Source organism: Urocampus carinirostris, chromosome 18 (genome assembly GCF_059441175.1).
Source record: "Urocampus carinirostris isolate Australia breed hairy pipefish chromosome 18, RoL_Ucar_1.0, whole genome shotgun sequence".
NCBI lineage: Eukaryota > Metazoa > Chordata > Actinopteri > Syngnathiformes > Syngnathidae > Urocampus > Urocampus carinirostris.
Genome location: NC_142366.1, coordinates 9,731,395 through 9,803,483, shown reverse-complemented (window position 1 = coordinate 9,803,483; position 72,089 = coordinate 9,731,395). Strand labels below are relative to the sequence as shown.

The window sequence follows — 72,089 nt, the reverse complement described above, 5'->3', positions numbered from 1 at the left end:
TTCTATATAATTACCTTGTATTATACACTACAATATATTTTTTACTCTATTCTTTTTATTCTTTTAAATTTATGATTTTATCATTATTGAGTGTTCGCGTGTCAAATGATTTCTTGTATATATCATGTTTATGGTTTATACTAACTGAATAAATAAGTACAATACAATACAATAGCGGAGGAAGTCAAAGACTGTCTTCAAAATGCAATCAAAAACTTGTTCAAGAAACATGTACGATTTTCTCACGTTTTGTTTGTGTTTGCCTTAAAGGCGAATGCCTCATGTTTGAATTGACAGTTCCATAAGGTATAAATTGATTTTAAATTTAACTAAAATGTGAGAAAAATGTACGGTATGGTTCCCCCATTTGCGATGAGTGCTATAAGAAATTACTAAAGGTTATTTCATTTTTATACTGTATGTTCACAAATATTAACACCCCTTGGGATAGGGTGTCTCTGCCCTAAGATGTTTTCATTTTATATCTAAAAATGGGTCAAAAATCGGAACAACTCTATTGTTTTGTCAATTTGACCCATTTTTTAGGTCATTTTACACAAAATAGCCCAATTGTTTGGGTTGTTCTAAAGTAAATGACCCATACTGTTTTGTACAAATAGAAGGAAATTGAGATGTGTCATTTCAAACCAAATTTTGGCGAGTTTGTTTATACTATAACAATGAAAGCATTACACAATTTGTGTGTGTTTTGTTGTCCGCAAAACAACATTGGGTGAAAGCAAGCTAATTATTGGGATGGTCCATTTTGAACCCAAATTTGGGTTTATTTGAGAGTATGGTGTGGAGTAAGGTTTTTTTATCAGCTCCTTTTTACGGCATTTTCAACACTATACAACATTGACAATACATAATTTACTTTGTGGTGTTCCTGCAACCCAGGGTTACATATCTAAGATCGACGGCTTACAAAATTCTACCTGATTTACTTCCCACAAAGCCTTTTTCTTCATTCAGTTCAGAATCTTGTTGCTTTGTTTAGACTTTGTGGGTTGGCGATACAATATTGTATGTTTTTGTACTGTAATCCTTTGCCGTGGGTCCCAAGGGGAGATGCTAAAGGGAGAACTAAAACATGATGACTATGGAAACAAAGATTGCGATCATCAAGAAAGAGTGCAGATGAATGGTTACCCTCTTTTAAAGTGGGGTCCGTAATTTGAGGTGTCATTAAAACTTTTACAATTGCATATTTTCTTTTTAAGTATGTGCTAACAATCCCAAACTGAATTCAAAGAGGCTATATCTTTTTTTTCCAACCACACCTATTTTGTTTAGTTTTGCTTTTATTATCAGTGTTCCAGCCACGAAGCGCATTATGATAGAGGGAAGGTGGCAAGGGGAATGGGGAGGAGAAGAATGATATGCGCGGTCATGGTTTTCTTTTATTCCAGGGTGAAAATGGTGAAAGTAAGAGAAGGACTGTTACAACAACAGTCCAAATGCTGACCCAAAACCCCCAAAATTTGAAAGAAGGAGGAGTTATTTGAGCGCATATAAGAATTTCACATACTTACTCACGCAACAAAAGGAGCTGGAATGATTATTTCAACTAGAAGACGGAGTCAGCAAGTGGAACATTTTGAAGTTACAGACGCGACCTTTAAGATGCCTAAACATAACCAATTGACATATTACTAAAAATAAGGAGGCGATTAAAGAAAACAAATCTTCCAAGGGCATGAAAATCCTCGCAAATGGAAAGTCGCCGTCTCTTCTTTCTTGGTATCCACCCGCTACCCCAATCAACCAACTCAAATCCTGTCAAGCAGTAAAATTTGTTTTACCTTTACATGTATTTATTTATAAGGATCTTCAATCATATGCACATGAATAGTAATTACTATATAGTATTTTGCCAATTTAATATTGGGGTACCGGAGGTTTAGAAGACATTAGTTAATGACAATAAGTTTCCAACCCCTGCTATAGTTTAACTTTGCATTCCTTACCCTAGAACGGATTGATGACGTATCACGAGGGTCTACTGGACCAGTTTCACTATGATATAATTCATTGCAAAAAAATATTTGTCTCTTATATTAGTGTAACATGTAAAGTGAGGTGAAAAAAAAGGTTATAAAGAATGTATTTCCTTTTTTATGTACGATTGTGTAGAAACAATAATTTCTGAAAAATGCCTTTCCCTTGTTTAAACCAGACTTGGGTTTATTTTAGCACCTGCCATACTTGACGTGATTGAGTTGTCTGAGACTTTTGGTTCCTGGAAGACGAGTTCAATACGGTGACCGGCTCCAAACTCCTGGAATCTCTCTATAATTGAGCGTCTGGGTGCTGTGCTCCACATATAAGTAAGATCTATGATCCATGCAATTTCAAGAACTTAAAGGATCGGCTTCTTAAGTCGGCTAGCTCTCAAAGAGGCACTCATTTGGAGGATAAAAGCTTATCTAGACAATACGAATGCTGTGAGGGTTTGTCTGATCAGGGTATGTAAGTATAGAAATCCGATGGATAATATGAATACCAAGTATTTTGTTTTCTAAAGTTATGGTGTGTTAGATTATTAAAATAGTTCACTGAGTATGTTGTCACCATAACATGAGTTATCCAGCTATATTAAATATATGGTTTAATCATCACAGCATTAGTTCAGTAACAACATTACTCATTTAATTCTTATAAATGTAATAATGTTCATCCACTTATCTAAATGAAGTATTTACCTGCTGTATCCTTTCATACCAGTACTTTCTCAGCAATGGTCTTGCGCCATTATCTTACAACCTTTAAAATACAGCTGCGACCGGTTTTTACAAAGGGCCCTTGAATAAGATGTAAATGGTCTGCATTTATATAGCGCATTTCAAGTCACTGACGACCTCCCAAAGCGCTTTACAATGTGCTTGACACCTACCCATTCACATACACTCACAAACCGATAGCAACGTCAGCCATGCAAGGCAACTACCTGCTTATCGGGGGCATTAAGGATTCAGTGTCTTGCCCTCTTGATCTCGAGACGAGCGCTTTATCTCCTGAGCTACTGCCGCCCTGTGAGTTCTCTTCTTTGCCTGTTGATGTTTTATGTTCCATTTTGCAAATCTACACCTCTTTCCTATAAAAACCGTGGTCAACAAATGTTGATGCCCTTTTTGACTGTTAGACCTCTCTCCTGATCACAGTACTCTGTTTTATCTTTATTTTGAAACTTTGTAATAAATTACGTCAACTGCATTGCTGCTCTCTAGCTCTACGTTTCAAAGTTCAAATACTCGGTCCGGTCCTAGGAAAGAACACGCGGCAGGACATCGGAATGTCCATTCGCCTTCATGTTCTAAACTGATACTAACATTGTTAGCAATTATGATTTTGATTTGGTCGCACGTCATACGATTTTTGTTAGTTAAAAAAATTGTGACTCAAAAGAGTAAATTTTGTTGCCAATGCGGGTGAATTGGTCACATGTGATTCAAGCATACAGCTGCACTAAGCAGCAACAGCATGACGACATTTTTTTGTTTCCCGTTAACTAAACTGACTTTTACACAGCTTGCGACTACTTTTTATGGTCGGTCGCACACCCCAAAATTTGGGCGCACCCTCATTTTGAATGCAATACTGTATTTCAACAGGCATACAGTTGTATTGTAAAATTGATGAACTCAAAATGAATTTAGTCACAAATGTGTGTTAATTGGTTGCATATCTTGACTCTACAACAAAGTAAATGTGCTCGCAATTGCGAGTAAATTGGTTGCTGAGTAGACGATTTAATCACACAGTAACATGGAATGGCTTGAGTTTATATGCCATCACCTACTCGTACTATGTTTTAAACATGGGTGTAAACCGTTTTTTTACACTGCTTGTGACAAAAACATTTTGTTGGGCGCATATCCCAGGATTTGGTCGCACCAGCATTTTCAATTCAATAAGGTATTTCAAAAGATACACAGTTGTTTTCTAAATTAAAAACAATCTTGACTCTAAAACAACATAAATATGCTCGCATTTGCGAGTAAATTAGTCGCAAAATAGATGATTTAAGCATACAGCTAAATGGAATGGCTAGAGTTTTATTGAGGTTAACTAGTTGTGTTTTAAACATGGCGGTAACAGATTACTCGTTCGTTGGGGTTGTCCATCGATTCGATCATGACCATCTTCTTTTATTTGTGAGTCTGCTGATGTTTGAACAGTCCGATCCTGGATTGTGGTCTGAGACTTAGGTAAAAGAGGATACCTGCGCAATGATGGTTTTTAAAGTGGCGTAAGGGGTGCGCTTTCCCCAACGCCACTATCTTGATTGTAAAGAAGATGGTTCCAGTGGCAAGGGAGACCCTAGATGACCGGCATCTTTCTACAACTGCAGGCGGCTAACGGGATCCAGGTCTGTAGGAAACCGCCTCAAAGCGTGCCGCCACCAGCTTTTGGGATCTCTCTTAGTCTGGACTCTACCTTTCGACCTGTTCGGCTCGGGTAACCCTACCAGGAGTACGAGACTCCCGCCGACATAGCTCTAGGGGTCATGGAGACGTGCAAAGTGCCCCACCACGATAAGGTGGTGATCCGTTGGGACACAACAGGTTACTACACTGCTAGCGACTACATTTTTTTGTTGGATGCACATCCCAGGATTTGGTCGCACCCACATTTTCAATTCAATATGGTATTTCAAAAAATATATAGAGTTTTTTTCTAAGTTAAAAATGATGACTCTAAAACAAAGTAAATGTGCTCACAATCGCGAGTAAATTGGTCGCAGAATCGAAACCTCAAACTAACGGCTACATGGAACTGTCACAGCGGGACTTTGTTGTTTTATTTGCCTTCAACCTGTCGTGCTTTTCAACCGACACAGTAAAACAATGCGATAAATTCCATTTCTAATATATTCTTTCTCAGGTCCCTTGGTTATCCTGATGAAAATTAATGGGCTGGAAAGGCAAACGTGTCCTACAACATGCGGTAAAACGAATGCTATTTGGGCGCGTTTTTCCCGATATTTATAACAATAAAAGAAGAACAAGCGCTGTAAGCGATCCTATTTTTCTATCGTTTGAGTTAACACAGCCTAAGTAAGACGTATCACGACAGGGTAAAAACTTTATGACTTCAATGAAAAAGGATGCTTCCGTTTGTGCTTACATGTAGGCACAGAAGAAAAAAATACTATGAAAAATAAGCTTGAGTGGGGAAAAGTGAGGAATCGCTTTAGTTTAACAAACCGATTTAGTGTAATTGTCTCAGAAATTAGACGTCGCCAGATATCTGGAGATAGAGTGACAGGTTACTAAATACGAATTAAAAACTCAAATTAACAAAATAATGGAGGATTTAGGGGTGGGCCTACTACGGCCCGTGGGCCACATGCAGCCTGGCAGGTTTTTCATCTGGCCTGCCAAAGGCAAATGTTTAAATTATAATGACGATGTAAATAAAGTATTATTAATAGTTTTTGGTGCCAGCTTTGTTCCTTTGTGTGACTACAACAAAATACTACTAGAGAAATACTACGAAAATACTACAAATCGCTACGAAACTAAATATCATATTTTCTGCTTAAATACGGGGAATATATTATTTATATTATTTATTCTACAGTAAATACTACAACATACTAAGGAAATGCTACTAAAATACTATCACAGAAATATTGCACCGGAAATAATACAAAAATAAAACTAAAGTAATATAAAAAAAATACTAAAGAAATTATACAAAAATACGACTATGGAAATACTTCAAAAATACTATTACAGAAATACTTAAAAAATACTTTTACAGAAAAATACTACTAGATTAATACTTTAATACAAAAATACTACTAAAGTAATATTATAACAGAAATACAACAAAAATCCACAACAAAAACATTACAACGGAAATACTACAAGAATACTACTACAAAAATACTACAGATATTCTACACAAATTGTACTATAGAAATACTCCAAAAATATTAAAATGGAAAACCTACAACACTACTGTATGAATACTACAAAATAAAACTACAGTGATACTTCAAAAATACTATAGAAATACTAAAAAAAAATCGTACCCCAAAAATACTCCCCCCAAAAAATACAACGACTTTAATACTACAAAACGAAATACCAAATTTGTGCTTAAAACAGTAAACACTGAATTTGTCTCCTGGATTAGCCAGTCCGTTTAGTTTAAGTCAGGTTCAATAAAACCTAGACCCAAGATTACGGCATCCCTACCTTACGAGGTTTTCACGTTAGGAAACAAAATACTGTAAGATGGGTTTTATTTTGCTTCTTTTTATGGCATTTTCCGCACCCTATAACACTAAATACAAATTATTTGAAATGGCCAAGAATGTACCAAATTCAAACTTTTCAGCGCTACAACATCCCCACCTTACCTGCCCCCTTATCGCTTTCAGATTGAATTTCCCCCTATGTTACTGCTCGGAGGCTTCACTCAAAAATGCTGGTCTAGCAGTGATCCCTAGAGCCAAGAAGAAATCTACAGGTTCGAGACCATTCTCCATTGGGGCCCCGGTGCGGCGGAACGTTCTGCCCTCTGAGATTCGATCTGCAACCTCAGTGGAACTGATTTTGAGTTTTTCCTTGCCCTCGTGTAGGTTTTAGATCAGGGGATGGTGAAATAGTCTGTAATCTACAATTCTCTGTAGTCTTTGCGACCTCTTGTGATCAAGGAATATACAAATAAATAAAACTTGACTTGATACTGTCAAATCATTTTTGGCCTCCTTTACAGCATTTTCCCCACCATATAACATACAAGATGGATAAAATTGAAAGTTTTTCGTGTTCCCAGGTTATGACAAGTTACGTCTCAAAGATGCCTGTCTGCTATTGGTCGTCGTCTTTTAAGATGATTGTCTGTTATTGGTTTGCATCACAACTTCATAACGAAACTAAGATGATATTACTTAAACTCTTTTACACAATGCCTTTGTCTATCTTCGTTTAGTTCAGAATCTTTTATATACTTGCTGTTATTCTAAGGGGAGAAGCCAGAACTTGATATTCATGGAAATGAAGGTTGTGATTATCAAGAAATCAGAAAAAGGCCCTGGGATTATTACCCTCGCTAAGGAAAATGGCTGTAACCAGTCAAAGATTAAGACAATTGATAAGAATAAGGAGGCAATTATAGCAACAAAGTCTTCTAAGGGCATGAAAACCCTCTCAAGTTATCTTCCCCTGTCTGCATCAACCCAGTAACTCCACTGTACCAGCTCAAATCTCGTCAAAAGAGAGATACATAAAATTGAATTTCTCCTTCACATGTATATTTACTTATAATGTTATTTAATCATATACACATCAATCACATATAAGTAGTATGTTAGCATCTGGTACACCACCTTCCCCCTAGGGTACCAAACGGGTTTGGGATTGGGTACGGGTTTTTTACATTTACCACACAAATTGTCACGGTTGCCCATTGCCCTCACTTGGGCCCACCCATTTGGTGCCAACTGCTGCTCGTTGCCTGGTTGGTTTCCCTCCTATTTAAACTCTCTCATTCACTCCTTGTCAGTCCATCAACAAACCTTTGCACTTGCAAGACTTGTATATTGACTCTGTCCAGTATCCTGCTCCTGTATCCAGTTTCCGGTATTGATCCCGCCTGTCTCATCCTTTCCGGTATCTTGCTCCAGTCTCCAGTATCTGGTATTGACCCCGTCTGTCTCGTCCTGTCCGGTATCTTGCTCCAGTCTCCAGTATCTGGTATCAGTCCCGTCTGTCTCATCTTGTCCAGTATCTTGCTCCAATCTCCAGTATCCAGTATCGATTTCATCTGTCCTGCCTTGTCCGGTATCTTGCTTGAGTATCCAGTATTAGGTATCGATTCTGTCTGTCCTGCCCTGTCCGGTATCTTGCTCCAGTTGCATCCAGTATATACTAAAGAAATGATATCGTGCTCCAGTATCCGGTATCGATCCCGTCTGTCTCGTCCTGTCCGGTATCTTGCTCGTGTATTCGGTATCAGATATCAATCTCGTCGGTTCTGTCCTGTCCGGTATCGGCTCGCGTATCCTGTATCTGGTATCGATCCCGTCTGTCCTGTCCAATTTCCATCTTGTCTGCCTCTGGCTTCCTGTTTTTCCGCGCCTGAATTCTCTCTCTCACTTCTTCTGCCCAGTGATCGCCGAATCATTGGCATTTGTGTTCACACACATGACTGCCTCACTCCCGTAAAATAAAGTTTGTGTGAAAACGTTACACGTGTGGGTCCTCCGTCTGTTCGGGTTCTGACACAAATACACTTAATTATCATGACCTTACATCAGATCTCATTTCAGGCTAAGCTATTGTCAGGTTTCATTGTTTGTGACCCCTTATTTGTTTGTTATTTTGCTCCTGGTTTCGACATCAAATACTGCATTTGTAAACATATTTTATGGCCAAATTCAAGCACTTTATAAGGACTTTCAGAGCCAATTTTTCAATTTCTCTAGTATCATTAAAAAAAAGAATACCGGTGTCAAATGCGCATTTTGCAAAACCACAAATATATCTGTGATTTACATATTCAATCTTTAATCGTGATTTTAAGATCCTGAGTAAACTCCAGTTTCACACATTCACAGTGAGGTAAAAACTCATACTACCCTGTTTAGGTGTAGCATGCACTTTTCCTCTCGGGTGTGAGCCGTAGGGAGCGATAACGCTTCGAAAATGCCATACAAACTAATGCCAGCTGCTGTCACTCACGAGTCGAGAAGATATGCAATGCCATAGCGAAGCCACCAGAGAGCAGTGTTGATGTCATTTTTGTTGAGAACCAGGTCATCAATTTCAAGCAATTACAAGCCTTTCACACAAAATTCAAGTACTTTTTAATCCTTGAAAACACAACATTAAAATTTAAGTACTTTCTAGGATTTTAAGCACCTGTACAAACCCTGTAAATACCTCCCTTAGTTTGAGCACCCATGTCTCAGTACCTAGGTCCATGCCTGTAAAAACTTAACATAGTACTTACAATGTACTATTTTGTCTTTTCAACGTTTTTATTTTGCGTATTATTTTATTTTATATAGGATATATATTATATTAATATTTACTGGGGGTTTGTGTCCCATTAGCTCACTACACTAGGTTTCTATTACCCTCAATTCATAACCGCCACCTCAGAACGTAACGTATTCCGGGTTCCCCGTACTCTACTCAAGGTTTTCTTTCCAAAAAGAAATTATTCCGTCCGCATTGCCACCTGAACCGTGACGTTAGCGTTCATAACCATTTCCCGCCCGGCAACAACTCGATGCATTAATCAAGATTCCTCAGACGTCTTAAATGACCCGGAACCGGCGATCGATACAGTCAATTGCAACTCAAATTACACACAATGTCTGACCGCATTCAATCGTGTTAACATTTAGCAAACGAAAGATCAGTACCGCTTTGAAAAAAACAAAAAATAAAAACGTTTTGGTAAACCATTCACAAAAATAGGCTTCGCTTAGTACTGTGCCTTGCAAAAATATTGACATAGGGCTATATTTCAGGCTTTAAGCTTATACCCATCCATTAATCCATTATAGGCACCGCTTATCCTCAGTAGGTGCTAGAGCCCAACCCACCTATCTTCAAGCAGTGGGCAGGGGACACCCTGAACTGCTTGCCAGCCAGTCACAGAGCACACTGAGACAGACAACACACTTAAGGTTTTTGAGTTTTTCCTTGCCCTCATGTTGGTTTCAGATCAGGGGATGGTGTAATAATAGTCTCAAAAAATAGTCTGTGCAATAACCTGTGCAGCCCTTTGAGACTATACAAATAAAAATGACTTGACTTGACACCTAGGGACATTTTGAACTGGCCCACTCGAGCATGGGGAGAACATGCAAACTCCACACGAGGAGGTTGTGGTAACTGGACTTGAACCCTGGACCTCTGCACCGTAGGACTGCGTGCTAACCACCCACCCTCCAGCAGGCCCGCTTCAAGCTTATAGATTAAAAAAATATTATTTTTTTTTCTAGGAATAAACAACATGTGAGGTAGAATTGTGGAAGGAAACCGTTTTTAATCAACATTTTATGCTATGCTGTGTCAAACCTACTGTTTCTTTTTAAAGTACTTGAAATGTTGTGGAACAGCAGTTGAATGATTTAATGTCTGAGAATAATCTTTTTGACTTTCTGCATTCAAAATCTAGGGTTAGTCACTCTCCAGACACAGTCCTGGTTAAGCTAACCAACGATCTTCTACTGGCAATGGATTGGTCCCTCAGAAACCGTCCTCTCATGGTTCAGATTCTGTCCCTCAGATAGGACGCATTGTGTTAGATAAGGTGATAAGACCTCTGAGCCCCTTAGTGTTAGCTGTGGTGTTCCGCAGGGCTCAGCACTTGGTCCCCTATTTTTCAGCATTTTTATGCTTCCGGTGATTAGTTTCCATTACCATGCAGATGACACTCAACTCTATCTTCCGATGGAGGAATCTGCCCCACTAAATTGTGAAAATGTGGAGGCCTACAAAAATGGTTGTCACTTACTGAAAAGACTGACATTTTAATAATTGGTTCATCTAAATGCCATGACTTGTTCTCAAACACTGCTTTGAACATTGACAAATGTAATATCACCCAGAGTGACTGAGTCAAAAATCTCAGTGTCCTTCTAGTTGTAAATGTTGAATATTACTAGAACACTTTTTTCAATCCTCGCAACGTTGCAAAATTTTGCTGAGATCATAAATCCTCCTGTCCGATTACTGTTCTGCCCACTCTCCGGTCTCCCGAAGTCTAGCATCAAGAGCCGGCAGATGGTACAAAATGCTGCAGCAAGGCTTTTACCTAAGACAAGAAGGTTTGATCACATTACCCCGATTTTAGCTAACCTGCATTGGCTCTTTGTTAGCTTAAACAGTTTTTTCAAGGTTCTGTTGGTATTAAACAAAATCATGCATGGACTTGCTCCCTCGTAGGCCGCAGGTTCCAGAGCGTTCTCCATTCAGGCCCCGATGTTGTGGAAGGCTTTGCCCCCTGAGATTCGATCTGCAACCTGAGTGGAACTGTTTAAATCTAAGCTTACAAAACACTTCTATTCTATAGCACAGGGGTAGGGAACCTATGGCTCGGGAGCCATATATGGCTCTTTTCATGAGTACATATGGCTCCAAAATAAAATGTAACTATTGCACATCTCTCTGTGGCGTTCCAAAGTCAAGTGATTTCATCACGATTTTGGTCCATATAAAGCCGAAGCAACTTAATGCAGACGTTTGATAAGAAACCATTTAAACTGATAAAAAAAAAACTTTGTTTGGGTGAACACTACAGGTGGGTGGATCCCTGCACACAGCGCAAGGCACTTCCTTCTCTCTCTCTCTTGCTCAGTGCAGTCTACACCGAAAGTGAATATGACGATATGCTTATCGTTTGCAGTAATTTGTGACATTTTTACAAAAGAACTTTGCATGCACATTGTTTTGAAACCGTTATTAAGGACAAATTTCATGGAAAAATTGCCTCAACACTCTTAACTTAAGGTGGCAGACAAATTGTAAATGGCATATTTACATTGATTTGGGATACAAGATTTGGCATTATCATTTCATACATTAGATTAAATCATCAAATGACACACAGTGAAATAAAATGTGCTGAAGAATTAGCTTTTGTTTAGAGAGCGTGTTTGGCAGTTTTTTTCAATTTTGTCTATGATGTGGCTCTCTCAATTTCTTTTTGAAACATTTTTGGTCTTATGGCTCTTTGGGTCAAAAAGGTTCCTGACCCCTGCTATAGCATATGAATAACTTATATTTTATGTTGACAATATATGTGTATTATTTGCGATTGCAACATCCGTTGCAGCCTGGTGCAGTCATGTGTGGTGCCTTCTCAAGGTTTCTTGATATTTTCATGTTGAGGTTTTGAGTTTTTCCTTGCCCTCATGTAGGTTTTAGATCTGGGGATGAAGTAGTCTGTAGTTCCAATAGTCTGTGGTCTGTGGAGCCCTTTGAGCCTCCTTATGAGTAAGGGTGTCACAAAAAAACGTGTATTGGACAATAAACTTCTTGGACAGATATGATTTCGTTTTGGATTTTACGGGAAATATAGTCATAAAGTTATCATATCAAAGGAAGGTTTAGCTTTTTGTGTACGTTCCATTCCATAGGAAAAAAAAATAACCATAAGAGTACGTCTGTGGACATTCAGTCGAATCGGGTACCTGGATTACTTTTGAGATTCCGCCTTGATCCGACAACATCATGTATCAAAGCAGAAGGCCATCGCCGATCGATATTTGGTCTGGCTAATGCATCACAGAGGGAGGGAGTCTGTGATCTTCTTTTTCATTTTGGTGCGGTGAGTCAACAAGTTTACCATGCTTTTCATGCGTCCAGCCACTTTACAGATTTAGAACACGCTCTAATCTTTGCCATTGTGCTCGTAGCTCACTGTCAAACTCATTTCAACTCAGGGGCTACGCGGAAGGGAAAGAAAACTTTAACGTGGGGGGGTCTAGTACATTAAAGAGAAAGAAAGAAGGGGGAAAAAGAGAGAAACAAAAAGATGAGAGAGAGGTAGAGGGAAAGAAAAATACAGTGGAGAAAGAGGATAAAGATAAGGAAAAGAAAAAGAAAGAGGGAAAGAAAGAATGAAAGTAAGAGAAAGGGAATAGAAGAAAGAGAGACACGTGTCTGTTTTCAAAGAGAGGGTGATAGAGAGAAAACCAGAAAGAGAGAGACAGAGATAGAACAGAAGAGAGGAAGCAATAAGAGAGGGGAAAAAGAGACGGATAGAAAGAGAAAAGAGACAAAAAGAGAGAAAGAAAAACAAGAGAGACAGAGAGGAAAAACGGATAGAAAAGTAAGAGAGAGAGAGAGAGCAAGAGAAAGAGAGAGAGAGAGAGAGAGAGAGAGAGAGAGAGAGAGAGAGAGAAAGGGAAATATAAAAAAGAGAAAAGGGAGAAACAATGGGAGATATAGAAAGAGAAAGGGAAAGAGAGAGAGGGGGGAAAGAGAAAAGAGATACTTAAACAAAAAGAAATAAAGAAAAAATAAAAAGGGAGACAAAAACAGATAGAGAAAGACAGATTAAATTAGAAAAAGAGAGAAAACAGAGAAACAGGGAAGAAAAAATAAAGAGAGATAAAAAGAGAGAGTGAGAGAGAGGGCAAAGAGAGTGGGAAGAGCGATGAGAGACAGAGAGAAAGAGAGAGGGGGAAAGAAAGAAGGAGAGAGAAAAAGAAAAAAAGACAGAGAGAAAGAAAAAAGAGTGAAATAGAGAAGAAAAGGCAGATAGAATAGGAAAAAATAAAGAAAGAGACAATGAGAGAAGAAAAAGACAGACAGAAAATAAAAGAAAAAAGAGGGAAAGAAATCCAGCTCCAGTTGCTTTGCAAGTGATGCTTGGCTTTGGCGACATCAATTGGACATATGTAATACTGCGGCTCGTTTTTCACTTGCACTTCTCTCAGCGCCGCCTCGTGAGCCGATTCCATCAGTCAGTGGACCTGACCTGGCCGGCGGGCCGCATGCTTGACACCCATGCTTTATCGTGACATAGATATATTTTTTTGTTGCCGTAATCTTCAGAACTACGTTATTTGAATGGCCTCGGTTTAATTTTTAGCACGTTCACGGAAGAAACTTCGAGATCCCCGGAAACATGAGGTTCAGGTGGACTACATTTTCTGTTGAATATTGTCTAAAAGGACAGTGTGTCATATATAGTGCCTCCTAGTGGTCCGATAAAACTTTCACTCATTGATTTGAATACTAGGCAAAAATACACGAGTGATCATCCAATGTTGATGTATATAAAAAGTCATTGGTGGAGATATTTGTATTTCTTTTACATAGTAGAATCCCTACCTAGAAGTCGCTGCCATGTTTGTCCGGCACCTTGCTGCTCCACAGTGATCATTTAGCACTGGTTTTCGTTCCTACAACAGTGCCATCTAGTGGTCAAATAACTGGGGCTTCTATATTGTTCCAATCTCAAATCACATCCTAAATCTTTTTAATTTTTCTTCTTTTTAATGTATATTAACTTTATATGGTAATCACCATCTTAAAATCAGATTCGAGAATAACTGAAACAATTACTTAACAAATACATTAATTTGCTCATTTTAACTAATTTAATTATTCTAATATATTTTAAAATTTTAATGTTTTTTTTTAATCTGATCAGAGGAGAAAATAAGGAAAAAAATAAATACATTAAAAAAATATGTTCACGATATTTCACCGTATATTTCTAATCCCTAATTTTCTTTAGAATGATTAACAATGATCTGCGAATAGGTAACCTTATTATAATAGATAAGAAATAGGGTAAAAAAAGAGAAAAATACCATTAAAATGAGCTATTTATAAATTTAAAAAATACAAAGACAAATAAGCATAATTTGAAAATTGTTTCTGTTTATTTTGCTCGACAAAATCCTTAAAAATGAAGCAAAATATATATTTTAAAAAATACTAAATATGAGCGAAACATTAGAATAAGTCTTAGTTTTCCCCCAAAAGTATGTTCTTAAAATTACAAAAAAAGGCTTATTATAAGAATAATTTCTTTAAAAGAAAAAAAGGAAAATGTAGAATAAGTTAGATGTGTTTGTAATCTTCGAAATGCGCTAATTATCTTAAAATATTATCCACCCCCTAACCCCCCAAAAATAAGTAAATTAATTAATGAAATGCTCATTTCAGAATATATTTTTTTCTCGAAAAAGAAATGTTTAAAAACGTTTTTAAAAATATAGTTTGTTGTGTATAATCTTAAATACCTTGGCAATTTATTTCATTTTTTTCCCTTTTTTTTAACCAGAAAATTGAAGTAAAATTATAAAAAACCCTTAAGATAAGTTAACTAAAATGATATATATTATTATAACTAGACTGACAGTGAAAAATCTTAACCTTTCCTCCCCAAGCCGAGAGCAATTTAGAGTTCCGAAAGGCATTCATGTTGAGGCAAATTGATTAAGCCACGCCTATTCCAGCGTAACGCCTGGGGGCCTGAGGGGGCAGGGGGGTGATGGGAATACTGCAAATGTGATTTTATGCATCAGGGTGGAAAAGTGGCTCATTAGGTTTCTTGTCGTTTCGCAATAAGTCGAAATTTAACAATGCATAAAAGAAAATCTTACAGGTTGTTGGAGCATAAGACCGATAGCTGCAAACTGACCGGAGCCTAAAGAGAAGATGCTTGTTGCTATGGCAACACCACCACACACACACAGGCACACAGGCACACACACCAAAGCACGGTTAATTACGTTGTAAATGTTCATACCGTAACATTAAAGGGACAGTGTGTAGAAGACTACATGTCAATGTATTGTTTGGTGGAAGCAAAAACAAAGATGACAAACTACAGAGACCTAAAGTGATCAAACTGCACTATTTTTTTTTGCTTAGTCTTTTACAAAGCAAAATGAAAAGAAAGAACGAAAATAAAAAGAATAACACCATAACAAACAATACATGAAAAAGGGGGAAAAGGGAAAAGAAAAATAATGGAAAAAAAGGAACTAGGGGAAAAAGAAAGAAAAGAAGGAAGAAACATAAGAAAAGTATAAGACGGAGAAAAAAAATCAGAAAAAGGAAGAAAATAATGACAAACAATAAAGAACAGTTTCTCGTAGCAGCAAGATGGCTGACAACTCCCTCTACTTGAGGCTAATGATATGTAAAATAATGCTCATTTCTTGACATACGAGAATAAAAAATAAAACACACTCTTAAATGAAAGAAAGATTAAGTGATAGAGGAAGGATGAAGGAGAGAAACAGAGGGAATGAAAGAAAAAAAGAAAGAGGAAGATAAAAGAGCAATATAGATACAAACACAGAGAAAGTAAGAAAGAGAGAGTGAAAAATAAAAAAGAGAGAATAAAAGACACAAAAAGAGAGTGAAAGAGAGAAAAAGAGAGTGAAAGAGAGAAAAAGAGAGTGAAAGAGAGCGAGCAGAAGAGAGAGAAATAAATAATAATAATAATAATTTCCTTTGTATTGTCATTCTTTGTAACAATGTACACAGAACGAAATGTCAATACACCTGACCCGTTGTAGCGAGTCGATGCAGCCGCAGCCAACAGAGGGCGCCGCCATTATACCAATTAGGTATGTCTCGGCCGAGGCGCGAACCAGCGACCTCCCAGTCTCAAAGCGGGCACACTACCATCTAGGCTACTGAGCTGGTACATATACACATATAAAAATGAAAGGTAGAAACAGAGAGAAAAATAAAGAAAAGGATATAGAATTGAAAAGAGAGACAAAGATGAAGAGGGAAAGAAAGAGAAAGTGAAAGAGCGTAAGAGAAGAAAGAAGAGGGTGGAAGAGAAATAGAGATACAGAAATAAAAAAATCAAGATACAGAGAAAGAGAAATGAAGTGAACGATATAGAATTAAAAAGAGAGACAAAGAAAAATAGGTATTGAAAGAAAGAAAACAACAAAGAGAGACGGATAAAAAGAGAAAATGGGAGAAAAAGAAAAATACAAAAAGAGAGAGTAGATGAGGAAAAAATGGACAAAACAGAAAGAGAAAAAAGAAAGTGAGAGGGAGATAAAAATGATGAAAGGGAAAGACAAGTCAAGTCACGTTTATCTGTATAGCCCTTAATCAGAAGGAGTCTCAAAGGGCTGCACAGACTTCTATTACACCATCCCCTGAAAGAGGGTTAGAGCAAAGAGAAAGAGAGAGAGGGAGAGAGAGAGTGTGAGTGAAAGAGAGAGAGAGAGAGAAGGAGAAGGAGAAAGGGAGATAGAAATCCAGCTACAGTTGCTCTTTGAGTGGCGTCTGGCTTTGGAGAAATCCAGCGGCCATATTTAAAACTGCAGGTCTTTGTTTGACCAGAAGCGGCTCATTTATTTTCCTATGCTTCTCTCCGCGTTGAATTAAAACACTTGACGAGCCGTATCGGGCCCCTGGGCCGTGTGCTTAGGACCCTTGGCCTTGAGGGTCATGAGGAAGCGGGAGTTTATCCCTCCGTGACCTCAACTGGGAGAAGAAATCAAAGATGGAGTCATTGCCAGCCAATCATAGGGCACGGAAATTACATGGGAATGGACATTTTTGTAAAACTCATTCAATGCAGAGCCATTTTTTTCAACTTCAAATTAGAGTAATCCCTTCAGATTATGCGTTTAATCCATTCTAAAACCACCCAAATTATATATGCCATAAATTGTAGACTACATACAGGGTTCGTGAACCTTTTTCATATCCAATTTCAAGTACTTTCTAAGGACTTTCAAAGTTCCAATTTTTCCAGTACCATTCAGAGCATAAATAATGCTTATTGTACTGTTGATAATAATCACGGATGAATCGTCTTTTATGCAGCCCATCAACACTAAAAATATATCGAAGGAAGCCTCATTCAGCTCATTCATGATGCATGTGCATGTACGTGCATTTCTTTGAGGAGCTTGATTAAACTTTTTTTCCATCATATTTAATGTTCAAGCAGACACATTTAATTTTTCTTCCTCTTAATTTACAGAGTCAGACTGTCGAGAAACAAAGCAAGGATTTCAAGCATTTACAAACACTTCTACAAAAAAATTCAACCACTTTTTAAAATGTGAAAACGCAACAAAGGATTTTCAGACTGTCATGAAACATAGCAACAATTCCAAGCATTTACAAACACTCCTACAAAAAAAACAAGCTCTTTTCAAAATTTGAAAATGCAACCAATGATTTTCAGACTGTTGAGAAACATAGCAACAATTTCAAGCATTTACAAACACTTCAACAAAAATGTAAGCACTTTTCAAAATTTAAAAACACAACAAAAGATTTTAAGACTGTCGAGAAAATAGCGACAATTCCAAGCATTTACAAGCACTTCTACAAAAAATCAAGCACTTTTCAAAATTTGAAAACACAACGAAGGATTCTCAGACTTTCAAGAAACATAGCAACAATTTCAAGCATTTGCAAACATTTCTACAAAAAAATCAAGCACTTTTCAAAATTTAAAATGACAACGAAGGATTCTCAGATTGTCGAGAAACATAGCAACAATATCAAGCTTTTACAAACACATCAACAAAAATTCAAGCACTTTTTAAAATTTGAAAACACAACGAAGGATTTTCAGACTGTCGAGAAATATAGCAGAATTTCAATCATTTACTAGCAGTTATCCAAAAATTCAAGCTCTTCTCAAAATTAAAAAAAAGGCAACCAATGATTTTCAGACTGTTGAGAAACATAGCAACAATTCCAAGCATTTGCAAACACTTCTACAAAAAGAGGAAACCAGCTATTGCTACTGCTACAGTCCATATATGGTAGCTGGAACATTTGTATCCATCCATTTGAAGTGTAAGTCTATAATTCTTGAAAGCCATGTAAATGGCGGCGCCCTCTGTTGGCTGCGGCTGCATCGGCTCGCTACAACGGGTCAGGTGTATCGACATTTCGTTCTATGTACATTGTTACAAAGAATGACAATACAAAGGAAATTATTATTATTATTAAAATTATTATTATTACATGTAAACCGGGGTTGTCCAGATCAATTTACAGGGGCGCCGCCGAAGCTAGGGTCTCAGTTAGGTTAGGCCAAAATCGTTTTTTCCACAAAAAAATATATTGGATAAAAACATTCCTCTCTTTTCAAATAAAATTTTAGTCCAGGTCAGGTTCATTAGAAAATATTAAGAGAAACCTCCAAAACCAGGCAGGTCATGCTGTAGCATAACAAAATATTTTTTGTGTGTTGCAAAGCATTGTGGCATTTGTAGTACAGAGACAAATGGTACGCAAACTTTGGCTTTTTTGCTAAAAAAAATCCTCGGTTGATTTCTCTGGGACATTTTCACTTTGTTTTCTGCCCCCCCAGCGGACCACAGTTGTATCAATCCATTTTTATAGTTAGTCTTTGTGTAGGGGGTTATTGGTTTGTCACCAATCAAGAGAAACGACTCTTTCAGATTGCTCCAATCAGCACACAGGAAGCAGAAGACGTTTCGACAATCTGAGAGCAACGACGCACTTAAAGTCAAGTTGAAATCCCCCAAAACGGAAAGAAAAGAAAAAAATCTATGATGCACCAAAGACACAATAGTCAAAATGCAATACCCTCTTTGATTTTAAACCTTACACTAAATGTTCATTTCATGTTAGCATAACATGATGTATAAAATACAATGCTGAAGAAAATTGTACAGTAGTATCTCTACTTACAGATTTAATTCCATCTGGGTGTACCTTTGTAACCTGAAACATTTGTAAGTAGAGACGGCTTTTGAATGTAAATGCGCTAATTCGTTCCAAGCCCGCAAAAGGCTTTTTTTTTAGTAAATCATAAAAAAATAAAAACATGAAACAAGTACATATTAAAAGTAGATTACCGTACACTGAAAATAAAACGAGAGGCAGATTATGTAAAAAAACAAAGAATAAAAAATATATAATTTTACCTTTTTAAGGGTCTCTTTGTATAATGGTCCTCAGTAGTGCTTTCTCACCTGGCGTTTCTTGAAAAACTGATCCAATGACGTCTGCTTCAGCCTGCTTTTGACAATCCATGGGAAATGTGTGAAGCAGACATCGGCATAATAAGCAATCCTCTGAGCTGTCAACACTTTTTCTGGGTGATTCTTTTCCACAAATTCTGAGACTTCATGAAATTTTGCCCAAATGTCTTTTACTTGGGTTAATGGAATGGTGGCTGCATTCGCTCCCTATCGTCCGTGAACTTCTGCACGGCGGTGTGTGCTTTCATACCCTTCTATTATCTCTTGCTTTGTTTTGACGGCCAGAAAAAGTCTCTTCCTCTTCTTTTTTTCCTTGTACACTTTTCTGCATGTTTTTAATTATTATTGTGAATGATACAATACATCAGACCGCTTACAGAGTGGAAAGTGGACACACGGAACTAGCCAAAATTTCAAGTTTCCAGGTAGAACTCTGGGAGCAGCAAATAGGAGCGCATACTGTAACATATTTTTGCCTTTGTATCCTGAGATGCCTTTGTAACTAGAGACAGTATTTTCCCTTTCAGATACTTTGTAACCTGAAACTTTTGTATGTAGACATTTGAGTAGTGGTAGCACTGTCACGACCGGAACAGGCAGTGGACCCAAATGTGTAACGTTTCACACATTGCTTTATAAAGGGATCAGGGAAGTCAGGGCGAGAAGAAAAGACAGTGATCTCGTGCTCGATGGACAGGTGGAACAAGAAGCCCCCGCGGCCGGTGACAGGTGGCGAGGTGGACAGGCGTGGCTGGAGAGCAGAGCGTGATCGTGGATCCGAGCAAGTAGGGTCGCCGGGACAGGAGAGCAAAGCGTGGTCAGGGATCGGAACAAGTCGGGTAGCCGGGACAGGTGAACGGAGTGAGACCGTGGATCGTAACAAGTTCGGTAGCCGGGACAGGAAAACGGAGAGTGATCGTGGAATGGAACAAGTCGGGTAGCCGCGAGGGGAGAACAAACCATGAACATGGATCGTAACAAGTCGGGTAGCCGGGACGGGAGAACTGATTGGAAGCAAGTCGAGTAACCGGAGATGATCTGGAAGCCAGGGACGGCGGATCGATACAGAACACAGGGGACGGAATCAGGCAGAATACAGGAACAGGTCGGAATCAAAACGGGAGCCAGAGTCAAAAGTGCGTGGCTTGCATGTGCTGAGGTTCGCTGACGGAGTGACCAAGAGTGACCAAGAATGAAGTGCTCAAATAGGGAGAGGGCTAATTAGTGAACGCGTGGCAGCTCGGGAAGAAAGAGTGAGTGCAGGTGAGGGCAATAAGCGGAAAAGAGACTAAATTTTGACAACCACTGTATTTCAGAAACCTTTTATTACACATGCTACAGAATGATGCAGAATACAGGGGACTCAAATCAGCAGTCGCATTTTTGGAAAACGTTTTTCTATTAGAAAACATTACGCAGTTTGTGACCCATTGACGGTCCTAAAGCCCGCCGGCGGGCCCTCCAGATTGTTGATAAACAGTCATGTCTTCACAATTTCACTGAAATACGTCATGCCACATAGTTTTGGAAATCTTAAATTCTTGGGATTTCCAAACATACTCATCACGAAACATCACTATCAGTCTAAAACAAGATACCCGAAAACAAAAAGCCGATATAACTCAGCCAAGTCTTGTAACATTCTACTCGTGAAACGATTATTCGCTAAAATGGTCTGGTTATATTTACGAGAGTCCAGGAAATCCAACCGTGCAAAATACTGTATTTGTTCCAAAACACACGATAATGCCGACAGATTTGAGAAAAATAAAATAAAAAAATCCGCCTAAAAGCATTCTTGCATGGTTTAAGGATCCTTGTTGTCATCAGTTTGTTTCGCTCCAAGATTTTCTTTAAAAAAAAACGGACTTGTCAGATGATTTCCAATATGGCCGTTTAGCCTCTGACCTTTGGATTGACACCACTCTTAGCCAATTGCTCGATTTTTTTTCACGGTCCTTAGCCTGTGACAACCGATGAGGGCTTGCATTGATAAAACGCCCCATAGACAGTAGTAACCGAATCAAATACTGATTGACACATTGGTTAGCCAACGGCATTCTGAAAAGGACGATACGGCAGATGACATTGTGTATTCAAATTAAACCCCAAAAAAACCATGCGTAACGCCACCTGTGATTCATTTTTACACAAAATTATTACACAGTTCGATTGACTTATGGAAAGAGAAGTCAAACATTTACAACGCTTTCAAAATTTCTAAGTAATTGGCCAAAGTACAATACACAGTTGCAAAGGTTTTAGTGCTATAAAATGGTTGTCTCCAAATGGCCACTTTTGGAAACGCGTTGACCTACCCATTAAAATACAATATTTATCACAGGACCAGAAGGCACAGAAACTTTGGTCCAATTGACTAAAAAAGTCTCAAGTCACTAATTATTTGAAATGATAAGGTTATGGTTATAGACAAAATAAGAGCTTCATACTGTAAGTCAGGGGTCATCAAACAGGTAGCAGAACACCTGAGTAGCCTGGGACCAGTTCTGAAATTAGCTCAAGAGATGGGTCGTTGTGAATTTCTAGGAAATGTGATTTCTAACATGAAAAATCATTGACTTTTTAATACGTGATTACTTCCAAAAATGTTTTTAGAAAAAAGCCTTTAAAGTAGTGGTATCAAAGGGGCGGCCCGCGGGCCAGATCAGGCCCGTTAAGGGTTTGAATCTGGCCCGGGAGACAACCTTGAGGGAAGCGCAAGAGAAAAACGAGCTGCAGGTTGAAATATGTACATTTGATGTTGCCAAAGCCATGCCTCTCACAAACGCTGTACTTGTATTTCTCTCTCTCTCACTCTCTTCCTCCCTTTTTCTCTCACTCACTATCTATCTTTTTTACTCTCTCTCTTATTGTCATTCTTTGTTCCTCTTTGTCTCTTTCGCTGTGTCTTTTTACCTCTTTTGCTTCTTTTTTCCTTTCTCTCTCTTCTCTCGTTCTCTCTCTTGCTCTCCCCTTCTTTTTCTCCCCTTTTCTCTTTCTGTCTATTTTTCTTTGGAATTCTTTCTTTCTCTCTTGCCCCCTCTCACTATTTATATTTTTATCTTATTTGTTTCTCACGCTCTCTCTCCCTTTTTTCTCTCTTTCTCCCTTTCTCTCTTACTTTTTCAGCCTCTCTCTTTTTCTCTCCCCTCATTCTCTTATGTCTTTCGCTCTCTTTTTCTTTCTCTCTAATCTACTAGTCCGGCCCTTGAGAGAATGTTCTATCGTGTGGCCCCCGAGTTAAAATGAGTTTGACACCCCTGCTTTAAAGGGTGTATGTTAACAACTCGATGTTTTAGTGGTTGACTGCACCTATTTTTCCATACTGCTAACATAATATATAACAACCTGGTAATAACATAATAATAACAGTAATAATATAATCTGTTACTTTAGAAATGCATGTCATACGAGTAGCCCTTCACGCTAATCTGTAACATAAAAGTAGCTTAGCCTAAAAACGGGTGACCCAAATTTTCCACTACAAGGGTTGTATATCGATACTTGTTCTTGGTGATAAATGATACCATCATCAGCTGCCTTCTAGTGACAGTTAAATAAGAAGACAACGTTCGATTAAACCAGGGGTGTCAAACTCATTTTAACTCGGGGGCCACACGATAAAACAAACATTCTGTAGGGGGCCGGACTAGTAGATTAAAGAGAAAAAGAGAGATAAAGAAATAAGGAAAAGAGGGAGGGAAAAGAAAAGAGGGTGGGACAAAGAAAAAATGAGAGAGAGAGCACGAGAAACAAAAGATAAAAAGTTGCGGGACAGGGGAAAAAGAAAGGGAGAGGAAGAAAAAAATCCAAAGAGAAATAGAAAGACAGAAGGAGAGAAAAGAGAAAAGAAAGCGCGAAGGGTATGAAGAGAGAAAGAGAAAAGAGAGAAAAGGAAAAAAGGAAGTTAGAGCAAAAGAGGTTAAAAGACACAGAGAGAGAAAGAGACAAATAGCAACAAAGAGAAAAAGAGAGACACAGAGTGAAAGAGACAGAGTGGGTGGAAAAGAAAGATAAACGTTGCTGATATCAAATAAGGCACATGTTTTTTCATCAAAACATCAAACTTTCATTCGGGATGACAATCACTGTCAATATTTTCAAGGTGAAGTAGACCCCCGGGATACAGCACCCCACCTAACGAGATTTTCACTGTATGGTGTAGACTGAAACGTTTTCGGGCCCCTCTTTATGGCATTCTCCTTACACACAATTGAATTGTCACAATATATTAAACCCATGTTGTAACAATGACAATAAAGGTATATTCTATTCTATTCTATTCTATTCTAAATCAACAACAAATTCAATGTATAAAATTCAAAGTTACGACTCTAAGATACCTGTTTATTATTGGTTTGTGTCACAGCTTCATGGTGATGCTGATTTGGAATCGGCTGAACTACCTCCCATAACGCCTTTCTTAGTGTGCTTCACAAACACTTACAAGTTACTGCGATTGAATCTGCTGTATGCTGTCTGCTGAGCTATGGGGTTCCCAAAACTTCCATTCGTGCTAAAAAAAGTACTAATGTTCCCTCGCTAAGGCCATACACAATCATAGATCAGGACAATAATTAAGAATGAGGAAGTGATTAAAGCAGCAATGACAATGACAATTCTCGCTAGTAGAAGTTTTAATACCAGTCTTAATTTGAATCCCCGGTCTCCTCCTCTCTGGGCATCCACCCACCAACTCCACTTTACCAAGTCAATCCACGTCACACTAAAGGTAAATTAATTTACTGTTTTCTTTACATGCATGTTTACATATGTGATACTATGATGGGAGAAGCAAAGACATTATGACAATGTAAAGAATGCTGGCGATGATCAAGAAATAGGAAAAAGGCACACGAATGACTACTGTCGCCAATAAGTATGGGCAAAACAAATCGATGATTGGGTCAATTATTAAAACTAATGACACAGTTACAGAAAAACAACCCCTCCAAAGTGAAGGTTTTAATTCTAATTTTAATCTGCAGTCTCATATTCCCATGCATCCACCCATTAACTCCACTGTACCAGCTCAAGTGGCTTCACGCCAAAGATAATGTCATTTTGTCCATCAATTTTATATTTATTTAGTATGTAATTTAACTATATGCACGCATAGCACACATAAGGAGTACTTGATATAGATTTTTTTTTATTATTTTAATGTTTTGACCAAGGGTAACTGGGGTTGGAAACACAATAACTCAGTGGTGTCAAACATGCTGGATCAGGCGTGCCGACAAATTAAATCCGGCAAGTGAGACAACACCAAGAGAAAAGAAACTGGCTGTACTTGTTTCTTTCTCTCTCATTCTTTCTCTACTTCTATTCTTGCTCTCTATTTTTCTCTCTTTTTTCATACCTCTTTTTTCTCTTTTGCTTTTTTTCACCAATCTTTTTCCCTCCCTTTTTCACCTCTCTTTTTGTCCGTGTGTCTTATGATTTTCTCTTTTTCTCTCTCTCACCCTTTATTTTTTTTATCTATCTCTCTTTCTTTTCTCACTCTCTCTTTACTTTCTCCCTCTCCTTTTCATCCCTTTTTTCTCATTTATCTTTAGCTCTATTACTCCATTCTCTTTTATTCCTTTTTTCCTCTTTTTTGTCCTCAACTCTCTCTCCCACTCTGTGGCTTTCTCTCTCTCTCTCTCTCTTTCTTACTTTCTCTTTATTTGTCTGATTCCTTCTCTCTTTTTGTCTCTGATTCTTTCACACTCTATTTTTCTCATCCTTTTTTTCTCTCGTTTCTCTTTTTCTTTCCTTGCTGTCTCTTTTTTTCTCCTTCTATTTCATCCATCTTTTTCTTTATTTTTTTCTATTTATCTCTCTTTCCCCAGTCTTTTTCTCTTTTTTCTTTCTTTCTCTTTGTCTCTCTTTCTTTTTGTTTGCTCTCTTAATATTTATTTATTTGTCATTTTGTCCTTTCTTTTTCTCTCAATTATTCTCTCGTTCTCTTTGCACGCTCTCTTTATTTTCTCCTTCTTTTTCTGTCTCTTTTCCATTTATCTCTTTCTCCACTCTCTTTTTCTCTCCATTTATCTTTTTTCTCTTTTCTTTTTTCTCCTTGTCTCTCTCTCTCTCGCTCTCTTACTATTTTCTCTCTCACTCTTTTTCTCTTTCCCTTTGTCTTGCTTTCACACTTTTGTTCTATCTTTCTTCCATGCTTTCTTTCTATCTTTCTTTCTCTTGCTTTCCCCCTCTCTCTCTCTCTCTCTCTCTCTCTCTGTCTCTCTCTCTCTTTTTTTTTCTTTAATCTGGCCCCTATGAGTTTTTTTCCCGAGCTAAAATGTGTATAACACCCCTGCACTAATTACAAAAGGTTTCTATCCGCCACTATACGTCCATTTCACTTGGTGATCCCCACCTCACAAGGGTTGAATGTGGTATCCCAGGGGTCTACCCTATTGAGAACAGCTGGCCAGGGCAGGTCGACCACAACATTGCTAAGGTTTACGTTTAAATGGTGGACTTTGAGAAGGAAACTCTCAAGTGTTGGTTGCAGCCCATGTTATAGTTGTGCAGGTCGATCAAAGCCTGCGTGGACTCTTCCACTGTCGACATTTGGATCAAGGCCATTTTGCGATCCCTGAAACAGAAAATGTCACCGATAAGCGTCCTTCTCGGTGGAGTGTCGCCAAAATGGACGTACTGAAAAAACTTGAAGGCTTTCACGGTGCCTCCGGAGTTGGAGAAGAGCGGGCGCAGGTCCTCCTCAGTGACGTCTTGCCTGGAAGAAAAAAAAAGAAGACAAATTAAATTTTAGCATTTGTGTGCTGTCAGGGAGTGCAAGGCCTTCTCTGCTGGCCCAAAAATATCTCAGACCTGTGTGTTGCCTATGAATACTTAATTGATTAAATAAATTAAATAATTCCAAATCTTCTGTCAGCTTCCTTTCGTTGCTTTTACCCTGGTGTGCTTTCATATTCAAGCATTTAACCAATTACCTTTCAGCCATTGCTTGTTGCCAGGGTCAGAAATCTACCTCAAGGCCTTCACAATCAGCACTGAAGGCCCCGTGCAGTGTTCATACACCATTTTCATGTCCAAAAACAAGCCCATTTTCTATGACTTTTAAAGCCAATTTCCCATTTTTTTCCAGTACCATTAAAAAAAGAAAATCTAGTGTGAATCATGTATTTTGCATGTACTTGATTTTGAAAATTGAATGTCCAATATCAAAACATGATTTTTTTTAACGTAAATTGTTAACATTTTTTGTTTTTGAGACAAATCTCTCCCTGTATAGGTGTTGGATAAAGATGACAGTAGCGTGTAGCTTAAATTTTCAGTTACAGGAAGGACTTCCCATGACAATGCACCACTGGAAAGCGCTACCTTCATTTAAATGTCCATAGTTGATACGTAATCCTTGCACTAATACACGTTTTAAAGTGCCTAATTTAAGTGTAGCAAACCGCCCTGGGGACACTTCATAGGCCACGGCTTTACAAACTAATGCCAGCTTTCATTATTCACAAGGGGTAGAAAAATGCAATGACAACGCTAAGAAATCAAAGAGCAGTATCAGCTTCATTTTTAAGACTTGGCAACAATTTTAAGCCTTTACATGCACTCCACCCAAAATTAAATCTTTTTTCAATCCTTGAAAACACACAAAAATTCAAGCATTTCCAAGGATTTAAGGCATCTTAACGATCCCTGTCGATTCCTAAATTTGAGATCTTTTTATGAGGTAATTATTGATGGGGGGTTTTTTTAGATTTGTGGCAACTGTAGATGCAGTAGAGGTAAGATTTTGGACCCAAGCCCAGCCCGAAGTTGGGGTCGGGTCTAAAATGTCAATCATTACTTTCAGGTTTGGGACAGGCTTAAATTCACGCAGGCCTGGATCAAGCTGGCCTGATATATTGGATTGATCCAGCCGTCGCTGGACTGAAGGCGTAGGTGTGCAATGCACAGCCTGCATACGAGATTGCATAAAAAATATGATGAAAGCGAGAAATTCCACTTACGGGATGTTGGAGAGGTGGAGGGTGGCGGACGGTGGGAAAATGTTTTGGAAGTTTTTGGATCCGGGTTTCTTGAAACGATGGAGCGGGGAGTTGGTGAAGTCCTTGGTCAGGCCTTGGTCGTCCAAGCCGTCTCGAGGTAGCGCCACCGTCTGGTGCTTGGACAGCGTTGCGCGGATAATTTTGCCGTACATCTTTTGGCCGTTCAAGTGGCTCATGGCTTCAGAGAAGTACAGGAAAACAAATCCGGTGACAGATTCTTAAGGGGATGATCCGTATGACCTCAGACGAATACTAGCATTCGATACCTGAACGATTCCTATTTAGTTTCTTTTTTTACCAGGTCAAACTATAAAATATATGTGAAAAACATTGAATACGCGCAAACGTGAATAATATCATTACCTTTAAAGACAATCCCAACATAAAATTTAAAACATATTTATTTAATGTCCTTCAAAGTTGTACTCATCATCAGATACAAAGACTTATTTTCCCTCATCGTGCGTTTTGCATTCACGAAAACTTTCTGTTTTCTTCCATTCGCTAACATCTCTCTCTGGTACCATGAATGAAAAGAATGTGATACTGTGAATGTAAATAATGTAAATCAAATGCCTTTTTGTATGTCATCATTATCAGTGTTGGTCTAGTGGTTGGAATTCAGTGCTCTTTCTGCCGCAACCCTGAGTTGTCAGCTATTTTTTAGTTTTTTGGATCAATCATTGCACAGATACGGTAATATACTGCCGTAAAACCTCACATATATGTTCACTTTAGAGTAATTTTTTTAGGTAAAAAAATAAAATTTCGAATTCTACACAAAAAAATGAGGTACATAATTTCTTAAACTAAACTTATTTTTCCTTAAAAAGCATTTTCCATATACAATAGACCCCCTGGATACAGCGTCCCCACCTAGAGGCGTTTTCAGATGTTTTTCGGCTTTTCCCCCACAACATCACCGGCAAATCATTTTGAGTGGCCAAAAATAAAATTTGATATGCTGTTGGCTGAACTCCTTCCCACAATAACTTTCTCTTCATCAAGTCAGAATCAAGTGGACTTCATGAAGACTTTGTGACTTAATGCAAGACAATCCTGAATTTTTAGTCTGTTTCCATTAGCTACAGGTTTGCAATGTTGCTAAAGAAAGAAGCAAAAACATGATAACCTTGGAAACAAAACTTGCAATTACCTAGAAATAGGAAGAAAGCACATGCTTAGTTTACCCCACTAAATACAAATAACCTTAAAAAAGGCAGGGTATTGGTGTTTGCTCAAGCTTAATAATTAACTACACATGCTTATATTAGGGATGTTCCATACCACTGTTTTAGAGTGATACCCAACTCTTGACACCTCATGATGATTCAAAAAAGACTGTACTCAAAAAAAAAAATAATAAAAAAAAAATAATAATAATAATAATAGTAATAATAATAATTATATATATATATATATATATATATATATATATTAGATATATTATATATATATATATATATATATATATATATATATATATATATATATATATATATATATAGATATATATATTAGACATATATACATATATATTCTTTTCACTTCAATTTCCTAGGAATGACAATTATTTTTGGAGTAATTATCAGTTACTAATTATAAGGCTTAGCTCTTATCATAACATTAGTTTGTCAATCTGGATCAAAAACAGGAGGACCCACAATTTTCAATTTGCCAGCTCCGTTGAAATTTCCATTGAGTTTCGGATGTTTTGTTTTAAGTTAATTCATCAAGTCATGTTGGTTTTGTTCATATTTTTATTGATTTATTGTTAAAAGAATATATGCTTCAAATACCGGTTATCGGCTCCCTCTTGATACGAATAATCAGTATCATATTTGCCCTCATAAAAACATATAAAAAATGTAGTTAACTTGTTTATAGAAGCATATTCAGGTGGAGAGTTATATATTAGCTCTTATCATAACATTAGTTTGTCAATCTGGATCTAAAACAGGAGCGCCCACACTTTTCAATTCGCCAGCATTGTTGAAATTTCCAATGTGTTTTGGATGTTTGGTTTTAAGTTAATTTAAGTAATGTTGGTTTTGTTGATATTTTTATTGATTGTTAGAAAGATATCTGCTTCAAATACCGGTTATTAGCCCCCTCTTGATTCTAATAATCAGTATCATATTGGCTTTCATAAAAACATAAAAAAATGTAGTTAACTTGTTTATAGAAGCATATTCAGGGGGAGACTCATAAATGAGCTCTTATCATAACATTAGTTCTTCATCCTGGCTCTAAAACAGGACTACCCACACTTCAATTCACCAGCTCTGCTGAAAATTTCCATTGTGTTTTGGATGTTTTGTTTTAAGTTCATTTAAGTTAGTTTTGTTGATATTTTTATTGATTTATTGTTAAAAAAAAATATCAGCTTCAAATAACGGTTAGCTGCCTTCTCTTGATACTAATAATCAGTATCGTATTGGCCTTCATAAAAACATAGAAAAAATGTAGTTAACTTGTTTATAGAAGCATATTCAGGTGGAGTTATATATTAGCTCTTATCATAACATTAGTTTGTCAATCTGGATCTAAAACAGGAGCGCCCAAATTTCCAATGTGTTTTGGATGTTTGGTTTTAAGTTAATTTATCTCAGTTTTGTCCATATTTTTATTGATTTATTGTTAAAAAAAATATCAGCTTCAAATATGGGTTATCGGCTCCATCTTGATAATAACAACCTGTATCGGCCCTGAAAAACCCATATTGGTTGATCCCAAAATGTCACCACTAATTTCAGTGAAAAACTGACAAATAATTAGTATAAGTATAAGCTGTTTTACAACTAATAACATTTGTTTTCCCTATCAATGGCAGTGAAAAAAAAGCCCAATTTTTGATTATCTACTCACCCAACTGCGCCTGGTTGGCGTCGGCCATTTGAATGAGAGCGCTGTCTTTCTTATTATAAAGAATTTTCACCCTCTGGACATCGCCATAGACTCCTAAGCGAGAACCGGGACGCGGAATTAAAACAGTTAAGACACTCAAACCCAAAAACAAATACGTTTCTTAGATGAGAATCAAAGAAGAGAGGATAGAAAAGCTCACAGATGGAATTTTAAGAAGATTTGAGAGAGGAGAGACTAGCTCTTTAACAGGTCAGTGGGTTAACGTTCCCAAGAAATATATCCATGCAAGAACCAGTATTGCTTATTCATGCATTGTTGTAGAGCAGTGTTTCCCAACCTTTTTGGAGCCAGGGCACGCGTTTTACCATTTAAAAATTAAAATAAAATAAAATAAAACACACCGTATATTTACAAATGAATTCCTGGCACTGGCTTAATGTTAATTTGGGTAATATAATTCAGTAGTTTTTAGATTTTCAAGACAAACAACAAAAATGATCATGAAATGAACAAAAAGCACAACCCCAAAAATATTTGACTGGGCGCTACCGTTTTAAATTAAATTCTGGCACCAATTTCCTTTTTTCAGGCCAAGGGTCTCCAAGCTTTTTGAAACTGAGAGCTACTTTTTGCTACTTGGGCACCTGCTGTGATTTGACTTTCTAAAACAACAATTTATCTTGTACTACCTATTATGTTGTTACCATGCCATTACTCGGTTTATTATTGGAAGTACAAAAAGAGAGAAAGAGAAATGAAGAAAGATATAAAGAAAAAGAGAAAGCAAGAAAGAAAGAGCAAGAAAAACAGACAGAAAGAAAGAAAGAGAAGAGAGAGAAAAAGAAAGAAATTAAGAGAGAGTGGGAAAGAAACAAACAAACAAAAGAAAGAGAGAGAAAGAGACAAAGAAAGAAAGAAACAAACAAACAAACAAAGAGAGAAAGTAATAAAGAGACAAATAAAAAGAAAAATAAGGAAGAAAAGGAAGAAAGAAAGAAATAAAAGCGAGACAGAAAGAAAATGAGAGAGAATGAGAAATAGAGAGAGAGAGAGGAAAAGGAAGATAGATAGATAGATAGATAGATAGATAGATAGATAGATAGATAGATAGATAGATGGATGGAGGGAGAGAGATAGAGGGAAACAGAAAGAAAGACAAAAGAAGAATGTTGAGAGGCTGATATAAAAGAGAGACAGAAAGAAACAAGTGAGACACAGAGAAAGAAATGAAAGAAAGAAAAAAGAAAGAAAGAAAAATAAAGAAAGAATGAAAGGAAAAAAAAAGAAAGAAAAAGAGACAGACAGAGAAAGACAGAAATGGAATAGACAAAAAAGAGGAAAAATAGAAAAAAATGACATGAAAAGAAAAGAAAAAGAGAGAGAGGAAGTGAAAAAGGATAGAAGAGAAGAAAAAGCATAAGAGAAGAAAAAAGCGAGTCAAAGAGAATGAGAAAACAAAAGAGAAGTAGGAAGCGGGGTAAATTGATTCAGCTGACCTCTAAAAAGACATTTTACTATAAAATCACAATGACCCAGCACCGATGAGCTATTTTTAGAACGGGTCTGCGGGCAACTCTGTGTTTTCAGGGGGCACGCAGGCACCATGTCAGAGACCCCAAATTGTGTTCCCTAAACTGACAGTTTAATGCTTTTAAAATCAGTTACAGGTATTCATTCGAGTGAAAATTGTTGCTGTTATTTGGGATTTTAAGAGTTAAAGTTATTTGTATCCTTTTTTCTAGAAAAACAAAAAATATATATAGATAATAGAGATAATATTTAATATGAAACAGTAGGCTGTAGTACCTGTACTTACTAACGTCTCTCCATACAAAAGTTTCAGGTTTCAAAGTCAAAATACTGCCATTTGCCCCTACCAGATTTCTACCTGGCATGCTCTTCGTGTCCCCAGTTAGAGTTAAAAGGTAAGTAAATACTTTTAATATTTCCTTTATTCTTTATGTCTTTTTTAATTTTGATGTGCCTCTCGTTTCATGTTTATTGTGCAGTAATCTGATTTTAACGTTTATATATATATATATATATATATATATATATATATATATATACTGCCACCTACTGATATGGATAAGTGTTACAGTTACTCAACTACAAAGACGTTTTTTTCCAAATATAAAATTAGGCACTAGTGTGTCCCGGTACACTGGTTGAAAAACACTGGTTTGGAGTGAAAAAAATCATAAACATTAACCCAAAACACTGCTCAATTATAGAGAGGTTACATGAGCGCATATACTAAATAGACAGTAGACCCCCGGGGGTACGGCCATCCCGCCTTATTTTATCAAATTCACGGTGTGGAATAAGATGCCTTTCCAGCATTTCCCCCCACGATACAACGTCAACTACAAAATATTCGAATTTTGTGGTGTTCGTGTATCTGCAGTTACATCTCTGAGATCCCTGTCCGCTATTGGTCCATGTCAAATACGATACTGGTCTCCTATTGGTTTGTGTCATGGCATCATGAAAATATGCTATTGGCTGAACTCCCTCCTTTCTGTCTGCGCCTTTAGTTGTAGTTCTAGTTTTAGACTTGGCAAGATAGCGTGATAACTAATAGCTAATACTGTTGTTTTAGTACAATATTTGTTAACTATTCGCTATCAATACATCATCGATGCAGATATGTGGTACTTGTCCTAAAAATTCTGTATAAAAAATTATCTTTTTGACATTTTCCAAAATTTGAGGGTAGCTAGTATTGGTATCCCCTAGTGTTGAGTGCCGATACCAGCAAATGAGCTGACAGCACCGTCGATACAGATAACTTTTACTGGTACTCACTCAAATCCTGCAGGAAAAACGATATTATTTAAAATCTTAACTGATTCTAAAACTTGAGGTCAGCTAGTATTGGTATCCCCTAGCGTTGAGTGCCAATACCTACAAATAATGTGATATCAGTGTCGATACAGATTACTGGTATTGGTGATTGCTCAATGTAATAAAACTGTACACAACTCCAGTATTAGCTATTGAGCATTTAATTGGGTGAGTGACAAATATACAGTATTTATTAGCTATGCGTCTGAAGCTTTCCAGTGCTGCTCAAGTGAGAAGCAAAAACAAGATGACTATAGAAACAAAACTTGCGCTTACTATGCAATACGAAGAAGCTACATGCATTACTAAACTTGCTAAGGATAATGGCAGTGACCAATCTACGATCGTAACATTATTACTAATAATGAAGCAATTAAATCGACAGAGTCTTCAAAGCACTTGACAATCTTTCCAAGTTTCAATTTTAACTTATTTTTCCCCTCTCTGCATCCGCCTGCTACAACACCATACCACTTTAAGTCATGTCACACCAAAGGTGTATAAAATTGACATGTGCATGTATATTTCTGGTGAAATTTAATCAAATATTATGTGTAGTAGTGTTTATTATATACTAGTTTATTCCTAATGTTTAAAACACATTTTCCTTTACATTAACATTTATTAATAATATGATTTAATCATATGCCTGTATATTACACATAGGTAGAACATATTTTATACTATTTAGATTTGTAAAATGTTTTTTGTGGAGTGGACATTTAGAACACATTAACAAATTAGAGTTTTCATTTAAATCCCCTGGCTCCTCCCCCTCTGCATCCACCCGCTACTCCACTCGACCAGCTCACACCAAACCTAAAATAAACCATATTTCCTTTACTCATATAGTTATACATGTTATTTATTTAGATACATGCATGTTGCACATACATAGTACTAATTTTAATGTTCTTATTTGAGGCTACCGGGGTTTCGAAAACCAAAAGCTAATTTCAATCACTTTTCATCTGAATCAAGGCTCCTCCCACTCTGCATCCACCTGCTACTCCACTCCAACAGCTCCAGTCACGTCACACCAAAAGTAAACAAAACGTATTTTTACCTTTGTTATTTATTCATATACATGTAAATTGCACAGTAGTGGAATAATTATTTAAATGTTTTTATTAGGGGTATTAGGCCTAAGGGTTTTTTCCCCCCAATATACACCCCACCTCAGAACAGATTAATGTCGCATCCCGTGGGTCTACTGCACTTTTGATATATTATACAAGAAAATAGAAAATAAGAGAAGAGAGAGAAGAGAAAGAGCCATCGATAACATACCGAAGAGGGTAAACAGACTTTGGGGCGTAACCATCTTTAGAGGGAGAGAAGAGCAACAAGCAGCGTGAGACAGGTAGAGAAGTAGAAGAGTCGGAGCGGAGGTAGAGATGGACAGATCGATCCACAACCGAAGTAGATACAAGGAATGGTAGTTTTTGTTCTCCCCCCAGAGAGTAATGAAGGAGGTGATCATTGAGGAGGAGAACAAAAAAGACGTGAGGAGGGTTTTGTGCGGAACCCCCCCGACCATCACCAACACAAAGAGAAGGGAAGTGGATCAAAATTAGGGTGGGGGGAAGGACAAAGAAAATGTAGAGAGGTCAGTACAGCGGAATGCATATCAGCCATCATGTTTTTCTTTTTTTTAAGCAATAAAGGCAACAAAATGTATTTGGCCCTGGAATAGCGGAAGGGTCAGGAATACATTCGCGTGAGAGATGAGAGTGGGAGGGGAAAAAAAAGCATCATGCGGCAATCTGAAAATTGCACACTGAAGTCGAACATTTAGTTTTGCTGGCATGCGATTTGAATTCCGAGAGTTGACGTGAAGGCCACCGGGGATAAATTGTGGTATTCACGAGCGCGATTAGAAAATTCGAAAGCGGCAGTATTGTAGTACCTTTACATGCAGGAAAATCCGATTGAAAATGGAATATTGGCGGTATCGGGATTAAATGTGCACAATAATCCGATTAAGGTTTTCGTCCGGATGAAAGGATTCCTGTTGTTGGGTTACTCTTCATTTTCAGACTAATATACTGATTAAAGGGATAACCACAAACCTGTCTTTTTTCATTTTCTCCTTTTATACTTCCTTTTTTCTTAACTTCTTTATACGACATTATAATTCGTAATATAATGCATCAAAGCAAGTGAGACGTTTGAGAGCCGTCTCTCTTTAATGAGTTGAGCCGAAAAAGCCGGTTCTCTAAAAAGAGACGGACTTCCTTTCACTACACAACTACCACAGAATGATGCATGATGGGAAATCCCCAGGCGGCAGACGCATGCACACAGTAGCATCAAACCGCTGGCTTCGTTTGCAACGAAAAAAACGATACCAAGTTAGAGGCTACCGCGGCAAACTTGTTTGAGTTGATTGATTTTCAGTTTCGTGATAGTCGGTGTATACCGGATGGTACACATAATTGACAAATTTGCGTTTTTCCGTACGGATTTTCTTGTACGTCGTACACGTCTTAAAATGCAGAAAAAACGTACTTTGTCCGACAAAAACGTACAGGTTGACAAGTATGTTTTATGCCCCAAAGGGTTATTGTTAGTACACTGTGGGACTTGTAGTAATGAGGCAAATAATACATACAAAATCTAGTTTACTTAAAAAAGCTTCATGCGTATTGGTTAATATTTTGGGGACATTTCCGATCTATATTCCGTGCTTAGAGGTAAGATCTAAAGCCTGAGCCCGATGTGCCTAAAATGTCCAACATCATGTTCAGGTTCGGACTGGTCTTCATTCTGTACAACTTTAAAAAAATATATATATCCATCCACCATTGTTCTTAGTCGACGAGCGCGTGGACACGGGCTGTGTTGCGCAAAAGAGGGAGGAAATCACATGGATCCACAAAAAGAAAAGAAACTAGGAACAATGATGGGTGGATAATTTTTTTTAAAGACGCGAGAGAAAAAGACCCCCTCCTCCTCACATTAACAAAAAAACGGTCCTCACATTAGGGAAAATTGGGGTTTGCTTGAGGCTCAGTCCCTCAAATCAAGTACATTTGCCAGCTTGGGCTGTTTCTGGCATCAATATTCACTGGGCCGGGTCGGATTTTTTTAGGCCTGATCTTACTTCTCATCTATACAAATTGGATGCCACATTTGTATCCATCCATATGTAGTGTAAGTCTACAGCTTTGGCAAGCAACTTACGAGGAAAACAAACGCAGTACTTTGTGGATTTGGTGAGTAACATGAAAGAAATCATCCTTTTTTAATGCAGGAAGTTAAATGTAAAAAATATATTTATTTGGGTACTGACGTTTGCTCTTGAGATCACATATATATATAAAAGTATTCGGTTGATTCTAGGCATGTAAATGATTCATTCGTATTGCTCCAGAAATCCAATTTACAGATTATCGCCTGCATGTAAACGTAGTCACTGATTAACGGAATTAGATGCACATCAGCCACGAAGACAGGCCCTGATTTCAAGTTAATTAAGGCGAAGACGGCCTTCAAGAAAGGGAAGTCATTTGATATGCTTAGGGGACATAATAATGTCTAATAGTGATCAGTAAATAAATGTGATGCTAGCAAATGCTAGCAAAATGAATTACAATGAACGATTTTATACACACAATTAATGCTCTAAAACTGTTTTAATAAAATAGGAAGAAACCAAATAGTTGAACAAGGAAATATAAAAACGTATTTAATAAAAAGTTACAAATCAAGTAAAAGATGTTTTAAAATGAGCAGAATTATTAAAGATTGGGACAGACATTTGTCGAATGGAAAATGTTCTGAAACGTTACCTCGTACATAAAAATAAATATTCAGATCATTACATCTATTATTTGTAAAGTACTTTCGTCTTGTTCAAGTAAATATATAATATACTAACTGAATTTATAGGATATATGAAATGCAAAGAATATACAGACGTTGCCCTACTTACGACCATTCGACTTACGAAAAAAAAAGATATTGCTGTAAGTTCGATTTTGTATTGTGTGCACCTCTTTCCGAGAACACCACATTACTTTAGTGCTTCTTTCCGCCGCTACCGTCTGGCGCTGTGAGAGGTCATCCAGCATCCACTCGAAGGTAAAAAGAATCCGCTTCCTCTTCCTAGTTCGTGTGTAAACATTCTATACTGTATCCCCAGCGCGACGAGAACTTTGACATTTTTATTGGTTAATATTTCGTGGATCCGTTCAATATAGTTGGTGTAAAGTGTAAAAATGAGTTTCTTTTGAAATTAAGTGGAATAAGAAAGATTGAAGCGGTTGAAAAAATGGTTGGATCGCTTTTTTTTTCTGCCACTCTACCACGGAGGAGGACCTCTTGAAGCACATCTTCCAGAAGTAAGTTAAACGTAACTTTATTTATCTTTATGGAGCATATTATTTTATGAAATGTTTATTTTTTAGTACAAAACTATACAAATTACTTATACAAGCCTTAAACATACTTGTTTAAACCTTAAACATACAAAACATAGCACTGAAGCAACTTATGAACAAATTCAACTTACGAACGATCGTCCAGATCTCTTCCGTAAGTCAGGCAGCGTATGTACAATCATTTATATAAGTGTTTGTTCGTCAATTCTGGGTTCAAATTCCGTTACATCCAGTGTTTTGAAATGTTAAACAGTTCGACTGATCAATGCACAAATATGGTTTTTATTCAGTTTTTGTGCAACCCTACCTCTTACTGTAGTTTTATTTCCATGCGTTTTATATATGAATAAATATGTCAAAAGACATATTTTTGAGGGTGGTGTGCCTTATAATCCGGTATGCATTTTAGTGCAGAAATATGAGACTGTATGCTTTATGAAATATAACTAGTATAACGAGCGCAAGTTGGCCGAACAAGGCGACAATTATAAAATTGTCACCACTGCACGGTCGAGTGATGTGTCAAGGTAACAGAATTAACGCTTATTTAATTCTGTATCAGCAGTTAGTTACTACAGCTGAAAGCAAGGTAAATTCACCGCTTTTTAAAACTTCTTGAATGCCTTTTGGAATGAAAATTTAAGACCAAGTAGAAAAAAACAACACAATTGAAACAAACAAACCAAAAATCTATTTACCTTGGTCATATCCCTCAAGAGGGGTGACCAACAGCAAGACAAACATACGAAAACAAATAAAATAAAGGGAAAAATAGAAAAAAAAAAAAAAAAAAACACACAAAACATTTTTGGACCATGGTCAACCCAAATGCCCAAACACCCAAACAAGTTAGGCACCTCGGCACCTAAGTTGGTCATGCCTTCGTCCCTCCGGATGAAACCAAAAATCACCACATGAATTAAAGGCGATTTTTAACAAATGTTTAATTCAATTTGTGTTTTAAAACACATTCCGTTTGAAAACTTACCCTCTAAAAAACAAAGTTTGAGACACGGAAAACCATAAAAAATAAGGATGTTTGCAGTACATTATGGATCCTCAAAACTGGCAGATAACTACTAATTCCATAGAACTCCTCTGCTACATTGACAAGCATTTTGATCATGAATCGCGAATAAAATGACTTTTTTACGCAATCTTTTAATTCAAACAAATATAAATCTTATATGTTCACATTTTTAAGACTTTTGAAAGTTGAAATTAAGACATTTAAACGTCAATTAAGGCCTTATTTTTAGAAAAATGAATTGAATGCTTTTCAGGATCCCAGGAAACCTGTACTAACCTCTTCATTGAGATTGCTGACCAACAGCACGCCACTGGTTCCAGTTTGTCCAGCTAGCACCACCCTGCCTGCAGCAGCAGCGGCAACTGCTGCTGCGCCGAGTGGATTGAGAGCTCCTGCCGGGAAGTCCGTTTTCGTTTTAAGACGATCATGACGGCATTGAAGAAATGTCCAAAACAAAGAGTCGTATTTACCTGGAATCTTACCGAGGAGGGAGTTGTCCTTGCTGAAGGCCGCGGCGACGGCAGGGTCCATGTTGGGCAGCCCCTCGCCAGCCGGCAGCTCGGGTCGCGTGTAATCGCGGCTTTTATCGTTGTTGTATTTGACGTTTAAGTTGACCAGCTTGGAGGAATCGATTCGCAGTGTGCAGCATGCATTGTAGATGTTCTGACCATCCAGGGCCTAACGGGGATGAGACAGAGTTACACACTCCTTGTGAGGAAAAGAAATAATATCAGCCTTGAACAGCGGTGGGCAATCTTGAGTCTGATACCTGAATGTATTGAAACCTAATTTTAGGTCTAGTTATTGATTACTGATTTTAGAGTGTAGTCCTCTAATAAATATCTGAGACTTAATCTTGCTGAAATAATGACATTAATTAGCAAATTTACCAGTTTGGCTTGCTGTGCATTGACAGGTTCGCTGAACTGCAAAAGAGCCTGGAACTGGTTATTCTTTGTAAATGTGATTATCTTCATGACTGTACCAAACTTGGAAAAAATCTGTAGGGGAAAACAAAAATAGAGTACATAAGGGGCATTTCTTTGCAACAGGTGCATACAACTAAGGCTTCATACAGTAAATCTCCCAAATAAGACTTAAATTAATCTGAGGTGGAGATTGCAAGGGAAAATAGTCGTACGGTGGCAACAGAAACCTGTGGTAATTACCTAATCCGTTCCAAATTCCTGATACCCCAAAGAAAACATTAAAATAAGTCAAATGTATATAAGTACAATTTGGGTATGCTTGAAAATTGAACATAAACATGTAAATGAACAAAGATTTTTTTTTACATCTGATCTGATGTGACTTAAGCTGGTATGGTGGAATTAGCGGGCGGATGCAGAGGGGCAAAGAGAAGGCGGATTCGAATTCAAACAGATTTTAAAACTTCCACTTGGGAAGATTGTCATGCCCTTAAAATATTTTTTTTCGCTTTAATTTACTCCTTATTCTTCGATCGTTCGTTGGTTACAGCCACACACCTCAACGATTGTGCCTTCTTTGTATATCTAGATAATGTCATGATGGTACCCAACTTGGAAAAATATGGATGGGGAAACAAAACAAAAAAACATTACTATGGGGGCATTGTTTGCAACGGCGCTAATAAAACAGGCTTCTTACAGTAAACCCCTGGGATATGAAAAATCAATTCAGATGTGGAGACTGCAAAGGGAAATTGTCTTATGGTGGGGGATAGAAACCTATGGTAATGTGTAGCCAATGCATTCAGAACATACAGTACACCAGATTTTAAAAACAAAATGAAAATGAAAAAATATTATACAGTAAGTATGCCTTATATGTAAAATTTGTGTATAAGATTAAACATCATACATAGTAAGGGGAAAATTAAAATGTATTTACCATTGGTGTGATTTTAGTTGGTAAGGTAGCGTTAGTGGGTGGATAAAGAGGGGGTAGGACATGGTGGATATAAGACACTTTTTATTCAATTCCCTCCATATTTTTGACAAGATGTTTATGCCTTTAGAAGACATTGTTGCTCAAACTATCTCCTTATTACTAATAAGTGTCCAAATAGTTGATTGGTTAGAGGAGTATATTCCTTAGCAAGGTGAATAATGCTTGTGAATTCTTTGTAGTTTGTGATGACCGCAAGCTTCTATTCCATTATGATCACATTCTTGCTTCTCCCTTTAGCAACACTGCGAGCCTTGGGGCCCATAACTAATTATTTCTATCTATCTATCTATCTACCCTGGTCATATCCCTCGAGAGGGGTGACCAACAGCAGGACAAACACATACACAAAAACAAAGAATGTAAAAAAAGGGAAAAAGTAGCAAAAAACACACACAAAATTTAAGCACCTCTGCACCCAAGTGTATTATTACTGATGTGACTCAGCTATGCTTGCTAATTTGGCGACAACTGCCGCGGGTTCTGATTGGCTCCCTGACACTATTTTAGCCCAGTCCTGTCTGTCCCCTTTTGTCAGTCTGTCTGCGAACCTCAGTCTATACTAGGCAAGCCTTTTTGACCCTGACTCCTGACCACGTCTGCTCTCCTGTCCCGGCTTACGACCTCTTTTTTCCCCCGACTACGTCTACTCTCCCGTCCTGGCTTATGACTTGTTTCCGACCCAGCCTTGCTCCTCCAGTCCCGGCTACCGACCAGTTTTTCCGTCCCTGACACCGCCATCGCTCGCTACGGAAGATCCACTTCCGTGTTCGGATCCCAATCCGAGTACGGGAGCGACTTGCTTCCCGCTTCCAGCGAACACTGGATCGTGGGCGCTGCCCTTCCTCTTTCCTTCAATAAAACCTGTGGTAAACGCTACTCAATCGGGTCCTGTTTCTGTTGTGGTCACTACACCAAGTTGGTCATGCTTTCGTCCCTCCAGATGAGACTGGACACAAGAAAGCAGCCATGAAATGAAATTATCTGCATTTATATAGCACTTTTCAAGTAAATGACTTCCCAAAGCGCTTTACATTGTGCTTCACATTCCCCAATAACGGCCGTGATCTGTGCAGCCATGTAAGGCTGCTAACCATGTCACTCGGGTCAGGGTGACACAACACACTCTTCTATTCAACAGCAGGGCCCGACAAATTTCACTGGTTTACCCCTGCCGCATCATACAGGTGCCCTGCCCATCACTTAGAACACATCTAAACATCCCAATATCCTTTACAACACCTCTCCACTCATTATAGGGTCACAAACTAATAAATACTGTATAAAAATACAGCAGTGTATCGCACTAACTTTACAAATCACACAAGATTCTAAACTGGACAAAGAGAGAGAAATTGATTATTGTGGGAGTTCAGTTAACATATCGGCATTTTCATGAAGCAGAACGCAAACCAATAGCAGAACAGTATCTTACATGATGTCGACCAATAGCAGACAAGCATGTAAGAGACATTTAATGTGAACCATACAGTATATATGTATGAATACTGCAAAATTAGATTTTTTTTTTGTGTTTGGCCAAGCAAAATATTGTAGTTGATGTTGTATAGTGGGTAAAATGCACTAAGGAGAAACTATTAAAAAAATATACATCGTATCATGGGGTATACTGTATTATTTCTCTACCTTGTAAAAATGACTAGGTACACCCTTTTTCACCTATTCACATTCCCTGTCACGAAGCGTGGTGGCGTGGAAGGTGACCGGACCAGAACGGAGGCAGGAGGCATGAAGGGAGAACTCAAATGCGTTGACGATCCATAAGTTTTATTTAATAAAATAAAAGTCGCCCAATACTCCGGGGCAAAACAGAACAATACAGAGTTCCTCCGGCACAAACTCAACAGGTCATGGCATAACAGACTAAAACATGACAAGGCATAACAGACTAAAACAGGACAAGCATAACAGACCGGGATTGTGTATAAGAGTAATGAACCAGCAACCGCAGAGCCCACAATGCAGCCTTAAATAGCAGACCCACAATTAGTGGAACTGCTTCAGCTGTTGCCCAGAGGGCGGGGCAGACTGGTCACCAAGGCGACCGTGACAGGGCCCCCCTCTTAAGGGACAGCTCCCGAGGTCCCAAACAGAAAAAATTACAACCTCACGCCCCGGAATGTTGACGCTCGCGATTGGGGCAACCCCGCTCCCTCCTCCGAACACGCAGGAACGGGGAGAGGCAGGCGCCATCTGCGTCGGGCGGATCGGAATCGGCGCTCGGCAGGGAGGGGGTCTGGTGGGCAAATTGGACAGGGGATAACAGACAGGCAGAACCGACGAGAACAGGACAGGCAAAATCAGAACAGGTAAACAGGACAGGCAAAATCAGAACAGGTAAACAGGACAGGCCTCTACAGAAGAGTCGCACTCAGGACAGGCCTCTACAGAAGAGTCGCACTCAGGACAGGCCGATGCAGAAGAGTCGCACTCAGGTCAGGCCGATGCAGAAGAGTCGCACTCAGGGGGTTCAGGTTCAGAAGAGTCAGACTCTGGGGGTTCAGGTTCAGAAGAGTCAGACTCTGGGGGTTCAGGTTCAGAAGAGTCAGACTCTGGGGGTTCAGGTTCAGAAGAGTCAGACTCTGGGGGTTCAGGTTCAGAAGAGTCAGACTCTGGGGGTTCAGGTTCAGAAGAGTCAGACTCTGGGGGTTCAGGTTCAGAAGAGTCAGACTCAGGGGGTTCGGGTTCAGAAGAGTCAGACTCTGGGGGTTCGGGTTCAGAAGAGTCAGACTCTGGGGGTTTGGGTTCAGAAGAGTCAGACTCTGGGGGTTCGGGTTCAGAAGAGTCGCACTCAGGGGGTTCAGGTTCAGAAGAGTCAGACTCTGGGGGTTCAGGTTCAGAAGAGTCAGACTCTGGGGGTTCGGGTTCAGAAGAGTCAGACTCAGGGGGTTCGGGTTCAGAAGAGTCAGACTCAGGGGGTTCGGGTTCAGAAGAGTCAGACTCAGGGGGTTTGGGTTCAGATTGGCGATTCAGACAGGACAGGCGGAATCAGAACAGGCAAGACATGAGAGGGTCAAAATCAAAACAGACAAGACATAAGAGAGTCAAAATCAGAACAGACAAGACATGAGAGAGTCAAAATCAGAACAGACAAGACATGAGAGAGTCAAAATCAGAACCGGCAAAACAGGAGGAGCGGAGTCGGACTGGCAGGCAGCGGAGTCGGAGTCGGCCCGACGGGCAGCGGAGTCGGAGTCGGCCCGACGGGCAGCAGAGTCGGGCTGGCACGCAGGGGAGACGGAATAGCAGGCAATCGGCACGGGAGTCGGGCAGGCAGGCATGAGAGTCGAACAGGCAGGCGTCAATTCTTCCCGGGACCCCATTCGAGGCACAGCAAGGGCCACGATGGGCGGGGCCGTGGTTCGAACGGGCAGGGAAGGCCAACTCAGTAGGCGCCTGCCGAACTGCGCTCTCCAGCTCTCCCCAAGTCGCGCTGGGATCGTTCGCTGAGTTCTATTTGTTGGCTGGTTCATTCTGTCACGAAGCGTGGTGGCGTGGAAGGTGACCGGACCAGAACGGAGGCAGGAGGCATGAAGGGAGAACTCAAATGCGTTGACGATCCATAAGTTTTATTTAATAAAATAAAAGTCGCCCAATACTCCGGGGCAAAACAGAACAATACAGAGTTCCTCCGGCACGAACTCAACAGGTCATGGCATAACAGACTAAAACATGACAAGGCATAACAGACTAAAACAGGACAAGCATAACAGACCGGGATTGTGTATAAGAGTAATGAACCAGCAACCGCAGAGCCCACAATGCAGCCTTAAATAGCAGACCCACAATTAGTGGAACTGCTTCAGCTGTTGCCCAGAGGGCGGGGCAGACTGGTCACCAAGGCGACCGTGACATTCCCAACAGCAGGAAAGCATTATTTTCTTATTTATTCTAAAACAGAACTTTTGTAAGAGATATATAAAATGTGATCAATTAGTTTTCGCACCTCTACTACGATTTTGCAAAAATAGCCGGAAAAAAAATATCTAGATTTTATCGCTCAGTCCGTATCCTGTGGGTCTACCCTTGAAAACAAATCATTCTTACCTGTTGCAGTACATCCAGAGTGACAGGGTAGAACATATTATCGATGATGATCCGCAGAACTGGACTAGAAGCGCTAGCAAGTATTTCCTGTACGTTGGAATTAGGTGACCCCCCAGATTGAACTGCAGAAACCGCCTGCAGCACTGCCTGAGTGCTCTATGGAGAAAAAAAAAAAAAAGTTGGACTCATTTGAAGAGGTCAAGCAATCAATGTCCTATGTAGCGTAACAAGAGCTTTTAATTAGTGATTAGACCAAATAATTATCCCGACACTACTCACTTGATTGCCGGCATCGGTTTTCAGCTCCTTGTGATTGGAGTATTGGATAAAGACGGGGACGTTGCGGATGTGTGGATTGACGCTGGTGTAATAGTTCACCATCGTGATGGCGGCGTCCTCGGTGCCCATCTCCAAAAACGCCTCCAATGAGAAAAACAGACATCATTTACTGTAAATTCCCGACTCCAGGGCGCTCTTTGTTAATAGCCGCAATAGGAGTAAGCTTAACAGAGATAAAATAAACTTATTCATGTCCACTTCTTACATTTTTTTAAAAAGAGCGGGGAAATGTCTAGTACAGAAAAGTAACACATTGTGCCGTGATTAAAACACTCGTTTGCGACTTTGTGCCCAGATGTCAATCTTAATTACAATCGCATAAACATCTATGCAGGAAGTGCAGGAAAAACATTCTCAGTACAATACTCAAGGTGCAGTACTGCCTGGAGCAGGGGTATCAAACTCATTTTAACTCGGGGGCCACACGATAGAACAAACATTCTGTCGGGGGCCGGACTTGTAGATTAAAAAGAAAGAAAAAGAGAGAGAAAGAAATAAGAGAAAGAGAGAGGGAAAAGGAGAGAGGGCGGGACAAAGAAAGAAAAAAAGGGAGAGAGCGTGAGAAACAAAATAGATAAAAAGAGAAGTCGTGAGAGAGGGGAATGAAAGGGGGAAGAAAGAAATACAAAGAGAAATACAAAGACAGAAGGAAGAAGGAGAGAAAAGTGAAAAGAAAAGCGCGAAGGGTATGAAGAGAGAAGCAGAAAAGAGAGAAAAGGAAAAAAGGAAGTTAGAGCAACAAGAAGGCGGTAGGCGGGCGGCAGTCCGAAGTCATAGTCAGAGGTTTGAACTGCGTTTTTTTCAAAGTTTTGTAGTGAGTGATATAGTTTTGGCCAACCACAATTGTTACTGTTCTAGTTTCAAAAGCACTGACCAATCAGAGGCAGGTTTCAATAATAGCACAAGCCAATAAACGCGATTCAAAGTTTGCAAACACCACACTATGCCACACCCACCGTGTGAGCTAATTGAGTGCCATGACAGACTCCGTAAACATAGTCCCAGAGTCAACAAACGAGAAGGAAACGAAGCTTGCACCGAAATAAGGGCGGTACATCACTTGTTTGGACCTATTTTGGTTTTGACAAAGCGGACGTGGAACTGAAGAAAACGCCCGTTCGCGTAGTCGCGAGGTCCAGAGGAAACACAAGTAATTTGTACCAGCACCTTAAAAAATGCTAGTACAATGGGGAGCTAAGGGGGCGCCAGTCTGCAATGTTTGGGAACCATTGGCCTAAATGAACGGTTTGCCGCTAAAGTGCGCATTTTGGCGACGTGCAGCGAACAAAAGTGAAACCGAACATAATGGCCCCGAAAACAAAATCAAATTATGCAGACTACAAGCTGCAAATAGAGAAATATTTGGTCAAAAAGCAGAAATAACGTCTGACTAGAGGGAGGTGGAAAAACGAAGCCACGCATATTTCAACCCAACACGGGAGGAGGCCAATTTCTTTGGGTTTAGTGATTTGTTAAACTGATAGTTTGGTAAGCATTTTCTCTATCCAAATAATTACTTGAGTAAAAGTACGTGCATGCTGAGGAGATCCTCAACACCAGAAAAAAAAACGCAAAAGAGAAGCCTGACCGGTTCGACATATGATTGACATATTGGGGCCGGGTTTGGGTCAGGTTCTGTCCCGGGCCCATGATCTTACCTCTAGTACTGACTAAAATTAAGAAGCCCGTACAATCACAGCAGCCTGTAGAAATGCTGAACCATGCGACTAATCTCCCATTCCTTGCACACATGACAAAATGATGGAGAGGAGACCGATATTGCTACTTCTACACTAAAAAGTCATCGTTATACATAAATGCTTGGAATCTTTCTAAGAAGTAGGGTCAGCTGATTGAATATATTAGTGTAGCAGCAGGTAATTAATGATAGGGCATATCTTTCCTATCGGGCTGCAAACCGTGTCGCATATTAGGCTGTTATCAGTCCGATAACTGTCATCCCGATAATTATCGTGTACCCCTACTTAGTGAGTAACTAGTGTTGGCATATATGATAGCTTATGTAGCCTTCACCAACGAATGGAGAAAACAAAGTCCATCAACAAAATACTATTAAAGCTCTATTACGTACGTATACATATTAAATTGCAACGTTATTGTCGCACAGGTGAAGGAGCGGAGAGACTTTTTAGAATGCACTATGCAAATCAGTGTTTCTAGAACCGTGAGTAAAACAGTGTGATAACAAGATAAACCCTTTTCATATTTCATCTGTACCAATGGTGATCAATTGGTTAAGTGTCTGCGCTCTTACTGCCACCAATCAGGTCCGATTCCAGTTGCAACCAGTTATACAATTTTTGTCAGCAACACTTGTTGACTGATCCATTTTTGCATCGTTATAAACCATAAGTGGATCAAAGCCACAAAAGTTAACCATAAATGCAGGGTATCTTACTGCAATCTCAATTTTATGCAGGCCTCTGCACCTTATGTATTAAAAATAAATGAGAAAAGACTATTTTTATGGTTTTACGATATAAACCGGTAGGCCTGGTATATTAATCTACAATATCATGGCTTGCAAAATATATTTGGCTCACTTGATTCTTCCCTTTAAGTGTCAGAATATTGGTGACTCTCCCAAAAGGCAGACCGAGAGCGATGATTTCTGTCTCCGAGGCTTCGCTGGGCAACTTCCTGATGTGAAGCACGCGAGATGGCGGCGTCTCCTCCACCCTCAGCTTTTTAATGTCGCTTCCACTGGAACTACCATCTATGTATAAAAAAATGCAAACAAAAATTATATGATAAGTTTATAGTTTAATAGACACTCTAAATAAGGAGATTAGTCATCAATTGATTTTGAACTTGCAAGGGGAACAGGGCCCAAACCTCAGATAAGAAATTCCAACTTGTTCTAAAAGCCCTCCCAGGGCCCTTTCTGTTTATCAAAGCTCCTTGGTTACAAAAGCAGATCCGCCAAAAAGGGTTTTGAAATGAACAAATAGCAACGGCAGTAGCTCAGGAGGTAAAGCGCTCGTCTTGGGATCAAGGGATCCCAGTTCGAATCCCGGCTCGTCCGTGTTACATGTCGAAGTGTCCTTGGGTAAGACACTGAACCCCTAATACCCCCAATAAGCAGGTTAGCGCCTTACATGGCTGCAAGGCGGCTATTGGGAAATGTGGAGCACATTGTAAAGCGCTTTGGGAAGTCATTGACTTGAAAAGCGCTATTAAAATGCAGATCATTTCATTTCATTTCATTTCAACATAATTGCCCGATAGTGACAATGATGTATTTAGTGCATAGTGGTCAAAACAACAAACAACTGTGAGGTATTTTAGTCAAAATAACGATCTGGCATCCTATGTGATAGCCTTTAATCCTATATAAAAAACTGAATAAATTTAATTAGGTGTGTAAAATGGGATAGGTAATAAATCTAATTAATTTTATTGAGCCATCATTTCTAAAAACTGACAACTTGAACATTTGGTAAATTATGAAATCGTTTTTGCCCGGAAGCTTCTGTAATAAAAACTTTGGTAAAACTGCCTATTTCTCAACATTCATTTTGACAGTTTTACATTTCATTTCATTTCAAAGGAGGTAAAGTCATTATATTTTGAATACTTAACCAGAAAACGATTGGTGAATTTTAAACAAGTGATAAATGGCTTTTTTGCAGGAGCTATGAGTGATTGAATGAAAACAAATTTAATGTCAGCTATTTTTGTCAGAACTTTTTGGATTGATTGTTTTTTGTAAGATCAAAAATCTCTTGTTTAAATCAATGTATGTTGGGTCAAATAATCAAAAAAATAATTAACCCCCCCAAAAAAAACTATTTTATTTTGGGGCTTTACTGCCTTGCACTGGTAAAGGCTTGACATATCGTATTTTTCATTAAAAAAAAATCCAGTTTGAGAACTCATAGAATGAAACATAGCATTCGTATTTTATCAAATGCATTACTTATTTAACAGAATAATCAAATTGAATAAATACATGCTTTCTTGTGGCTGTTTGGAATGTGAATACTCCAAAAAGGGTGTACCTGATCATTTGTACAAGGCAGTAAAAATATACTGTAGAATCCTGGGATATAACAGCCCCGCCATATGACTTTTTCACTTTATGGTGTGGAATAAGTTGTTTTTTCTGCCTCTTCTTACAGTATTTTGCCCACTATACGAGATCAAAAACTAATTATTTTGCTAGGCCAAAAGTGTTTTGGTGTTTGTGCGTACAGTGAGCTACTTCTCTTAGATGCCTGTCTGCTATTGGTTGATGTCATATAAAATGCATGTCTGCTATTGGTTTATGCCACGGCATCATGAAATTGCCGATATGCTATTGACTGAACATCATTGTGCTGTGTTTGTTTACTAAGGGTCCAAGGCTTGCACTGATGCTGAAGGAAGAAGCAAAAACATGATATCCATGGAAATGAAGCCTGTGATAATTAAAAAAATACAAAAAAGGCATAAAAATTGTCACCTTAGCTGAGGAGTATGGCTGTTACTGATCGACGATTGGGACAATTCTCAAGAACATGGAGCGAATTAAAAAAACAGTGTATTAAATCCACCATCTCCTACCCCCTCTGCATCCACCCACTAACGCTACCTTACCAACAAAATCACACCAAGGGTAAATACATTTTAATTTACCCCTTACCATGTATGTTGTTTAATGGTATACACAAATATTACATAGAAGTAATACTTACTATATAATATTTTGTTATTTTCATGATTTTTTTAATCTGGTGTACTGTAGGTTCTGAACGCATTGGCTACACATTACCATAGGTTTCTTTCCCCCACCATAAGACAATTTTCATGTGCAATCCCCACATCAAAATTGATTTGTCGTATCCCAGGGTTTTACTGTAAGAAACCTGTTTTATTAGCGCCGTTGCAAACAATGCCCCCATAGTATTGTTATTTTTTTTGTTTCCCATCCATTTTTTCCCAAGTTGGATACCATCATGAAATTATCTAGAAATACAAAGAAGGTACAGTCGTGGAGGTGTGTGGCTGTAACCAACGAAAGATCAGGACAATTATCAAGAATAAGGAGTATATTAAAGTAATAAATATTCTAAGGGCATGACAATCTTCGCAAGTAGAAGTTTTAAAATAAGTATTAATTTTAATCCACCCTCTCTTCCTCCCGACTGCATCCACCCACTAACTCCACTGTACCAGCTGAAGTCACGTCACACCAAAAGTAATTTCATTTTTTTAACACCTATAATAATTTTAAAAGTTATGTAATCATATAGATGTTTATTACACACAGGTAGTAAATACTACACACTATTTTGTTATGAATGTTTTTATCTAAGCTACCGGGGTTTTGGAAGGCATCAGCTAATTACCATGGGTTTCTATCACAAACTATACGCCATTTTTACTTGGCAATCGCCACCTCAGAACCGATTAATGTCGTATCCCGGGAGTCTACGGTACATAAGTCAAAATCTCACCATTTATACTGCTCATGCCACAATTGGGACTGGTGTACATACTCAGCTCCTCTGATCCTCTCTAAGGTGCAAGAAAAACAACAAATATAGTTAGTCTCTCTGGCACGGATTAAAGCAGATTTTAAACGTCGTTAAAAAAGAAACAACGCGGGATATAAAAATGCGTGGGTGGGTGGGGGACGAGAGTCAATAATCAAGTTTGGGTTGCAAACTTCTTCCTAGCTTAGAACGCCTACTCAATTCTATGAAATACAAAAGAAAAGATAGTGAGCTGTTTCCACAAAAATCATTGGATTGTTCTTTCAAACGCTGCAGTGACCCATCATTAAAAGAAAGTCTAACCGCAACCTTTAAAATTTTGATTCAATACATGAAATAACATCTTAACATTCTTTTTTGTAAAGAAGTAAAAGCTTGAGTGGAACTGGAGACATCCATGAGTCTACAAAGATGTCTTCAAGGACATGAACACACACATTGGATTCCAACTTCATGTCCTTCAGCATTGGAACATAAGAAAACAGAAATAGTTCTGCAAGTATCTTTGATTGGAGGGCATAAAGAAATACTATTACAAATATTTAGATTTATTTTTTAAATTGATGATTAAAATTTATCAAATATATAGCGAGAAAAAAAAGGCTGAACAACAAAAAACACCAAGGCTCATTCTTACAAAAAAGTTGCCACAAGGACAGCTGAAGTGCCCGCAGAACTGTTCTGGAAATAGCTCACTAGTGTGATTTTCTAATAAAATTATGTTTTCTTTTTAATTGGTTGACTAAGTCTATTTAACACTGTGATCATTAACCTGGCAATTACATAGTATCAACATAGTAAAAACACGATAAGTTGATATTTTTAGACATTCAGATACATAAATTTCAGTTCCAAAACATGCGGTGAGAGTCAAACCTTTATTTATTTTTTTTTTTTTTTTTTTTTTTTTTTTACTTAAGAACAACCCTGATTTAAAGGCTTAAGTATTTATTCAACCAATACAATCGCTGTAATAGATCAGGGGATGGTGTAGTAATAGTCTGTGCAGTCCTTTGAGACTTCCTGTGATTAAGGTCTATACAAATAAACATGACTTCACTTGAAACAAAATGTCTTACCTTTACTCCAACTGCAACATCGCCAACCCTGAAACATAAATCAATTTTGTTAAGGAAACAAAATATGCAGCGATACTAAAAGGAGAAGCAAAATCACAATAACAAATAGAAAAAAAAAAAAAAAAAACGAAACCAAGCTAAATACTTGGAGGCACACGCTTAAGTACCCTCGCAAGGGAATTTGGCCATAAACAATCGACAATTGGTACTAGTACTAAAAGGGGGCAATCCCCCCTCTGCACCTATCTGCTACTGCACTCAAACAGTTCAGGTAACGTGGAGGGCTGCAACAACTAATCAATAGAATAATTAAAATCGATTATTTTATTTTTTTCGTTTCACGTGATTTATGAGCAATCAGGTACGTTAAATCGATGCAAATACGAGAGCACACAATTCCGTAGGGACACTGAAAGTTGTAGAGACTGTTTTTTATATCAAAAAGTGATCTTACTTTTTTCCATTTTTTTTAACATTGCATCTTTACAAACAAAATTGGCATGAATGTTTGAACTTTGTAAATTAAAAAATAAGTCAATAAAATAAACAAATTAATAAGAAAAATAATAAGAATGACATGTTCAACTCTACACAAGGGGCAGATTCTTAAGCATATTATATATCAAGAGTCGGGAGCCTTTTTGCCCCAAAGAGCCATAAAAGCAAAAAAGAAAAAATGAGATACTATATTTGTTTATTTCACTGTGTGTCATTTGATTAGTTGATCAAATCTCCTATATAATAATGAGCAGCAGTGGCTCAGGAGGTAGAGCGCTCGTCTTGGGATCAAGTGATTGCAGTTCGAATCCCGGCTCCTCTGTGTTACATGTCGAAGTGTCCTTGAGTAAGACACTGAACCCTTAATACCCCCAATATGCAGGTTAGCGCCTTACATGGCTGCACGGTCGCTATTGGGAAATGTGAAGCACACTGTAAAGCGCTTTTGGAAGTCTTGACTTGAAAAGCGCTATATAAATGCAGATCATTTCATTTCATTTCATTTCCCCCACCCTCAGTAAATTACAGTGTTGAGGCTCATAGTGATCGTCATCTTTGTCCTGAATAATGGTTTCAAAACAACGCAAAGTTCTTTTGTGAAAATGTCACAAAATACTGCAAAGGATAGGTACATCGTCATATTTACCTTCGGCGGAGACTGCACTGAGCAAGAGAGCGAACGGAGTGCTGTGTGCAGAGATCTTACCAACCCAATCAAATTGCTCTGAGTGGTTTGCTGGCATTTTTATTTATTTATTGTTAGATCCGTAGGTTTTTATCATAAAGTATCTCAACAGTGAACATACATAGTTTGATTTAATTTAAAGGGTTTCTTAGCGACCTAGCGCCAAAACGGGGTACGTTGGTTTGACACCCTGACTGTAAACTGTAGTTGAGGATGTGCTTCATATATACTAGACCAGGGGTCAGCAACCTTTTTGGTGTGGAGTGCCACTTTCAAATTTCCTTGTAAATCAGTGTGCTACACCAAGATTAATGACTCGCACAACATTTTTTAATATCCAACAGAGCTGTAATTTTACACCAGTCCAAATATACAACATTGATATACATTTTAATTGTATAACCGACCAATTTATCTTCCAGTATTCTTGTTCATCAATCAACTAAAAATGGAATGTGAATAACAAGTGGAAAGGCATGTAGCCATCCATGACTTCAACTTTTTGCCACAAGAATCAACCAGAATCAGCCATTCTTCATTAACAATGAACTACAATCAAAAACAAGTGCTATGAACAGCTACTATATCATTCATCAATGATATCTTGTTGCAGAAAATATCAAAAATTGAAAGAACAGCAGCAAAGCAGAAGGCACGCGGCCACGCGCGCACACACACACATACACACGCTTCTTTAAAATATTCGCCACCAGTAAATGGTTTTCTGTGCTTTCCTATGCAGTGAGCAATGTGATTGCTTGCTTCAGTGGTGGTGTTTCTAGCAGTGACAAAGGTCTTCAGCGTCTGTGTTTGTTCGCTGTACCTGGACACTGCGCATTTTAATGTCTCCGCCATGTCAGACTCATCCTTGAATTCATGTTCATGTTTCGTCTCGTAATGACGTTCAACACTTGCTGTGCGAGGTACAGCGCTTTCGAAGCATAATGCACAAAACAGCACGGTAATTTTTTTGCACAAAGCCCCAGTCATCTGCCCACGCTGGCTGGAAAGAACGAGATGTTTTCGCTCAAAGCCGTCATGATCGTTGGCTGGGTTAAAACACGGATCTCTTCTCTGAGAGGCGCCGCGCAAACACACACTGACACACGAAGCAGAGGAGGAGGGGCACTAACGTCACTTAACTGAAAATGTCTAAATTTCAGGTAGAAATGCGGATTTTAAAAATATACATCATTATTAATTTGCCGTGCGCTCGCGTGCCACTGGTTAACCCCTCGCGTGACACTGCTGTGACGCGTGTCATAGGTTGCCGAACCCTGTACTAGACTGAATCAAAATTATTGACAATGTTGCTTCGGCATCATGTATACCAAAACCAAGTTGCACTCTAATTGTGAACACCACAGAGGAATGTGTAATAATCAAATGTTATCTACGAGCTATATGTACTCAAGAAAAAGGCCATATAGGGCTCACGAGCCATAGGTTCCTGACCCCTGTTATATATCATTTTCATATTGGAAATGTTTATCATATTAAAAAATGTAACCAAAAATACAAATGTGTTGACAAAAATTTAAAAAGTTGGTCTATATTTGTTGATAAATTTCTTGGTGAATAAAAACATTTTCTACACACAAAATTATTTTTAGTTTTCTATGATAAGAGCAAATATAATATGATCTTTGGATAAGGTGGTAGGAAAAGAGTATCTTACATATTTGCATGTGTATGACATGTATTTGCATGTTTATTGTCAAGTTCATTGACAAAAACCTGATTTGTTTTTATTGTTTTATACAACAGAATACACTATTATTTTGTGCACTATTTTTTTCCATCTCTAAATAAAGTTGAGGAAATTCAAAGTGTCTTGATAAAATCTGATTTGTTGATTAATCGAAAAAAATTATCAAGCGATTCATCGATTATGAAAATATTTGTTAATTGCAGCCCGAGTCACATCACAACAAAGGGTATATACTGTAAAATGTCACTTTTCCTTTACAGGCCTATTATCTTTAATGTTATTTAATCAAATACATGTGTATTACACATACGTAGTACTTATTTCATTATAATTGGTTTATATACCCCACTATATGATAGTTTAACTCTACAATCCCCACCTTAAAACAGATTTATGTATATACAGTTGTGGTCAAAAGTGTACGTAAACTTGTGAAGAACATAATGTCAAGGCTATCGTTAGTTTCCAGTTATTTCTACAACTCTGATTTGTTTCTGATAGAGTGATTGAAACGGATAGTTCTTTGAGGTTGGGTTCTTTTTATGGGTTAACAGAAAAAGTGATCAAATCTGCCCGGTCAAAATTACTCATACAGCAACACGAATTAGTAATTTTGGTGACTTAGAAAGTTGTGTCAGTGAAATGAGCTTCATAGCATGGCCTCTTAACTTCTTGTGGGTGATTATAAGTGACTATAGCAGGTAACTTCTCCAAGGCCATTTAAATAGGGATCATTGGATGCAACCACCCACAAACTCTACGATGGGAAAGTCATAGGAGCTCAGCATGGATCTGAAAAAGCGAATCATTAATTTGAACAAGTCAGGAAAGTCACTTAGAGCCATTTCAAAGCAGCTGCAAGTCCCAAGAGCAACAGTGCAAACAATTATTTGTGTTCCAATCACTCTATCAGAGACAAATCTGAGTTGAAGAAATAACTGGAAACTTAAGAGAGACATGACATTATGTTCTTCACAAGTGTATGTAAACTTTTGACCACAACTGTATGCCAAACTTTTTGACAATGAAAAGTTCCTTATTTTATCGTGCACTTTAATTTTTTGCGCAAAAAAACTAGCCATCTCCCAAATATCAAAACAAAAAAACATGTAGATGTTTAAAACCGGAAGTGGAACACTTTGACCAATATGGACATCTAATGCAATCGTTTGAGTAGTTTATTCACGTATAAAGACTTTGTCTCGCTTTAAAGTAAAGCAGCCGTAGACTGAAACAATAGTCTTGATTGCAGATTTTTTGTTGTTGTTGTTTAACATTAAAAAAGCGGTATATTAAAAGAAGAGGGGCGGCAGTAACTCAGGAGGTAGAGTGATCGTTTTAGGATTAAGGGATCCCAGTTCGAATCCCGGCTTGTCCGTGTTACATGCCGAAGTGTCCTTGGGTAAGACACTGAAACCTCAATACCCCCAATAAACAGATTAGCGCCTTACATGGCTGCACAGATTACGCTATTCAGGGAAATGTGAAGCACAATGTAAAGCGCTTTGGGAAGTCATTGACTTGAAAAGCGCTATTTAAATGCAGATCATTTCAAGAAACGGTAGCCTAACATGTAAAGTGGTAGTGTTGGAAAGTATGATTCATGAATCATATTCCTGGGGTCTACTGTATATTATTGAACACGAGGTGGTGTAACCCTGGTTACAAAGATTTCCATCTGCTGCAGGGACGTCGAACTTTTGGCCTAGCGTGTGACATCATCCACTCTGCTGTTGCTAAACTACAACACAGCACCCCGAGGCCATCCTGTTAATCTGTTAATAAACAACAAAAGAATGCTGCTGGATGTGTGAATTTCCCTACGGGGATGAATAAAGTATCTATCTATCTTATTCTAACCTCGGGTCAAATGAAAATTCTGTTCATTTCCATGTATATTTCTTTTTCAATGTTGGCGTGATTAGCAACAATTCGGTTCACTTGACATGACTTTATTCAAAAGGTTATTTTTAAAACTGTCAATATCCATTCTGAAAGAACACTTAATCATGATTACTTCATGTATCGACATTGTTTCTTGTCAGGTTTCCACTTGACAAAGTTTCAAAGGGTAATATGATTTTCAAGCTAGACATAATTAAATTATTGAATCGTTAAGGAAAGTGAGTAGTTGAGTGCACTTGCATTGTTGTTGGTTATTATTTGACCGAACACAAAAACGTGACTAAAACAATATTTGCATTATATTATAAGCTTCCTCGTTGCGTTGAAATGATTGCATTCAACGGATACTTTGTTTATTCGAAACATAAAAAACAATAACAAAAGAAGCAGGTGCACGATCTGGCAGGCATCGCGTGGCTATGGAAACCAGATAACACTGTAATGACGAACTTAAACCCAAAAAAATACGCTTTCGCTCACTCGGTAGAACGAATCAAAATAAATATTACCCGTCCATGTCAGTTTAAAAGAAGCTTTGGAGTTCAGGTCCTGCAGTTCGGTCTAATTTACGTCAACGATGCACACACATACGCACAAGACCAAAATGGAGGCGGCGATAGTTCTCCCGAATATGTACGGAAATGAACGGAAACACACGAATGTTTGCGAGCGCTCCTCTTCGGAACTAAAGTCGAACTAAAAATAAACAATCTAAATTATTGTACGAAAACACAACAGCATTGTTTGGAATTTATTTTTAGGACACAATGTCTGATTTCAATTAGGACTCGTGTCAAGTATATGGGCGTGATTATACTTGCTTCGGCCAGGGATGGTTTCGCCCGTAGTTAAGATGCGTCAGCTAAGTCGCCATGTTGAATGTGTAAGTTTCCTTCTTCGACGAATGCACAACATAACTATCCCTTTAAATAATATACTTAGTACCTATATCATTCATTTATTCGTTTGTTCATTCATTCATTCATTCATTCATTCATTCATTCATTCATTCATTTATTCATTCACTCCCTTTCAGGTATTCTGTTATGATTTACATGTGTCACAAGGAATGTAACCTGCCTAACCTAAATAAATAAATGAATTAATAAAAATTGTCCCCCTGATATAAATTCACCTGATTGATAATGTTGTTGGTAGTATTGTTAAAATTGCACTTATCTACATGGCGGATTCATTTATTCATCCGTTCATCCATTAACTATTTTATTCATTTATACATTCATCCTTTCATTCATGAATTCATTCGTCGATTCATTCATTCGTTCCTTCATTTGTTCATTCATTTATTAGTTCATTCATTTATGCATTCATTCAATCATTCATTCGTTCTCTAGGGTCGAGGTGGTAACTATACTAATAAAACTTTATTATTTGAGATAGAGAGAAAAGGAAAAACCTGCAATACATTTTAACGTCTGTGTCTTGCTGAGTGCAGCGTGAAAAAGGTTTAATTTTCACTAACTGTTGGGCTTGCCTTTTAAAACAAGCTAGTCCAAACATTTAAATCAAAATGTTGAAACTGAGAGCTACATTTTGTTACGGATTAGCGCAAAGGGCTACCAGTGTGTAATAAGGTTCTTTTATAAAAGCATATCATGTTGTTAGTATATTACTAATAGGTTGTAATTAACAGAAGTTGGGTTAAAATAGGCATAATTTACCACTAAAACCTTGGATAAGGACATTGGGAGATTTACACATATACATTTGAAGCTCATTTTGAAAATAATTCTCGGTAAAATGTATCATATATTCAAGAACTTTGATCATGTCAGTGATTCCCCATGCCCGTTACCCATTAAATGTCCCAGAAAATTACAATCAACCATCACTAATAAGCTATTTTCAGAACCGTTCCACAAGTTACTCAGGACTACCTGGTGCCTGCGGGAACCGCGTTGGTGATCCGATATATGTAGTAAGTGCATTAATAAAAAAGTGTATGATTCAACAGGGAGAAAAAATTGAAGAAGCTGAAATAAAATTGCATCTCTGTGTTCTGCTAAGTGGGGCTAAAATCTTTGAATCAGATACTCCAAACATTGAAATGAGGGATTGCCAAACAATTTTGGAAACTGAGAGCTACTTTTTTGTTACAGATTAGCTCTAAGGGGCTACCAGTTTTCAAAATATTTCTAAAATCAGAACTTATCCGTCATGGTTGCCATGGCGCCCAATTGGCCCCGCTCGTGTGGCGCCAGCGGCGTCTCGTTGACAGATTGGCTTCCCCTTTATTTAAGCTCAGTGCTCTCACTCACCCTTTGTCAGTCCATCAACGAACCGCTGCACCTGCAAGACGTGGGTTTAGACTCTGTCCGATTTCCTGCCTGTGTTTCCTGTCCGGTATTATTCCCGTCTATTTTGTCCTGTTTAATATTGATCACCAGTTTTGTTCTTGTCTAATTTGTCCTGTTTAATTTCGATATCCAGTATTGATATCAATCATGTCTGTCCCATCCTGTCCGGTATCGACCCTATCTGTCCTGAATCTGCTCGGGCAATTGGTATCGATCTTGTCGGCCTCTGGCTTCCTGTTATTCAACGCCAGACCACTGCCTTACGTCTTCCGCCCAACGATTGCCGAAACACTGGCGTTTGGATTAACGCGCATGACTGCCCCATTTCCTGTGAAATGAAAACTTGTGTGTGAAACGTCACGCTTTTGGGTTCTCTTCCTGTTTCGGTTCCTGACATTATCATTTATTACAATGTTGGAACTATGTTTTTATCATGGTACCAGCTCGGTAGCCTAGGTGGTAGGGCGCCCGCTCTGAGACTGGGAGGTCGCTGGTTCAAGCCTCGGCCGAGTCATACCTAAGACTTACAACATTGGTACTCATTGCCTCCCTGCTTGACGCTCAGCATTAAGGGTTGGAATTGGGGGGTTTTGGTCACCTAATGACTAAAATGACTGCGCCCTGTTTGGCTGCGGCTGCATCGGCTTGCTACAGTTTAACTGTACGGGTCAGGTGTATCGACATTTCGTTCTGTGTGCATTGTTACAAAGAATGACAATAAAAGTATATTCATTAATTCATTCATTTTGTTTGTATTAGAGATAGGGTTGAAATAGGCTGAGTCAACCAGTAAAACATTACTCAAGTTAAAAAAATAACCTCCTAGAAAATCACAATGATCTATCCCTGGTGAGCTGTTCTCAAGACAGGAACACGCAGGTGTTCTTGGAAGGATACTCCTGATTTAAATTCACCCGATTGATAATATTGTTGATATTATTGTTAATATTGCACTACCTATTTGCATTTAAAATATTTATTTTGAAAGTCAAAGGTTAGAATCAGAATATTAATTGTCATCGACAAAAAGGCCAATAACATTTTATTTGGAGCATCTATTTATTTGAAATAAAAAACAAAATCCACTGAATAAATCTCCAGAATAAATATCCATAACACCGACAAACTAGCATTGAAAACTAACAATGAGAGTCAAGTAAGGTAATAAGGGAAATGAATTCCCAGAAGACCAGGAAAAAAAGATCACTTGTTTATTTGCTGGACTCAATTACCATTTGAAGTTGTCAAAAGTGTCTTAAACTTCACCGATTTGGCATGCAACACAAAGAAGGAAAAATGCTGTACATAATGTGTTGCTTTTAATATTAATCGTCAAGGGACTGGTAATTAGCTAGCGACCAGTTCAGGGTGTAGCCAATATCTCGCCCACTGACAGCTGGGCGAGGCTTCTTCATACTGGAAACTCCGGAGAGAAAAAAGCAATCGGATGGATGAACATTCTCTCTGTCATCTATGTCATTAGGTTAGAAATATGGCCTTGTTTTTTTCGGCGAGGAAATAAGGGACTTCTGTTTACCGGGGAATGAAGACTGCGAGAAAAAAAAACAAAAAAACGGACAGTTTACGCGTGACGATTAATCTTGACAGACAGACGTCATGCTCCCGGGCTCCTGACAACGTCACGCCCTGGGTGAAATTAACGCCCAACTGCTTATCTTAAAGGACCTGGGATTTAATTAAAAATGACATTTCCCTGAAGACTCTGGCTTCTGAGGCTGCTATGTTGAAATTAGCTGATGAGGGGCCCTCCGAGCTGGGGAAATAAGAAAACTGTCAAACACTCCGTCAAATGGCAAATCACTTGCGTTTATCAGTCCCGCTCACTGTTTCAGGAAATAACAGTGGTCTGAAAACGCTGTATGGAGCGATGGCATTCATAACAAGAAAGGGGGACAAAACAAGCCTATCGGATGCGATATGCAAATAAACGAAAGCGGAGAGGCGGACTACGCTTACCACAAACAAACAGATTTTTACAACTAATGAAAAAATTCTGATAGCTGTGATACGGTGAATTGATTAAAGGGAATCCTCGTTTTTTGGGGGGTTACAATCTAAATGGAACCTGTGATGGAGTGAATGCGTGAAATAGAAAAAGAGAACTGCAGGTTCGAGAGCGTTCTCTATTCGGGACCCGGTGTTGTGGAATGCTCTGCTCTTTTCTATGGCTAATGAATGACCTCAAATAATTCGTTTTAGCACAAAAGAATGGAAAAAAAACTCATGACACAAATTGGCTTTCTTGCCCCCTCTGCTCTCAGCATTATACAACTGGAGAAAACGGATTGCATCCCAAAAAGTGCAGTTCTTTTTGGGTGAGCCACAATTGCTAGTTTCGGAATCAAACAAAAGAAACGTTTTAGCAATTGTCAACCAGGGCTAATGAATCCCAGACACAACTGTGCATTTAATTTTATGCTGGTCAGAACAGCACTCCTATTCAGACAGAAAAAAGTTAATTATTGCGATCCAACCATTTTCTCAACCGCATGAATCTTTTTTATTCCACATTCATTTCAGAAGAAACGGCTCCCCTCTTCTTTACACTTTATACCAACCCTATTGAATGGATGCACAAGATATTAAACAATAAAAACGTCAAAGTTCTTAGCACGCTGGAGATTCAGTACAGTATGTTTACACACGAACTAGGAAGTAGAAGCCGGAGTTCTTCTTCGGGGCGGATCCTGGGTGAACTCTATCAGTGCCATGCTGCGGAAAGAAGCACGAAATAACTGTCCTCTCCTCAAAAAAATGTAACTTTTGGCAATGTCCGGTGATTTTTTGACATCCCGAAAAAATGTTGGTATCTACCATTTTCCGTAAGTCGAATGGTCATAAGTAGGGGAGCGTCTGTACGTAATAAGGGTTATGCTTCTGGTAACAAAAACATGATCACAGTTTCCTGGTTGAAACCACAAACTACTGACATAAAACAACGGAGAGACAAATTAAAGCAAATGTATATTATGGAAAAAGATTACTGCGAGACTTCAACTGAAATTAAATGAATTTGAGAAAAGATGGAAGCCTAATACAGAATTTCTACTTGATGTCTAAACACCTCACCTTTTAATAGTATTTCTTTTATTATCATTTGTTGTTGTTGTTTCTTTTGTGTGTTATGGGAATGCCAATTGTATATTTTTTGTTTGTGTTGTATGGTGGGAGACTCAACTCTGTTGAACTATGTGTGAGAAATAAAAAGTTATATAAAAAAAAAAAAGAATAGAACACCTCCTGACTAAAGTTTCTTCTGCTGGTCCCGGCTTGTTGCACAATGGGATTGCGGATAATGGATCACGGCCGCATGGGCGCAATTCACTTCTTTTAGACCTGAAAAAAAATGTGCTCTGCTGGCTCCCGCTCACAGCAATATGTGATTAAGAATAAAGGATCAAGGATTTTTTTTAAACCACAACAAACTGAGTTAGCAGAGTACGAAGCGCCATGTTTTAAGAGATTACAGTATACGGTACCTGTAAACATGTATTATTATTTTTACTCATACTTACTCTCCATTTTGATTGGCCTAACAGGGACTTTTAAGCCAATCAAAATACAGAACACAAAGCATGATGAAAATTCGTAAATCAATGAGATTGTGAATGGTAAAACGCCTTCTGGCAAGAATCTGGCAAGAATTTACTTTTTTTGTAAAAACAAAAAAAGTATTGATGGAGCCAAATCAAACTTAAGAACCGATGGCCTTTGCATCTTTTATCAGCGGGTTGAAATGACACGAAATTCACAACGTGTGACAAGACGCAGCACAACAAAACAATAAACTAATAAGCGGCATACGGGCAGAGGGGAGCTAAATACTCTCTGACTAATTAACAGAAAAGACACAGCAGGGAAAAGACAAGAAACGGGAGGGCAAGAAATGAACTAATGAGATCGGGTAAGACTACGGATTGACAATGTGAAGCTCAGGATGTAACAGGAAGCGGTAAAACTGATAAAAAATAAATAAATAAAAATAAACGTTTTTGGTATTGATTAGCGTGAAGGGATATCAGTTTATATCAGGTGTAAGCATTCAACTCTGCGACAGCCTTCGATGTGCATTGGTGGAAGGTTTACATAGACAATACCTGCCCCTTTGCTCCCCTCCACCTTTCCTTTACCCGCCTTCCCCCAGCTGCACTCCACAATGCTGAAACAGTTCATCTGAGTTCAAGAAAATGTATCATTGAAATATTGACTGTTAGAAGTGTCAAAAAATTATAAAACAGTCAGAACATGTGTATTGAATACTATGCTTGATTTCAATTATTTAAAGTGATCCAATTGTATTTTGGCTCGGCGGATGGGTGGTTAGCACGCAGCGGCCCGATGCGAAAGGGTTTGGAGTTCAAATCCAGCTACCGCTGCCTCCCTTTGCAGAGTTTGCATGTTCTCCCTGTGGTTGCGTTCCATCCATCCATCCATTTTTTGCACTGCTTATCCCATCCCAGCCATCTCCGGGCAGTGGGCAGGGGACACCCTGAACTGGTTGCCAGACAGTCGCAGTGAACACAGGGACAGACAATTCGCTCGCCCATTCACACCTAGGGACAATTTGGACCGGCCAATTAACCTGAAATGCATGTTTTTGGAATGTGGGAGGAAACTGGAGTGCCCAGGGGAAACCCACGCAAGCAAGGGGAGAACATGCAAACTTCGCACAGGAAGGTTGGTAGCTGGATTTGAACCCATGACCTCAGAACTGGGCCGCACATGCGCTAACCACCGCGCCGCCGTGCTGCCCTGGTTGCGTACCTACCAAATTAAAAAAGATGCAGGTTAATTTGTCAGTTGTATATAGGTGTGAATGAGCATGTGAATGGTTGTCTGTCTCTGTGTTTCCTGGGACTGTCTCACAGCCAGTTTAGGGTGTGCCTTGCTTACTACCTGATGATTGCTGGGATGGGTTCCTGCTCCCCCGTAACCATAGTAAGGATAATCGGCACAGAGAATGGATGGATGAATTGTATTGAGATTTTGCACCTGCATGCTTGTCAGGTTAATTGTCCGGTCCAAATTGCCCCTAGTAGGTATAAATGGACGAGTGAGTTGTCTGTCCCTGAGTGCCCTGCGACTGGCTGGCAACCAGTTCATGTGTCCTCTGCCCCCACTGCCCGATGATAGCCAGGATGAGCTCCAGCACTCCCGCCACCCTACTGAGGATAAGTGGTGCAGATAATGGAGATGGATAATTATCGACCCCACTCATGGAAGAGTGTAAGTCATGCATCCAAGGGTTAAGTACTCACAAAAAAACAAAAGTAGCACAGAAAATGCACTTCCCTTTTAAAACCGAACATGGCATGAAGATTGCAATACTGGTCTAAAAACTCGCAATTAGGTTTTTCCCCAAAATCGTGCGGCCCCAGTCTCTGTATTTTCAAGCGATTTACGTATGTAAATAAATAAATTACGAAAGCCTAAAATCTCTTCCGTACAGTAGCAGGTTGCAGCCTGGCAATGAGTTCCTGATCAACACGGAGGCATGCACCCACACGCCCGCCGCCGTTTATGTACTCAGAGCTCATTTATAAACATTAAAAGTGTTTCCATGCGCTTTCTTGCAGGTGCCTCCAAATGCCAATTGAGAAATCATCAGTGCAGCCACTAATTGAAGGTTGGAATTCTGCAGCTTGCAGCGCCTCGCATTAATAAAACGTGAAGGGTGAAAGGGAGCGCCGCCAAAAATAATTGCGCTGGCATCGGACAAGTAGTGGGAGGAGATGGGAGACTTTGAATGATTTCTTCTAATACCCGACATCATTTTTCAGTCCGTGTTTACAGAAATGGCTTCTATGTCAGTTCAGTTAACTACTTCACTACCAGCAAACCGGAGATTCTAAGCAAAATATCCGAGCATAATGTTTGTGTTCTGTTAAAGTGGAGGTGCGTAGTTTGAGGTGTCCTGAATACGTTTTAAATGAAATATTTTCTCTATAAAGTATGTGTTAACAATGCTCAACGGAGTTCAAAGAGCCCTTGTGATTTTTTTTCCACCCCGCCAATCTGCTTTTACCTATCTTACTTGCAGGAAAGATGTTCGGGCTGCGGAATGAATTAGGTAGGGGGATAAGGGAAAGTAGTGAAGGAGAGAAATATTTTACTAACAGCACAGTTTTTGTTAGTGTAGCACAGTGTTGGGAAACTATTTGGAGTAGGAGGCTGCATTGGGTTAAAAAATGTGGCAAAGGGGCCCTGGAGACCTATCCAATTTTTTTCATTTATGAATCAATACTATACTATACTACAAGACACTGCACTATCCTATACTATACTATACTATACTATATTAAAAGACACTGCACTATCCTATACTATACTATACTATACTATACTATACTATACTATACTATACTATACTATACTATACTATACTATACTATACTATACTATACTATACTCTTTGTTTTTAAAAGTATTTTATTTTTTCAGCTTTTTTTCTTCTGTTAGTATTTTAAAGGGAAAAAAGCATACTTGAATATGAAAGCAAGTTTGAATAACACGCTCAAATGAAGTGTTTTTTTTTTTGTTCACTATGGAAATTGGGGAAAATATTACTTCAAATTAAGAAACTATCTTCTCTTCTCTACTATACTATACTATACTATACTATACTATACTATACTATACTACACTATAAGACACTGCATTATACTATACTATACTATACTATACTATACTCTGTGTTTTTTAAAATATTGCATTTATTTATTATTTTATTTTTCTTATTTTATTATTTTACAGGTAAATATTCAATAATAAAAACATTATGTTAAAATAACACGCTTTCATGAAACGTTTTTTTCTTTTTTTTTCTTCATTTTATTATTTTGCCAGAAAATAATTATATGCAAATATAAAAAAAATAAGTTTAAACAACTTGATAAAATAGAGTGTGTTTTTTCCTTTAAACAATTAAGGAAATTTAGGAAAATGGTAAAAGTATTTTAAAAGTATCTGCAATACCAGACTTTAACCGGGATATTTTTTTTATATATTCTTTTCATTTTTCCATTATTTTCTTACTTTGTATTTTGCTAGAAAACATGTATATGCAAATAAAATCATGAGGTTTTAAAAAAACATGATAACACGGTGATTTTTCTTTTCTTTTGTTAAATTTTAAAATTGTAAAAATATTCTCTAAAACGCGAAAAATATCTTTACTAGACACTTCTCTGCATTTATCCATTTATTTCTTTATTTCTTTATTAATCTAAAGTATTTTTCCCGAAAACATTTTATAAAAAAGTCTAAAGTAAAACTAGCTACCAACAGAACAATATTTTCACCATCACTTGATCCAAGAAGAAATCATCAACACACAAACACAAAAAAAATATCTGAGTTGTTGTTTTCCGATCACGTATCCTAAAGACGCTGATAGAATCCAACCCTTCAATTGCAAAAGCATCGAAGCTTACAGAATTTAATTTAAATCTCCACCCGAGGGTAGTTTGTTCCTCAGCCAGATGTTTTCTTTTAGGGAGATGCTTCATCTGAATTTGCGGGAAGCGTACCTTAAATCCCACCCGGGGAAAAAACTGAAGCACCCTCGCGGCAAGCTACCCTCGATGCCGACTGATCTTCCACGTGAAACGCACTTAGCAAAGCAAACTTGGACGGGAAGCACTTACACACACCTGCAGCTTATTATGAAAGTCGGCACGCTCATTTGCTGCAGTGTTTGGGCTTGTGAAGCATTTCGCTACCACAAAAGTGAAGTACCTTGCGCCCGGATAATTGAAATTTGGTCATCGCAAATGAGTTTGAAGATGTGCTCGACTTTTTTCCAAGTGCTCAATTAAACTTACATCTTTGGAGTCGAGTGTTAATTTGATGACTAAATTTTATAATTATTTGAAGGTGGGGGGTGTTTAGTATTTTTATTAAAATTGGAATATTATCCCTCCAAACACAACATTTTGTTGGAAAAACAATCTCGTAAAATGAGACAAAGATCAAGTTAAACATTTTATTGATTTTGTTGTGTGAATTTCTGATTTAGATCTTCCATCTATCCACCAATTATCTGCACTGGTTATCCCCAGTAGGGCCGCCAGGGTGCCGGAGCCTTTCCCAGCTATCTTCAGGGGACACCCTGAAATGGTTGCCAGCCAGTCACAGACAACCATCCACTCGCTCATTCACATCTAAGGGGCCGGTCACACAGCCGTTTGCGGCTGAATCACGGCTAAAATTTTGCGTTTTTTTTTTGCCCGTGGTTGCCCGCGATGGAAAATGCACAAAATTGGCCAACCCGCTGTTCATCGGTGGTATGCCCGCAAAACAGACGCCGGCGACTGTTCCGCTTCCTCATTGCGTCATTTCTGCGTCATTTTCTCGTGTGGACCACGGGTATAAAAGCTCCCGAGCCGGTGTTGTGTGGTTGTAGTAGCGAGGGGATGCAAATCTCGGCAGGGATGCATTTCTCGCCATAACACCGGGCTGTAGAAATCATAACCGCTCAAGACACAGTCCCGTGAAGATCAAGATTTCAAGCTATGGCACTGAAGAAGCCAATATGTTATTATTGTAATAGTTTTTCATTTTGATTTTATTATCTTGTTATGAAATGAAAATAAATGTCAAGAAATAAAAATGGATTAAGACGAGGTCACTACGGTGACGGGGATCCATGTTCACCCCTTGACGTCTCGAGCACAACTGACGTGTGCTCGGCAAATCGCGCTGTATATACGCGGAGAAAGACGTTTGACCGTCACACGCGTAACACGCTAATTTCACGTAATAACACCGCGATACAGGCGCAGAACATGCTATTACCATGCTCCACCCACGATTACCCGCTGAAATTTCCCGTCCTACCCATGTGTAACCACGCCCTGGCCGCGGCCAGAGCACGTCGTTCTGCGTCATTTCCGCGTCATTACCTCGTGTGCCGCCCGCGGTTAACACGTGCTCAAAGTTTTGAGCAGCTCAAAACTTTTTCGCGCGGCCAACCGCGTGTGAATTTCCGACCGCGTGTTAAGCACTGCTGTATCTCGTCTGTATGGCGATCTTAAAGCGTCCAATAGCATCCGCCTCACAGGCAGAAATTTCTGGCCGTGATTCAGCCGCAAACGGCTGTGTGACCGGGCCCTAAGGACAATGAACCTGACATGCATGTTTTTTGGAATGTGGGAGGGAACCGGAGTGCCCGGAGGTAACCCACGCGAGCACGGGGAGAACATGCAAACTCTGCACATGACATGAGAACTGTGCCGCCCAAGCGCTAACCACTCCACTGCCGTGCCGCTGAATTAGATCTTTTTTTACCTTAATTCTAATTTATTATTCTCATTAGTAAATATTGTTTTTATTCTACTCTAAAAAAATAAACATATTTTAAAGATGATTTTTCATTTTTTCAGGAAAATTTACAGTAAAATTATAATTTATGATTAAGTTTTTTTTCCTCCATAAAATAAGAACAGTTGTTTATTTTTTTATTTTTCACAAGAAGAACATTTTTTGAAAATGAAAACAAATGTGAATAAAATCTACAAATCTAAAATTAGCAATAACTAAAACTAATCTTTCCTAGCCAGACTTTCTTGCTAATTTTAAATGTATTCTATTTATATTTTCAATTTACTTAATGATAAAGAAAGTTATTTGCTTTACATTGCAAAGAAAATACAGTGTTTTCAAAACCATTGTATGATTAGAAAGAATTTGAAAAATGTAAAAATGAAAGAATTTGAAAAATGTAAAAATAAATTTTATATATATATATATATATATATATATATATATGTATAAAATAAAAAAATGAAATTAAACCAAAATACAAATCAGAGCATGTAGTATGTAAAAATACCATTTAAATCAGTATTTCTCAACTGGTAGGTGACCCAAGTTAACGGATGATGAATTACGTTCAGGGTGGTCTTATCTCTTCTACCTGTTATGTCAATACGCCCATTAGAAAGGGATCACATCTCATTTTATTGTGATTTTGTTGGTTTTATTGCCTATTACGAACCCAACAAAGTTAGAAATAAGGGGGAGGAAAAGTGAAAAACAGTGACAACAGCAATTGTGAAATACAAAACTTTTATTGAAATGCTTCTGAAAAATACAATAAATGGTTTAATGGTTTATGTTATATTTTGAGCGTATTACCAGTATATTAATCTTAATTCACTACAAGATTTAGTAAATAGCGATGTTTTAGTACGTGCTTTTTTTTTTCAATATTTTGAATGAATTTTAGTACGTGGCTATTGTAAAGCAGTTTTAGAGGGTGGTTTATATTCAATGTAGGCTTATATGTGGGTGTGTACTATACTTGCAGGGGTTTCGGTTTTGCGGATAATAAGGTGATTATATTCTGCTACAGTGGAACCTCGGTTTTTGAACGCCTCTCAGTTCGAACAAATCGGAGACCGACCCAAAATTTTGAGAGATTCTTGCTTTGCTGTTCGGTCAAAAAATCGGAGTTCGAACGCCGGTAATGCGTGAGTGCGTACGCTAGGGTGCGATGCTGAGCGGCGTACGGGTGTAGATCTCTCTTTTCGTGACCAACTTTTATCGCGTGCGGACGTGCTTCGTTTTGCTTTCGCTTTTAATATAGGTGTACGGAGTGTTTTAGCCCCTAATTATGCCTTCGAAGAAAGTCAGTGGAAGCAGCAAAGTTGCTACAGGTGAACAAAGAAAAGTAGTGCGTACAACTATTGCATTTAAGAAAGAAATAATAGCAAAATATGAAGGAGGTGTGCGAGTGTCTGATCTTGCTAGGGAATACAGCATGGCTGATGTGATATGGCTAAGGGAGTGAGTGCTATAAGCAAGCAACGGCCACAAGTTTTGGAAGAGGTTGAAAAACTTTTGATGATTTTCATAAATGAAAAACAGTTAGTGGGAGATAGAAAGTGTTGCAGGGACCAGCACGAGTGCTCCTATTGAGGAGGAACCCGACCTCGTTGATGACATTGTGTCTGTGGGCAAGAGCTTGGGCTTGGAGATTGACAAAGATGATGTGGAGGAACTCCGGAACGAACATCAAGCCGAGCTCACCACAGAAGAACTCCTCCACCTTCAGAATGAGCAGAATAAAAAGTTGGAGGAAGAGATGTCCTCTGGGGAGGAGGAAGCAAGAAAGGATGCCCTAACGTCCGAGATTAAACAAATGTGTAACAAATGGGCCAGGTTACAAAATGTCGTCGAACTCCACCACCCCAATGAAGCTGCAGCCACCAGGGTCATAAATGACTTTAATGACACTGTCATGAGTCACTTTAGAAAAGTGCTAAAAAGAAGGCAGAAGCAAGTGTCATTAGATCAGTATTTTAAGAGAAAAGAACATCCTTCCAAACAATAATTTTCCTTCCTCCTCCACCCCCCTCCCCACCGTCCACCTGCACCCTCTGCTGACCACCGCAAAGGTAAGAAATCCCATTCATAATTCTTTTCTTAATCCTTTTTTTTATTTTTACACGTTCATGTTAGCGTAATCTTTCGTACGGAAGATTACGATAACGCAAACGTACGATTAGCCTGGGTTAGCTTTATGTTTACGTTAAATATTCAAGGTAAACATTCAGGGTGTTGGAACGGATTAAAACAATTAACATTATCTTTAATGGGTAAAATGATTTCGGTGATCGAACAAATCGGTTTTCGAACAGGGTTCTGGAACGGATTATGGTCGAGAACCGAGGTTCCACTGTATCTCTTTTTTGAATTGCACAATACTTTCATTGGTTACACTCGAGAAGTGAATTTTTTTTATTAAGTTGAGTCACAGTTGGTCATGAGGGTTAAACGGTGGGTCCTGTAGTCAGACCAGTTGAGAACCACTGATTTAAATGAACAAAACTTTTTCAAAACGAACAAATCCCGCCATCCTCTAGAACTCTTTAATCTTCTGTTCGGTTTCCAAGTAAATGAATAGGTGACGTTTTCACCTTTTACCGACTGAGCCCGAACGATAAAAAGAGTGTGAAGGGGAGCAGGCATTGAAGAAGCAATCACAAGAAGAGAAATGTCATATTTGCATATCTCAAATATACATCACAGGATACCCGGAAAGGGGCCCGCCAACACACTTTTGCATATTGAGAGAAATTTCCACGGCTTTTTACAGAGCACTGTTTGTGTGCAATTTTAAAAAAGGAAGATAAAGGTTATATTGTCCTGCAGGGAAATATAAGTCTCCTGTTTCTAACTACTACTCCAACTGAAGGAGTGGATCCAAGATGGTTTTCCCCCCACCCCTCGCAATAAAACCAAATTACACTGACACCAACGTTCCCTTTAAGATGTGCAGTGTGCGATTCTGGAGGACCACTCCTACCATATAAGGAACTAAATGTATAAATATATGAATACCTACAAATGTATGCCTTAGGAATAAACAAACAAATAAAAGAAATCATGTTGTAGTGTCATCAATATGACACAGAGCTTAACCACCAAAGAAAGACCATAAATGAAGGTTTAATTCCTTCACCCGATGGTGAAAACTGCAAAAGTACAATGCAATGCATTGAGATCATGTGCCGATAAGTTCCAAATCGGAAGTGGATCTTCCGGAACGGGAGTTTGTAGAGTAGTAAGACGGTAAAACAGGTCATTAGCTTGGACGGGAGATCAGAACGTGGTGGGGGTCAATAAACGGCTCGTTAGCCGGCATGGGAGATCAAAACGTGGTCGGGGTCAAAAAACGAGTCGTGGCAGGAGATAAACGGGGAGATCAGGAATGGACGATTGGAAAACGGGTGACAAAACGGGACCGACGGGAGTCAGAGTAAAAAATGCTTGCCTTGTGAAAACAGAGGTTTGCTGACGGACTGACAACAGGTAAGTGAAAGGGCTCAGCTTGAGTAGGACGGAGAACCAATCAGGTAACCAGCAGCAGCTGGCGCCAATTGAGCGGGCACAGGTGAGTGTAATGAGTAATCATGACACGCATAATACATCGATATATGACAGAACGGAAATGTATTTATTTACACAATCTGTTATTTATTTTGTTGAGTATTTTTTGGTGTATTTTGTTCCATAATTTGTCCCGAATTTTGCCCTGTATTGTTGTACTCCCAAAAAACAAAAAGGCTGGGTAAAAAAATAAAAAACAGAACTAAAACAGTCTGATTTGGTCACTTTGAGTCTCCATAGTTCGTATTTGTTCAATTTCTTTTCATAAATAATAGTTTCAAAAAATGTCACAAAATACTGCAAAGAAGGATACTGACGTATTTACCTTCAGTGCAGACGCCGCTGGGCGGAGAGAAGTAAGTTCGTGCGCACCCCTACCACTCACCTGATCAGAGGGCTCTGCGTACTTCGATTGTATTTTGGGATGTTTAAAGTTTGTTCTGTGGGTTTTCATCATACAGTGTCTCAACAGACAATATAGGTTGTTTAATAAGCTTCCATATAAAGGATTCCTTAGCAACGTACAGCCAAAAGGGGATCTGTTGGTGTGACACCTTG

The 72,089-nt window shown here is 38.5% G+C and overlaps 1 protein-coding gene across 1 annotated transcript; it reads right to left on the bottom strand.

The window, feature by feature from the left end:
• Positions 1-25,649: 25,649 nt before the first annotated feature.
• LOC148348316 (polypyrimidine tract-binding protein 2-like) lies at positions 25,650-44,993 on the bottom strand. Its single transcript, XM_088322132.1, has 10 exons — positions 44,863-44,993; positions 44,584-44,739; positions 39,477-39,587; positions 39,057-39,264; positions 38,863-38,978; positions 34,462-34,495; positions 30,325-30,417; positions 27,418-27,634; positions 26,094-26,171; positions 25,650-26,030 (listed from the first exon to the last, which is right to left on the bottom strand). The coding sequence occupies exons 1-10, from the start codon at positions 44,989-44,991 to the stop codon at positions 25,901-25,903; spliced, it is 1,272 nt and encodes a 423-aa protein (XP_088178258.1). The 5' UTR covers positions 44,992-44,993; the 3' UTR covers positions 25,650-25,900.
• Between the last annotated feature and the right edge of the window lie 27,096 nt (positions 44,994-72,089).

Excerpts from the sequence above, each read along its gene's own strand:
- LOC148348316 (XM_088322132.1), bottom strand. The coding sequence starts at position 44,991 with ATGGGCACCGAGGACGCCGCCATCACGATGGTGAACTATTACACCAGC. Across the intron at positions 34,496-38,862 it reads TCAGCAATCTCAATGAAGAG|ATGGTTACGCCCCAAAGTCT; the intron begins GTTAGTACAGGT and ends CTCCCTCTAAAG. Across the intron at positions 26,172-27,417 it reads CTCCACCTCTCCAACATCCC|GCAAGACGTCACTGAGGAGG; the intron begins GTAAGTGGAATT and ends TTTTTCTTCCAG.